This window comes from Dendrobium catenatum, unplaced genomic scaffold, assembly GCF_001605985.2.
Source record: "Dendrobium catenatum unplaced genomic scaffold, ASM160598v2 fragScaff_scaffold_536, whole genome shotgun sequence".
NCBI lineage: Eukaryota > Viridiplantae > Streptophyta > Magnoliopsida > Asparagales > Orchidaceae > Dendrobium > Dendrobium catenatum.
This window is the reverse complement of record NW_021318998.1, coordinates 1,325,725-1,397,813: the sequence shown is the minus strand read 5'-3', so window position 1 is coordinate 1,397,813 and position 72,089 is coordinate 1,325,725. Positions and strand designations below refer to the sequence as shown.

At 33.2% G+C, this 72,089-nt stretch overlaps 4 protein-coding genes across 10 annotated transcripts in view; all 4 read left to right on the top strand.

The window, feature by feature from the left end:
• Positions 1–11,236: 11,236 nt before the first annotated feature.
• Positions 11,237–22,649, top strand: LOC110107964 (alpha/beta hydrolase domain-containing protein 17B). Of its 2 annotated transcripts, none has more exons than XM_020838436.2 (7): positions 11,237–11,748; positions 14,306–14,342; positions 14,430–14,669; positions 14,754–14,801; positions 21,278–21,738; positions 21,883–21,966; positions 22,150–22,649. In XM_020838436.2, exons 1-6 carry the CDS (start codon positions 11,435–11,437, stop codon positions 21,953–21,955), a joined length of 1,173 nt encoding a protein of 390 aa, XP_020694095.1. In that variant the 5' UTR covers positions 11,237–11,434; the 3' UTR covers positions 21,956–21,966; positions 22,150–22,649. The 2 variants fall into 2 exon arrangements, with proteins under 2 accessions (XP_020694095.1, XP_020694096.1); XM_020838437.2 differs by having other exon boundaries at positions 11,239–11,748; positions 14,433–14,669.
• A 7,030-nt stretch (positions 22,650–29,679) lies between these two features.
• Positions 29,680–43,564, top strand: LOC110107960 (ATP synthase mitochondrial F1 complex assembly factor 1). Of its 2 annotated transcripts, XM_028694667.1 has the most exons (6): positions 29,680–29,863; positions 34,768–34,867; positions 39,877–40,325; positions 40,403–40,482; positions 40,575–40,633; positions 42,817–43,564. In XM_028694667.1, the coding sequence occupies exons 3-6, from the start codon at positions 39,990–39,992 to the stop codon at positions 43,119–43,121; spliced, it is 780 nt and encodes a 259-aa protein (XP_028550500.1). In that variant the 5' UTR covers positions 29,680–29,863; positions 34,768–34,867; positions 39,877–39,989; the 3' UTR covers positions 43,122–43,564. The 2 variants fall into 2 exon arrangements, with proteins under 2 accessions (XP_028550500.1, XP_020694072.1); XM_020838413.2 differs by lacking the exon at positions 34,768–34,867.
• A 6,471-nt stretch (positions 43,565–50,035) lies between these two features.
• Positions 50,036–60,259, top strand: LOC110107958 (heat shock protein 90-5, chloroplastic). Its single transcript, XM_020838411.2, has 19 exons — positions 50,036–50,384; positions 51,865–51,938; positions 54,493–54,618; positions 54,701–54,794; positions 54,900–54,983; positions 55,065–55,208; positions 55,325–55,441; positions 55,875–55,922; positions 56,009–56,083; positions 56,426–56,530; positions 56,627–56,767; positions 56,882–56,974; positions 57,565–57,642; positions 57,719–57,973; positions 58,045–58,147; positions 58,252–58,426; positions 59,198–59,303; positions 59,406–59,495; positions 59,787–60,259. Exons 1-19 carry the CDS (start codon positions 50,112–50,114, stop codon positions 60,003–60,005), a joined length of 2,400 nt encoding a protein of 799 aa, XP_020694070.2. The 5' UTR covers positions 50,036–50,111; the 3' UTR covers positions 60,006–60,259.
• Positions 60,260–66,161: 5,902 nt separating this feature from the next.
• The window catches only part of LOC110107962 (DNA-3-methyladenine glycosylase), a 12,489-nt gene continuing 6,561 nt past the window's right edge, over positions 66,162–72,089 (top strand). The window contains exons 1-7 of one of the 5 annotated variants that reach the window (XM_028694663.1): positions 66,170–66,504; positions 67,289–67,366; positions 67,502–67,702; positions 68,134–68,214; positions 69,113–69,190; positions 69,277–69,350; positions 70,397–70,844. In XM_028694663.1, the coding sequence (XP_028550496.1) occupies positions 69,315–69,350; positions 70,397–70,844 (484 nt within the window). In that variant the 5' untranslated portion in view covers positions 66,170–66,504; positions 67,289–67,366; positions 67,502–67,702; ... (1 more) ...; positions 69,113–69,190; positions 69,277–69,314. Of the gene's footprint in view, positions 66,505–67,288; positions 67,367–67,501; positions 69,191–69,225; positions 69,351–70,396; positions 70,845–72,089 lie in introns of all 5 variants that reach the window. The other 4 variants (XM_028694664.1, XM_028694666.1, XM_028694662.1 and 1 more) reach the window with 4 other exon arrangements.

The window sequence follows — 72,089 nt, the reverse complement described above, 5'->3', positions numbered from 1 at the left end:
TAAGCTTTTAATAAGGTTGCTAATGCATATTTTTAGTAGGTTTTTGGTCTTATTTGGGACAACTTTTTTACTACTTTCTAAAACATATTTTGATATTGTTAAATATTTTTTTGAAAGAAATTAAATTAAATGAAAATGAAGACATAACTATATTCATTCAATTATTTAATATTACTAAAGACTCCTTACTTATGAGAGAGAGAGAGAGAGAGAGATCAAAATACATAAACATCTTTCTAATTTCAAACCAACCGATATGATTTTCATACATATCATCATAGCCACATCTATCATCATCACCATAACTATTTATCATACATACCATTAATCCTAATAACATAAAATTCCCTCATGGTCCATATCATGAGAAATGGACCGACACATACAATCTCTTTTTTATATAAAGTGATTCTTTATTATTATTTTTTATTTTATTAAATTTTATAATTTTATTAAAAAAATTAGTTGAATTATAATTGTTTTCTCTATTTCATAGTAAACGAGTGGGCTCAGCCGGCTCAAACTCGTAGAATAAAATTTGAGCTCGAACTAGATTAATTAATGAAGCTCAAATTAGAGATGACTTGTGCACACCCCTAAAGCAAAATACAAGTTCATTGCCTTAGACAGGCAATCAAACAAGCTAGGCTGGCTGCACAGGCAAAGCTAAACATAATAAAAATACAACTCAAGCATGCGCTCATAAATAGAAGAAAGGACAAGTTACAGCTTTAAGCCTTTTGTCTTTAAGGATAGAGCCACTAAAGTGGCTTTAATAACTAATATACTGATTAACCCTACATCAACTATAGCCTACTAGACCTTTCTTTACCTTACAAATAAATGAATATGTTATGTACATCATGGATAAGTTCTCATCCCACTTAGTAGAGAAGGCTTAGCAAAATATTTCTTAGGGTGATGTGATGTGTGTTTTGGAGGTAGGGTTAAAAATAAGCATAATTGATTTTAGTAGGAGTTTGTTTGAGTTTGAACTTGAGCTCGTTTGTCAAAACTACGATCAAATTATGATTATTTGAGTTTGATTTAAGATCGTTCAAATTCAGCTTAGATTAGTACAATTATCGAGCTGCTAATAAGCAGCTTGAATGCACAAAGATATGATCATTATGAGACAATTAATGAGTTTCATTCTTAGCTAATAAAATAAGCCTCATGGAGCCGATTGACGAGCAAAACTATCGAGTAGGTTTTTAGCTAATTGAATGAGGTTAGTATATTAGCAGGCTGAACTAAGTGACATTGTACATTTAGAAATGTATTAAAGTAGAATTCATTCAAAAAATTTAAATAGATAAAATAAATCAATAATCAAATATTTTAAGTATTAAATGAATTCATCATAGTCTTAAACAATTATATTAATTATAAAGAAGAAAATTATTTGATCTTAAGTGAGAGTATTATCAAGACTTAATCAAGCTTCTAAATAAAATTATTGTGAACTCTATATAATACTATTCTTGATCATAAATGAATCAAGCACCTAATTGTTCAAACTTTTTTATTAATTAATTGATTATATAAAAAAATTTCAAGATTTTTATTTAGTTAATCAAACAATTATTAATAAGCTATAATTGAGTCGAGCCATGAATAACTTTTTGAACGTACCGGTTCATTTGTAACCCTAATTAGAGAAGTATATATATATATTGCTAATGAAATTTTATAAATATTTGTGGTATCATATTCTAAATATTTTTCATGATTTCTTTTCTTGCTCATCCAAGCCATCATGAAGTAGAAAAGGCATTTTCTTAGGGTTATCATTTCAATGTTGCATATATTTTAGATGTTTATTATACTAATTAACAAAGGGTTTATCACACAGTGATAATGAATGGTACCCATAACAACCAAATTTATTTTGCTAAACTTTAATATGATGAGTATGATTGAGCTAAAATGCTCCCCAACCACCTATAAAACTAAGTAATGGCTCATTACTATTGTCTCCCATTCCAATTAGTGCTTAGAAAATTGAAAGCTACTCCCCAACTATTCATTATTCTCACTCTTTGTTCTGATTTCTGCTAATTTCAAAGAGTATTCCTTTTATTAAATAGATCAAAATATTATATAGTTGAAATATGGGAGTGGCAAGTACCAAACAAACAATTATAGGAGTTGTTTGTGATGTTTTTTTTTTAATAGTTGAAAATATAACAAAATAGTTGTTTACTCTTTTTTTTTCTAAAAACAAGTTAATTTGTTTAATAAAACACATAAAGTAAGTTTTAGATATTTTTATGTTTTGAAAATTGTTTGTTCTTTCTTTTCGATTCATGACATTACTTTGGATTTCATTCCCAGGCTTGACAAGCTTTGATGTAGGTGACGTGCAACACAATCTTCACAACGATGTGCAACACCATCATTGGTGCATGGTGCCCAAATGCAAGTTTCCTCACATGTCGTCACCCCTATGAACATCATCTCCTGCACCTGATCAGATTTCCATGACTGCATGCTGCATCGATCACCAATTTATAATGCATGTAAATGAGGATTTTTAAGTGCATGCAATTCAATCAATGTAATTGTCCAAAAAAGAGATGAAGCTAAAATGCCCAGCATTATGAACAAAAAGTCGAATCTGGAGATCATCTTTTTCTAGTAATTCTAGAAGTGTCTTTGGTGCACATGCATAAGAATTTGAAATACGTGGCAGATAATAAATATTTGAAGAAAATGACAATATTGGATGGTTGGACTCCTTATTTTTTGCTTAATTCATGGATAAGACTAAATATAATTATTCTACTTCTAATTTAATGTGGATAGTTTTATTTCTTATGTTGTTTTTTTATTCACAATGAATTGTAATGAAGTATGAGTGGTGCATGATTGATACAAATGCACACATACAAACTAGCACTGCTATTCAACCTTTCAAAGCATTCCAAGAAGCTAAAACCATCAATGGATATTCAAAGGTCAAGTTATCCACATTATGGAGTTCATTTTAGATATTCATGTGTCAAATTAGTTATGTGTGGAAAAAGAAGAAACCATCCATTAATGTTTCTATTCTTTTAATTTCTATTGTATCCAAAGTATGAACATATTATATAAGTTTAACTAGATTATATTATGTAATTACTTTTAAATTAAAATTGAATAGTTATGTTTTTGGGTAGTGGCTTGGTTGATAATTCTGTGATTTTAGGCTTGATGGTTGTTTTATTCTCCTTCTTTCACTTGACCACATCCTAAACTCATCAAAGTTATGCCCCAATTTATTTAAAGTCCCGCACACCAGCCCGAAAGCTCCACTCTCTCAACCAAAGTAAAAAACATGATCACCCCTTCTATACCTCTTAGCCACATCTAAAAGCAAACTTTCTAAAGTTTTATTTACCACAAACCACCTCCAATAGATAGCTTTATATTACCTTATATTATACAAAATGCTTATCAACATCCTCTACTTCAAAGTTCCCCATTATTTCATGTCAGTCATCAATATCAAAAAATCCACCAAGCCATAAGGCTCTATTTTGATGTGCATTCGCTCTTGTTTAGTGTCATGTAGCTGGAGATCACTTTAATTAGCTGGCCAATGGTGAATCAGGCTTATTGAAAAGCCATTGTAGGGCCAAAAAATGGAGTTATGAGGCAAATGCTTAACATGTATAATTAGAAATGAGCCTTCCACTTACAACATGGGAAATATATGGACCAACAAAAATGATTTGGGAAGATCACTCAAGGGTGAGGTTGTGGTAGATAAGACTAAGAATGATAGCATTTTATGTAAGAATAAGGTTAATCTAGTTTTGGAAATGGTATAATATGACTTTTTATTGTATTAGAAGGTAAGTAGCATCAGCGATGATGGTTTTGTATATCACAAGACATTATATTAATTTTTTTAAATGATAAATGTAGAAGAATAACAATCATGTTTCCCTTTTTATGTTAAGGTCTCAATAAATACAAATAAAACAAACTAAGAAGTGAAAATAAAAAATAAAAATTATAGTGACCATAAATTAATGGCCTATATGTGATCAAAATCAACACTTCATAAAATTCATTTAGTGGCCATACAAAATTAATATGGATGATGAGAAGGGGATGGTCTTTTTTTATCTTACCCATTCTATAACATCATTCTATAACATTATAAATATTTTGTTAGCTTCATATAAATATGATCTCAAGAAGCAAGTGTACATCAAGAGAAAATAACCAGCAGAGAAGCGACAATCAATAATCAATAGGAGAACATATTTGCAAATAGAAGTACACTACCGATTGGTTTGGTTTAGATTCTATTAATGTTTCTTTTAATGACTTTAGAATTAAGATGTATTGGTCAATGAGTTTATGACTCATTTTAATTAATTATATCTTATGTGTATATATAAAGGTTATTCTTATTAAGAATTATGTTAATATTTAAGGCATACCATGAGGGGGTGGGAGAGTTGTGTGAATTGGTGTGCAACCAATACTTTGAATTTTATTTGAAACTCTTTTAAATGAAGGCGTGTTACTTCTAAGTAAAACTTTGGATTGATATACATATGCATAGCCTAGTCAGTTTGTATGGTATATTTACTCTCATATTAAGTATTATATAATTAAATAAAGCTTAAATATTCTTATTTAATATCATATACTTTATGGTTATAATAGCGAGGCTATTAGCCTCATTTTTAATAATAACATTAGCCTTACCTTATAGTTACATCGAGACACAGTGTCCTAATTTATTATACTTAGTTGGGAAATATCATATACTTTATTGTTGTAATGGCGAGGCTATTAGCCTCATTTTTAATAATAACATTAGCCTTACCTTACAGTTACATCAAGACATAGTATCATAATTTATTACACTTAGTTGGGTATAGATGACTATTCTTTCCAGACAAGGTTATAAGATCATGCATATATTAGGATTTTTAGCTCTTTTTTGGGTTTCAAGTTATAGGTCCCACCGAGTTTGTTTACATTAAATAGACAATGGGACTTAACATAGCGTTGTATTAAGATCTAGCCGTAGAACTATGTTTGATGCTTGCTTCACTTTATGATGTCATGGTTTTCTTTCTACAATTTCTCAATGGTGTAGTCACCATCATTGTGGAATGGTAAGCTCTATTTTCTAATAAAATAGTCAACTTTAATAAAAGATTAAATATGACCATCTTATGCCAATCAAGGCTTTTAAATAAAGGTCTAAAGGTCTTAAGATACTATTAACGAAATGAGCTTAGTATTATAGGGGAGTTAACTCAATAATTAAATAAACACTACCTAGCTTTATTTATGACTACGTGACTAATAATTGAGCTTTCTCCATTCAATACTAAATTATGACAAAATTTAATAGAATTAAATAATGCTTGAGTGGATGGAATAGAAACTTTGTTGAAAATTTTTTATATATATTAAAAATGCTAAAGAAAATATTAACTCTAAAGAAAGGGAATTCATTAATCTTGGTTCTAAGGATAATATACAATCCTTTTATAATGTTAAGATTAACTTCCTAACATGTGATTAAACCTTTTTTTAACTTTTTTGTTATGTATACTCCCTATATTCTTTTTCTAAAAATCTTTAGTTCATATTCCTAAGATTAAAAACTTAAAATTTTGACTTGATTTTAGACCCATTAGTTTGTGTTATGTCTTTAATAAGATTATCTCAAAAATTTTAATAGATTAATTATAATTATAACTAGTTTATCCCCCCCCCCTCTCTCAGCCATAAGCCTCGCTCGCCGGAGTAACCCACCATAGGCACTAAACCAAGACAGAAAAATATTTACTTCACCTACAAAAAAATATAACTATTTTGCGTGATTGAAAGACCTAATTAATCATATAAAAAAATATTAAAGTTAAATATTAGTATATATAAATATTTATAAAATTATATGATGTAATTTATATCCCTCTTTTGAAATTAAAAAAAAAAAACAGAACAAACTAAAAAATTGATCCCAGCTTCAACTCCAAAATGAACGCCACGTGTCATCTACGTGGCGAATTTTGATTCGCTAAAACACCGAATCATTTTAAATTATTTCGGTCATATATGATAATATATCAACAAATAAATTAATAAATAACATTGTCTTCTTTCTTTTTTATTTAGCCAGATTCGCAATTTGCAACTTGTAAATTATTTATTTACAGGTAGGACCATTTGCACTGGCTTTTAATTTTTTTATTATTTACATGCATAATGCATTAAATCTTTTTCAATTTTACAATAATTTTGTTTAGGTGATTAAAAAAAATTATAAAAAATTTCTAATAAATTATAAAAATATAAAGATATGATACTTATTCTAAATTAGCATATTTTTTTATTTTTTATTGGATGCTCTGATGAAGACTTAAAAAATTAATAATTTTGATAAACAAAAAATAATTGAATAATCTAACGTAGAAGGAAATTTTTTAGAAGCTTAACTTATGGCCATTATTTGTTTGTTGAGATCTTCAAATGGGGAAGATAATTTTAAATAAATAAATATGTGCTAATACATTGGAAATTAAATTTATGGTCAAAAAATTAGAATTTGAATTTTAAATTGATTTTTCTTGTAAGATTAAATAAATAAATATTGTTGTAAGACAAAGCTGGCAATGAAATATCATTAAATTACGAATTATTCGTGACTTATACTTAATTATATTGAGAATACCGGGTAAAATAGAGAGCAAGGAAATATATGGAGAAAGAAGAATTATGGAATAAGAAGCTATGAGATTCAAGGATATTTGTATGTACATTCTATATAGCTAAGAAAAATATTTATCAAGCACATTTAGATTATTACCTGATAATTTTCATGAAGTGTGATTTTTTATTTTCTATTTAATGTGTTATAATTTGCTTTTAAGAGAAAAATAGCAATACTTGTTGCAATTGGGCAACTCTAGCTTGAGGAACATAATAAGGATATTGTAATTAGGGGACTGTAGTCTGTCAATGATAGTCAAATGATTGTAGTTTAGTAATTGTGGTTGGAGGATTGTAGTTTGATGATGATGGCTGGAGAACTATTATTGGGCGATGATAGTTGGAGAATCGTTATTAGGTGATGATGATTGGAGAAATATCGTTGGGTGATGATGATTGGAGAAATATCATTGGGTGAAGATGGTTTGAGAACCATAGTCAGTTAATAGTGGTTGGAGGACTAAGTCAATCAATAATTATTAGATGGCCTTAATTGGGTGACAGTGGTCATGAGTCCATAGTTGAATAACGATAGTCAAAGGACCGTAGTTGGGTGATTATTATAAGATGATATTGGTTGGGGTAACGATGGTTAGATGACTATAATATATATAATGGTTGGAGGATGCTAATCATAAGATTGTGGTAGGAAGATTAGATCCAGGCAATAATGGTAGGATGAAAATAGTTGGATGATAATGTTCAGAGGACTATATATAGTTGAGCAATGCTAGTCAATAATTTATAAATAGAACCTGGTATGAGAATATTAGATGGGTGATAGTGGTTAGAAGTTTATAGTTGGGCCATGATTGTTATAGGATAATAGTTAAACGATTGTGGTTGAAGAATCATAGTCATGTTATAGTGTTTGGAGGATCATACTTAAGTCAATGATGGTTGGAGCATTGAAGTCTGGTTAATGGGCAGAGGACCAATGACAATAGTCAAGCAGTGATGGTCCATTGGTGTTGGTCTTTATACAATAATCTGATGGAGCTCTAGGATTCTTTAGGTCTCTAAGCCACAACTTCATACCCCCTTTCATGTAGAGCGTGTGGGCATATTTATATATTTTTAAGAGTATCATATTCTGTATATATGTTCAAAATCTAAAACATTTCGTTAAGCAACCCATATTAAATCCATTGATTCTAAAGAGTTCTTTCAATGTTTAAGTGCCTTAATGATGTTAGAAATCAAATGCATTTGGTCACTTTGGATTTATCTAGCCAAGAAGCTTGATTTGATTATAAGCATACAAGATCTATAAATCATTTGGTTCTCCAATTACTGCTCCCAAAGTCTTCTAGTATGCTTTGAGTGTTTAATCTATATTCGTTTCGATTTGGAGACAGCTTTGGTGTCATTGGGTTCACCTCTTATAGGTGTTTAGTTAGGTTATATGTATGCTAAAATTAGAGTTCATATGGCTTTGAATTTGAATTAAAAGATTTTCAATTCAACCGGGCATCAAGTTTGTACTTGATCAAGTTAGTTTTTATGATACATCAAGTTATTTTATTCTTGTTGATAAAATTATATACTATGTATTATGTTTTATATCTACTCATATGAATATCTATAGACTCTAAAGTTGATCTCCATATTTTAAGTTTTTCACCAGTTTCCTCTCTAGTTTTATCAACAAGAATAATGTCATTAAGAAAAATGTGTACACCAAGGTACATCCTTTTACAAATGTCTAGTATGAACATCCATGACTAATTCAAAAATTGATATGAGCTTAAAGATGATCCTTGATATAATCAAACTAAAATAAGAAAACACATGGTCAAACCACCTTATGTTTGAACACTAGTAACAACTCTTGCATACATATCCTTAATGACTTAAATATAAGCATTATTAACTCCTATCTTTTTTAGAACTTTCTAGAGCTCTTATATTGGAACTTTATCATATGCTTTCTCTAAATAAATAAATATCATATGTAGATCCTCTTACCCTCTCTATACTTCTGCATCAAACCTTTCAACAAATATATAGCTTCCATAGTAGACCTACCCGACATGAATCCAAAGTGATTTTGAGAAACATTAGTTTCACATTATAAATTATGTTAAATTACTTTCTCCTTTAATTTTAATGTATGGCATGTTAACTTAATTCCTTTATAATTTGTACACTATAATGCATCATATTTATTCTTAAAAATAGGAACCAACATATCCCTTTTTCACTCATTTGGCATTTTTTTTTTTCAAAGTAAGAAATTCCTTGATCTCATAAGCATTTCAACACTGATATTGGAAATTCATCAAGTTCTATTACTTTTTTGCTCTTTATTTTCTTTAATGCATATCTAACTTCAAGGCTCTGAACTAAGTAAAATCCACCTATTATAATACATCATGATTACAAAGGGGCAACAAAAATTAAAACCTAAAACTGCAGCCAAGGTCCACCTTACTCCAATGGTTCCTTAAACTTACTTGAAAATATATAAAAATAACAAAATGAGAATATAGCCCAGCAATTAACCAATATCTACCACTAAAATCAATGCATCAAATTTGAACAATAAACATATAATTATAAGAATATGTAATGGTCCATGTAAATATTATCATGTATATCATGTAATTACTATTTTACTAGCTTATGTACCGTATTGGTTTACTATTTTACTAGCTTCTGTACCATAGTGTTTTACTGCTTATAGATTATACTACTACTATATGTGAATTTTACTGTTTTTTCACTGATTCAATGATCATATGAATGTAACTATTATGTTTTGATTGTTTACATGCATATTGTTCATTAACCGTGCTTTGAATTCAATTGTAGATTTTAGTGACATGCTGGACTTTTTATCTCATTATATATGATTAAATAATTTTAGGTTACTATATGTTAGATATGTGATGATTGTACATATATTGCATATTATATATAATTTTTAGGAATGAATATAGATGTATATATTGATGTTTTGATTGATAGTTTTATTTATGCTGCTATTGTTATTGATAAAGGAAATTAGATAGCTATGGATATGTAAATTAAAAGAAAAAAAAATAATTTTTTCAAATTAGATTCCAGGACATCACATATCCTACTTTGCTTAATATGATTTTGCATACACGTTAGGATTATATATTAATGAAATAGGGCATGACATGATAATTATATAAACAATATGGCATTATATGAATATGATACATGATATGACTGACATAGGCATATAACAAAACTGAAAAGACTGATACAATGACATTGATAAATTTGAAGTACATGATATATACAATGCATTGCATTTGATATAAATTATGATAAATATGCATTGATGTTCTATGATATACATAGAATAGATGTAGAATAGTACTTGATATAACATGTATACAGATATACATGGGATGATATATAGATAGAAATGAGATATAAAATATAAATAAGTATAGATTCATGAGTTCACATGTTATGTTATATTTGATATTGGTATAGGGATAACAAAACATATTAATATTTTATATGGTTACCGATCACAAATTCTTAAGTTACATTGCCTGTATGAATGATCATATTGATCATCACATGATCTTAATGTTACATATTTATACTAATATGAATTTAATGCTTATATACATATTATTTATACTACTATGTGTTGATAGTAGTTGTAGGTTCTGGTAACCTACTGAATTGTTATCTCATCCAGTGGTTTCAATGTTTCAGTTCTGGGTATGAATTTAGTGGAGTGAGGCTAACCTGATTTTAGAATTTTAGGTTTATATTTGCATACAATTTTCTTTATTCTTTTATAGATAAGAGTATTAAATGATAGACTGATATATTGATTGCATTCTGACTAGTGAAAATGAATTTTGATGAGTAATAATTATATTGAAATATTTTGATGTATATGATTGCTTATACTAAGTTTTTATTTAGATAAATGAATTTAATCGCTCTGATAAATTAATTAAGAGATAAGATATGTAATTCTTTTAAATGTAAAATCTTCCGTGTCTTTTGCAACTTTATGTGCATGATAAATTTTTGTACAAAGTTAATAAAACAAACATATATTATACAACAGTAAATTTTCTAACATGTAACAACACAAAATTTAAAGTTATTTTTACTAATATCTTAATTGTTTTAATTTAATCAAATTTATTATTCTCATTAATAATTACAATAATAAATACAAAAGCCAAAAATCAAAGTTTGAAGTTAGAAAAAAAATATTTGGGCCAAAGCTATTACTTGATGAAAAATAAGTGGGTTGAAATTAAAGTGAATTTTATTTAAAATAATTAGTTTATAATAAATAGAGATTACTTTCCAAAACAATCTAAATGTCTTATTTTGACGAGAATTTGCCGTTTCTCTTCCAACAAAGGAAAAGGACCACTGATAGCTTAGCTATATTTCAACAGTTAGGGAAACTAATAAGGCAAAGACAAATTATTCGTAAAAATAAATTGTTAAAGGATTTTTTTTGTAAATTACTGAATTGGAAATAAGATTAGTGCAAACCGGCTTCCCTTAAGCTTTGCCCCCTCTTTTTGAAAAAAAAAAAGGAAACTTTCCATCAATAAAATGGAGAAATCAACTCCTTTCTCCTCCAATTTCCATTCAATCCATGGAGAGGAGATCAGCTGAAGCGAAACAGTAACCATAATCTGGTTTCGATGCTTTACCGGTCTCTGTAACGCTGAAATATCAAGACATGGGAGGAGTGACCTCGATGATGGCGGCGAAGTTCGCCTTCTTTCCGCCGGACCCGCCGTCTTATGGATTAGTAGCCGTGGAGGTGGGGGAGCCGGCGAGGGTGAAGTGGGAGATGACTGGAGTGATGAAGAGGGAGGGGGTCGAGGTGATGAGGTTGAAGACAAGGAGGAAGAATGAGATCGTGGCGGTTTATGTGAAGAATCCGGCAGCGAAGCTTACCGTGCTTTACTCGCATGGAAACGCTGCTGATATTGGCCAGATATACGAGCTATTCATTGAGCTTAGTGTTCATCTGCGGGTGAACCTGATAGGGTGAGCGTTTATATCTTATTGTTTATTTATTTACATTTTTCTTTTTGTTTTGGGGTTTTGGATAATCAATCCTAATCTGTGCTCTACAAGATTATATTACACCGAAAATCTTATTCGATCAACAGCAGCCCTGGTCGAACAACAATTGGTTGACCATACTGCCTATGCTGGTCTTGATCGACCAATAATGTTGGTTGATCATGGATTATGTGTGTTTAGGGTCAGCTGGTTGGAGAAGTATTAAGATTTCTAATAATAAAGAACAAGAAGCGTGATCCGATGATACTGAAGGAAATTGTTGAATGAGTTGTTTGTTGCTTAATATCCTTTAGTTTCTTGGTAAAGTTAGGGCTTTTGACTCTTGCTTTTGGGATTAGGAGGGGGGAATGTGATGCTTGTTTTTTCATTTTTGGAAGAGCATATTTTAGTGTTACAGATTGATGGATAACAAGGAAAAAGGAGAACTGGGCAAATTGTTAGTTAGTTTATAGTAGAGTTTAGAGCTAGTTTTACGATCTAACTGCTCTCTAGATTTGGCCTCAAGTATTCTTGGTTGTCCTGTTTCTTCTTTGATGGGAATCTCATGACTTGAAGGGTAAGAGATGATGCATTTACTCGCTTCACCGTTTGTTTGATAGAAGACAAATTTTGTGTTTGGTACCCCCTTACAAGGTGAATGATGGTTGTAGCATGGGCCATCACTTCAGCCTTTTTAATTTTAGAAAATTGAAGTGTAATTAAGAGCTGCTTGGGTTCTTTAGCTGAAGGATTGATTCTAAACTTGATTGGGGTGTAAATGTGCAATTGGAAAATTAACATCTTCAGATAATGATTTTGAAAAAATTTTGAACTTTTAAAGTGGCGATGCATATGTATTCAAAGTATTCAAAGTCTATAGGGGTTAAAAAGCCATATGACATGGAATAATTGCATTACTAATTTTCTTGTATTCATAATGAGGGGAAGGTATTCCTTTATGGATATATTTTATTTTTTTTGGTATTGGTAATTCTAAAGAATATTTGTGTGAATATTACAAACATGCCCTGCTAAAATTTTCAGATGGATTATGGTTAAAGTAGATAACTAAATAATCCGTTGGAATTAAAGCTATAATAGGAATTCACACTTTTTAAATATTGTTACAATACTTGTACTATTGTTAAGTATATTTTTTTATAAAAGTTCAAATCTATTTGCTTCTATTAAATTTCTCTTATATTTTTATTACCATGCACTAGAATTATGTTCGTTGTGAATGATTACTTAATAAAAACTTATGAGGTTCTTTTTGAGTTAGGACTTCATATTTTGCAATCCAGGCGCTAGAGCCTGCTTGGAACTGCTTGTGGTCAGATAATCAAGTATCTAGCATAGCCTATGCATTCATGTGGGTTGAAAGAAAACTTTTTAGGGAAAAATCTTCATGTCTGTCAAATATCTCAAATTAGTTGCATGTTTGGTCACAAGTTGCATTATTTATACTTTGTCTCATCAGCGATGTGCTTTAAAAGTTGGAGCTGTAGATTTCGCCGAAGGTGACAAGTCCGTAAGAGAACAGGAATAACTGGAAAATGTAATACATATCTAAGAATTTGTAGTCTGTAGTTACAAAAACTGTGTAGGTTCGTATGTTTCTTTATTATATTTCTGTGTGATAGAAAACAATAGAGTTAGAAACAGGGGTAAAGAGTAGGAAAATTCTGAACTGAAGGAATCGAACAATAAAATGGGAGATTGAGATATACCCTTTGTTTTGGATGAGGTTGAGATATGTCATCTTATATCACAATTTTAGCCTGTATTTATATAGTTAAATAATTTTGCTGTTGCTGCCCTTTTTTAATTTGTTTAACTCAACAAAATTTAATGAAAGTTAGAGAATATTGGGATAGAATCATATTCAAAATCCATCATCAAAGTTCCATTAAAGTTATGTTATGTATGCATGTTTGCTATTTTTATTTCAAAATGAAGTTATTTTATTTTGAAAAGTCTTGCTGCTAATCAAACTTAATATTTCCCCCCTCACATGAAGGTAGAGAATACTTCTTAACATTTTATATTTCCTCTCAGTGTTTACTTATCATATCTTATCTTCTGACAGAAGGATAATTTTTATGCTTATAAATTCTCTCAAGATATGCTTTAACAACCCATAAGATAGATTGAATATTATTATATCAAATATAGCTACTTGCCAAAAACCGCCCTCCAATTACTCAGTGCTTATTAATATAGATAATTCACTAAAAAGTCATGTATCATCTTTTAGTTTTTGTCTAGTTAATTACACGTGTAAGAGGAGCTTATAATGATGGATTCCTTCATTAGATACATTTCACTAATTTTGATATGTTGGTGCAACACATGAGGCCCTTGTTTGTCAGTAATCATAAAATTTTTCTGCTTCGAGCTGCCTCGGTTCTTTGAACTGCTTCATAGAATCATTTTCTTTCTCAAATAACTCCATTGCCGAGCTTGAGAGGGACTGATAGAGAAAAGAGTAGAAAGAGAGAGAGAACGAATTTTTTATATAGATTTCTATTTTGTGCAGGTATGATTATTCTGGATATGGACAATCAACTGGAAAGGTTTTGTTTCAATTCTTAAAGACTCTATTTTTTTTTTTAAATTTTGTTCCATTTAGGCTCTATTTAATTTGCTTATCTTTCTGACAGCAGCCAAGTGAGATAAATACATTTGCAGACATAGAAGCTGTGTATAGGTGTTTGGAAGAAACATATGGTATCCTGTCACAAGATATTATTTTATACGGACAATCAGTTGGGAGTGGTCCAACATTGGACCTAGCAACCCGTTTACCTTGCTTAAAAGCTGTTGTTCTGCATAGTCCTATTTTGTCTGGCCTGCGTGTCATGTATCCTGTGAAGCGTACATATTGGTTTGATATATTCAAGGTTTTATTTCCCATTACCTTCAAACTTGTTAATCTACTTTTGTTGCTTGCTGGTTCTGACCAGGCATTCACTTTTTCTTTTCAGAACATTGACAAAATCCAACTGGTCAATTGTCCAGTTCTGGTGATTCATGTGAGTATGCCTTGTCTTCTTTAGGGCTTTCCAATTTTATGATCCATTTTTAAGCCATTTGGCTAACCACTTCTTATTTTCCCTGCGGCTATCCTTATAATGGTTAATTCGGCTTAGAAAAGTGTGGTCCTGATATGTAAGTTTACACCGGTTATTTCCATATTCAATGACACATCCTGTACGTCTCTTTGCATAGGCATACGTACATTATTACTTGCTAAATTTTATACTCATTTAGAAGCATAGCAAAAATTTTAAAAATTTGTATGGTTTAAATAAATAATAATTCAACAGAAAATTTTAATTTCACTGTAAGTTTTTCATGCCTTCTGCAATCTATCTAGTTTGAAGCTAACAATTAAATTGAATCCTATACATTATTAAAAAGTTTTGTTAAACAAAAAACAATTTATTGTTTTGTGTTAATCCTCTTTGGAAGATTTTATTGAGCATGATTGTACTTGGAATTTGGAAATGGAATTGAGTGTTTGTTGGGAGATCAACGGCTATGATTTTTTTTAGTTATTTATTTATATGTTTTTGTACTAGTTTATTTTATATTGTTGTTTTTCCCTTTTTACCCTTATGGGTGGTCATGTAGTGTTGTAGCCCGGTCGTTTATCATCAAGATAAAGCTTATAATTATTGTGCTCTAAAATTTAAGCGTGCAAACTTCCTTAATTTAATTATCCATGCTAATACGTTTCACATCAGGAATTGAGTGTTTGTTGACCCCTATACCTCAAATCACGCGCAAAGGGAAAACAAGTTGGCGAATTTGGCAACGTGCAAGTTGGCTCAAATGACCTATGAATGCCAAACAAACAGCGGCGTTGCAATCAGAACGCCGAATTCTGCTAGGTCGAGGCCCCTCTCAGTCAAATCGGACGAGATAGGTACAAAGGGGCGATCAGCACCCGAAATTGATAAAGATCGAAACTCAAACGACGTCTGATCGCAGAATGGACTTCGATGTTGCGTCTGAAACGTCATTGGCATTCAGAATATACATTTTATTTGATCGGCGGGGGTCGATCAAGGTGGCGACACGCGTTGTTTAAAATTGCGCAATATGAGGCTCGTCTTGAGGCCTGTCTTAGCACAATTCCAGTAAAAAATGCCTCGAGGCTTACTCCTCGAGCTTTTTCTATGAGGCTTACGTCTCATCTTGGATGAGGCCTGCCTTAAGGCGCGCCTCGCCTAGCCTCGCTGGCATGAGGCGTACGCCTCACTCTATTTATAAATTTTGGTATTTAAAACTTACCTAAATCCTATACAATAGCCCCAAAAAATTATGTATTCTTGCACCCCCAAGCCGTAGCAACTTCCTCTCAATTACCTCGACCTCCAACCCACCGCCTTCACCGTAGCCTCCACCATCGTAGCTATTGCAGGGGATCTATCAGAAAGCCGCATGCCACCACCATCACCTCTTAAAATTTTTGGAGTATTATATTTATGTTAATGATAAACATTTATGAAAGATGAATATGACTTAAATAAATGAAGAAAAAGAGATTAAGAGGTATTGAACCCTATAGGATGAGACAGGAAAGAGACAAATTTGTTATGACAATGACTCAAATAAAAATCTCCTTAGTAATGATAATACAAATGTTTTTTGAGTTATTGCCAATTATTTTAACTTTCTTTAGTAATTAAATGTAAATGAGTAGGCAACTGAAAAAGCAAAAAAAATAGAGTTGAACTTGATGTTATAAGATACTTTTATGCAATTCATATATTTTATATTATTTTGTTCATATAATATTTAGATTTCAATTCTATTTCATATCATTTTTCATTTAACACTTTACTTCTTATACAATTTTTTGTTTCATATGTATGTAAACTTGTTACTTCATAGTTCCATAGAAAGTTAATATACCATCATTTAACATATTATTTGGCTGTTATATAAAAATAACTTTTAACTTTTATTTTTTATTTTATGCAATTTTTACATTTTGAGGCTTACGCCTCAAAACGCCTTGAGGCTTATGCCTCGCCTCACGAACGAAAAACGCCTCAATACTCAATTGCGCAATTTTAAACCTTGGCGGCACGCATCCCAAGATGACAACACATGTCGAGGAGAATAGGCCTCGGCGTTGCCCAAACGAAGTGCGATCCCGAAATGGACTGCGCCGTTGCGACCGGAACACTGTCAATGCTTTAAATGCACTACCAATTGGCCCAATTAAAATTAAGTGGCGAGATTGACAAGTAAAACGAAGCAAATGCACGAATTTCGAGGAGGGCATGCGAATCAAGATTCATTTTGGGGAAATTGTCGCACTGCTGCCATTTTGATTAGCAATGATATTTTATTATTAAATAATATTATTAATTTGATAAAAATCAGAAGTCAATTGGTATTTTAAATCTAAATAATAATCACTGCCATGCTATTATGGTGTGCTAACTTAAGATACATATTATGTAATGATCTATGTTACATGGCACATTCAGATTTAAAGCCTTCAAATCTTCCTCTTTGACTGACTTCATATGCTATTGATTTTATGGACACAAGTCACACAATCTAGTTGCACCATCACCTTCTACATGGATAACGAACATTTATAGTACTTGGGGGAAGAGCTCTTTAGTCCCTATGGCGTTGATGCAGACAAATCCATTGATGTAACCTAAGTAAATAATAATTTATTTTCAGGCTGGCTGCATTTGGATCATTCTAGCTATATTTGATTCATTTGTATGTAGTTTTATTCTTATCTATCATGGAAGACATTTGTTAGGAATTACCTGTTTTTGTATATGTTATTATTTTATTATTTATAATTTTAATAATTTTCTTTTGTAACCCAATCACTATGAATGGGACACATGTAATAAATCATAGATAGCACTTCTTTTATTTATAATTTTAATATTTTCATAGTTTAACTGAATAATTTCTCTTGAATTTAGCCATAGGTTGTCTTTTATAATAATCTCCCGTACATGGATAGTGTTATACAGTTCTTGACATAGCAATTACTTGGGTTGGATTGAAACATATCTAGCAGCTTGCTTTTTTCAATTTGAAATCTTATGATCTTGTGCTGGATATATACCACCCAACACAAGATATATATCTAGAACTTTATATTATTTTAATATCAAATATGTCACCCATATTTCATTCCCACCACTCATATATTTCATTACTATCAATTATATTTGATATGAAAGTGAACTGAGTGGCATGTATGTAATATTAAAGTTTTAGATGTTAGATATATAAATAGAGTAGTATATAGTAATATATATGTAAATCCCTGATGGGGACATCGACAAGAAATTTCGACGTGTTTATCAGAGACGACACAGGAGATCGATGGCCATGATGGAGAGTCTTTACTTTTGATGTTTATCTGTATTAGCATTTTATGTATTAAGCATTTTATTTCAGTTTTTTTCCGTTTTTGCCCTTATGGGTAATTTGTCGGTATTGTAGCCCAAGGGGCATTCTAGTCTTTGTGTTATTTGTCATTTGGAAGCCTATATATATGGATCTCTTATCATGTATGAGGGATTATTGATGAATGAAATTTTTTTTTCTTTGTGTTCTCTTTGTGAGTTCATGTCTCCTTGATCTCTTGGTGAGTTCATTTCTCCTTGATCTCTTTGTGAGTTCTATTGGAGAAATCATTGAGGCTTGCGATCCCTATTCTCTTACCTCTTCCATCATACAAGACAACAATCCAAACCCAAGAGCTTGAGGAATCCGAGCCCACCCTGTTGCCGCCGCCCCTTGGAGCCCCAATCTGCCGGCTGCCCTCTCAACACCGGTCGGCCACCTTGCTGCCGGCCTCCCCCCATCCACCCACCACCACTCTCTCCCCTAGCCTTCTTTGAAATTTGAATTTCAAAATTCAAATTCTTTCCAAATTAGGAAGTCCAATTTAGAAAAGTTTCTATGATTGAATCCAATTTCAAATTAAATTAAATTGGAGTCAATAATTTTTCTTTCCTAGTCATCACCACTATTTGGAAACCCCCTCCCTTCCTTCCCCAAGCTCCTCCTCCCACTTAAAGCCGCCGGCCCCTTATTGGGGATTTTCATTGAATGCATTCAATGCCCCTCCCCTTATTTGAAATATGGAATTGATTTCAATAAAACCTTCCCTCCAATTTCACTTAAAACTGAAATTGATTTCAGTTTTCTCCACAAAACCTTCTCCCCTCTTCTCCCTATGCCGTCGGCCCCATACATGGGCAAAATCCCTCTCTTACCAAATTAACCCCCATCCTCAATTAATTTCGAAATTGAAATTCAAACCTCTCACTCCAAAACCACTTAAATCTGAATTTAAATTCAGATTTATTTAGCATCCCTAAGTTTTCCTCTAACCCTAGCCGCCCCCTCTTCCCCCCAATCCTCCAAGCCGGCCGCCCCTCTCCCCTCTTGGATCTTCTTGTTGTGCTCTCTCATCTACAAACTAATGTTGCATGGCGGATCCCGAGGTTGATAGCGGATTCTTACTCGACGCCTACGGAGACATCCACATCACTCGATCACCATTCTTTGACGTCGGGTTTGGTCGTGACAACACCATTGAAGATTACTTGAACCGAATCCTCCCCACACTCGTGGAAATCGTCGACGATCAATTCTCGGACTATGAGTGGACCATCAATGGTCATCCACCCATGCCACCTCCACCTTCGACTACCTTCCCAACAACGACGTTCCTCGGCTCGTTCGTCCCAGTGGCTACCTCATTTCTAGTGTGGACGATCTTCCTCCGCTCAACCTAGATTCGTAGGGAAGACAGTAGATCCTCAAGGTGAACAACTCCTTATTAACGTTTGGATTTGTGTGTTAAGCTCTTACATTACTTCGCCTTTGTATTTGATTAAAGTGTTTTGGTTAATATTCATACAATTCTTTGCCTAAGCAAGTGGAATGCTAAGAATTCTTGCAACTAACTTGGAATTGACGCATAATTTTATAACGGTTAAACCTTTTAGTAAATTCTTTTTATAATCTTGTGTAACTCCAAGCTTGCATCACATCAATCCCCCTTTTTATTTTTTATTTGAATGTATAGAAAAACTCAAAAAAATATAGAGAAAATACGTATTTTCCAATATGGTTGCGGGGATTACAAGTAGATCTCCATTCTTGAAATGAACTGGTATGACCTAATGTCACCCTTTACAATTGAAATTTTGATTCTATTGTGACAGAATATGTTCTAGCTGTCTATGTTTGGAAAACAGCAGAAATAACCTTTTGGCATGGAATAAATGAGAGCAATATTATGTAAATCACTAAGAAAAAAGAAAGAAAGAATGTAAGAGATGATAAAAAGGTGAAATCATGATCATCATCAAGCAATGCTTTGCATCACAAAAAAGTTAAGTGGTGAATTTCAATCTTAAGCACATACACACCAACTAGGTTTGTGGATATAACAAAATCCCTTTTTAAGACATTGAAATGATTAACAAAATGGAAGTATTAAAACAATCTTAAATAGCCTTTGATTACTTTTCACCTGTTACTGTATGCACAACGTCTAAAAAGATAAAATTGAAAATTGAGTCATTTTCTTTATTGAACGAGCGTAAGCCTCGATGTGGATTGAGGCATAGGCCTCCAAACACAAAAATAAAAACTTCACATTGGAGATTGGGTAGCTTGTGATCGGTAGGCTGGCTCAAGAGTAACATGAAGGCACTTGCAAGTTTAGTAGAAACCTTTAATATGAATTAATGATATGGAAATGTAATATATATTGTTTGTGCCCCAGTTTTAATTGCTTCCACTACCATCTCTGTTTGTCATAGCTTAGCATCAATTAGTTCTGACATTGGTTTCACTCTACCCAGAAATTTCAGTCAACGCCCAATGCTGACAGTTGAAAATTCCCTAGGCAGGAACCAGATTATAAGTGCGAAAGGCTTGAACCCGTTTCGATGTGCTATGTTCTATATTTTAAGCATTGCATAAACCAATGATATTTGTTTATCAGTTAGTGATTAATTTAACACCGTTCAAAATAGAAATATGATGACTTACCTTGTTTAAGTTGGCCAGTGCTTGCTAGAATGCACTCCTTTCCTTGTAAAATGGATGAATATATAAAATTCAATGGCATTTGGTAATTATCTCAAACAACCCGTAAAACTATCCCTCCTGTTTCTTGAACCCATGGCTGGACTGATCCTGTGATTGCGATTGGGGTTCCTCATGGGTGATTAATGTTGCTGCTTCTTAAAGTCGCAAAAGGGCTCTGATATTTCTTTAAAAGAGTCTCAAGCAAGCATGAAAATTCTTTAAAACACAGAGCAATCCAAGGTATAATTTTTTTTTAATAGATGGAGCTAAGCCCTTATTTGGTATGAGCAGCTTTAATCAACAAGGTGCAACTCAAGTTAATGGATCTGTTTTTCTTTGAACTTTTGCATAGATATATTGTTAAAAAATTCACCTTGCTAAGCATATTTGTTGGTTTTTTCAGGGCACAGATGATGATGTTGTTAATTTCTCCCATGGAAAGAAATTGTGGGAGCTTTGCAAAGAAAAGTATGAGCCTTTGTGGATTAAGGGAGGGAATCATTGTAATTTGGAGCTCTATCCTGAATATATAAGACACTTAAAAAAGTTTGTCTCAGTTGTAGAGAGGTTACCTGCCAAAACTTCTGAGATTCCGCAGTTGCCTGAGACACCTCCCATAAGTTCTGTTACTTTGGAGCCTCCAAGAAATAGCACTGACCAGAAGGAGAAATCTAGGCCCAGTATTGACAAGAAAAATAAACCTCAGCAGGGCACTGAAAAAAGCGTGAAAGCTCGGCGGAGTATTGAGCGTAGAATCAGCATCACTAGGAAGGAAAAATCAAGAAAAAGCACTGATTGTTGTCCTGCTAACAGGCCAAATGACAATATGGATTATCTAGAGAAGCCAAGGAAGAGCTTTGATCGGTCAGAAATTACTATAAACATTGGCTAACATTTTTGTTTTTTGTTTTGAGGCTTTTATTGTTTTCATTATATGCTATATGAATATTCTTGTTTCTTAGTCTTGTATGTTTGGTTGTTAACTGTTGTGGTAAAATGATATGGCAGCTTTGGAGATATGATGAGGTCAGTTGGATTTTGCAATATCGACTGTTTGATGCACAGAGCTTCCACGCCCTGAGGATTGTGGAGGTTAGTGATTGTTAGAACTTGATTTGTGGTGTTTTTATTTTTTATTTTTTAACAATTTGTTGGATTGTCCTTTCCCTCTGCTGTGAATGGAGATTTTCATATTAACTTGTTAACATGTATATGTTTGATATGATGACGCAAACATTCAGCTAAGAGAACATTTTAACTTAATGAACTTTTCAGTTGAGTTCTTCAACTTTTCTCGGGCTCGGCTACTTCGATTTTCGGGTGATGGTGTTCATCAACTGTGGGCCAAAATGAATCAAATCAAGCCAGTTTCAACCCAACTACAAGTGGGTCTGTTTTGATAATTTGGTGAGGCTAAGAGCGACTCGATCACCTTTAAAGAGTGTAGTGTAGGTAATTATTTTGAAGTTCCAACGGCTGGCTGGCTGGCTGGTTGGTTGAGTTTGTTACAATTTGCAGGGTAAAAGTGTGCAAAGCTGAGTAGCTGTTTATATGAATGGTTAAAGCAGGTTGTACAGTCATTAGTGAAATTTGGTAAAATTGGTTGATGTTCATAGAAGAACAGGAGCTAATGAGTGAGAAGATGTTACATTTACACGAGTTTTAAAACATTTATTGATTGAAAATGTATTCTCTCTGAAAATACTTAAAATGTTTTCCAATCCAAGTGATCATTATTTCATAATTAAGCTGTTAGGCACTGGAAGCTTATGTTTTGTCTGCTACCCGTTTGCTTAGCTATACGCTGTATCCGTATTGAATTCAAGTAGTTGTTCTGATTAATGTTATAAATGTTTAAGAGTTTTTTCATTGGGAGCATGCACTCTATTGCTTCACAATCATAGGCGAAATTATTACGTGCAGTTATCGGATCCCGTCTGGAGGCCAATCAGGATGTGACATGTCATCAATACACTATATATCATCATTGTTTACCATTGTGTATCAAATGGCTTGGCAAGTTCTGATTAGCCTCCAGACCGTTCGGTAACCACACGTAATAATTTCTCCAATCATAGAAAGAGCTTATGCAGAATGATTAACATGCACGAGTACTAATGTGACTGATGTGGAAGTCAAATTATTTGAAATACAAAAAATTTGTTGCCTTCCAGATTTTTGTTGTGGAGCTATGCAAGTATCCTAACATAATGATAAGGACAACTTGTGTTGTTATCAAGATCAATTCAAACTCATCTTATTCTTCCCACGATGTGGAGAACAAGCTGATATAATCAATTTTAATAGCAATATTAGCTCAGATCATGCCAAACAGCTTCGCTTGTATCATGATTTCAATATGCTATATGACAGAGGATAGAATACCATGGCCAATAACTACCTTTTTGCCTCTTCTTAGTAGTGAAGAAGTTCAAGGAGATTTCATCTTATGAGGGTGATACTTATTTGGTGATTGCTGATGAGTATTATGACAACCACTGCATCATTCTTAGATTACCATTTATAGGTAGATTAGTAAGTTTTCCTTTTGATTAAGACAACCACATCATTCAATTTCATTGATTAAGCAACATTTTTTCTCAGTAAATTACTAGCTATGTTCATCATATTATATCAAAAGCTACTTCGCTGATAATTTTCCTTTTGATTCTTAACTGAGTTTCGACTGAGTAATTTCTCCCTTGCTCAAATCTGTGATTCATAGTAGCATAAAGAAGCTAGCCTGCTAGCTTGGCTAGCTAAGGAGAAGGGAGGTCAAGGCTTGTTAAAAAGGAAGGCAAACAAATTAGTTGTTTTTTCAGTGTCATTTCGAATTTCTTGCTTTTGGGCCATAATCGGCCATCTGTGAAAAAGAAAGTTAAATTCCTCATTGATAAAGCTACTAATACAACCACTACTCCGGACTGAGGCACCCACGGTGGCAAACCTGCTCCACTCGACTGATTCTCTGCATGTCAGCAGTTCATTTAATCTCAGTCATATACTTGTAGCAAACCCATTTTGTTACAATCATTTGCACGGGCGGATCCGGTCTTAATTTTTAGGGGAGGCAAATTTATAAGTCAAAGGGTAGAGTTTTTTTTTTTTTTCATAAATAACCTTACAATAAAAAATTGTTTCGAGGCGCTGCCTCTCGACCCCTATTTATTTATTGTTGTACGTTTCTCAGATATGTCGGGGGTCCAAGGGGCAGTGCCCCTGGTTTGGGTTCGACCTGCCCGATCAGGTCGCGGGATCAAGGTGGAAGTAAAATACACAAAAAAAAGATAAATAAAAAAAAATTGTTGTAAAAAATATTTTAGATATAAATGCTCAAGAAATTTGGAAGGATATAAACACCATTAAGAGTCTAAGAAAGAAAGATGCTCTGCAAAAAACTTAGCTATTAATGATTTATATAATAGATTCGATATTAATGAGAACAAAGATATATGTATAAGTTAACCAAGCAAAGAGATAACAAAAATAAGGATTTGGTTCAAATGAAGTGCATTACGAATGAAAATTAAAAAGTGCTTTTATTATAAAAGGATATTCAAAATTGGTAGATGAGACATTTCTATAAGCTTTTCAATAAAGAATGTGAGAATACGATTAACTTTATGGACTTTAACACCCTAAAAGATAGTAGAGATTTTATTTTTATTATTGTATTAGTAAAACTGAATTTAGAAAAGTTTAAACAAAATGAAGTGCGAAAAAATAGATAGATTTGATATAAAAAACATTTAGACTTGATATATTCAAATAGAGGTGTAAAATTTGCTTAAGATATCTTTTTTTTTTTTTTGGCTTACTAAGCATTTTAATATTATTCTAAAAACTAAAAAGATATCGGATAAGTGGAGCAATGTGTTAGTTCATATTTTTAAGAATAAAAGTAATGCAGAAGAGTGTGTGAATTATAAAGGAATAAAGTTGCGTCAAACATTAAAACTATGGGAGAGAATAATTAAGCATAGGTTACGACATGTTACTAATGTTTCTCAAAATCAATTTGGATTCATGCTTGGTCGGTCTACTATGGAAGCTATACATTTATTGAGGAGTTTCATGGACAAGTATAAAGAGAATATACATATGATATTTATAAATTTAGAGAAAGCATATTATAAAGTTACAAGAGAAGTGCTCTTCAGAGTTCTAGAAAAGAAAGGAGTTGATAATGTTTATATTCAAGTCGTTAAGGATATGTATAAAGGAGTTTTTACTTGTGTTCAATCACAAAGTGATTTGACCAAGTATTTCCCTATTTTAGTTGGATTATATCAAGGATCAGCTTTAAGCTCATATATATTGTTTTAGTCATGGATGTTTTTACTAGACATTTATAAAAGGATGTAACCTGGTGTATGCTTTTCATCAATGATATTCTTCTTATTGATAAGATTAGATAGAAAGTTAAAGGAAAACTTGAATTATCGAGGTCAACTTTAGAGTTTAAGAATTTTTGTTTGAGTATATCTAAAACCGGATATATTGACTATAATTTTAGTAGAAATGAATCTAGTGGGAAGATTGTGACTCTAGCTGATCAAATCATTAAAAAAGAGTACACGGTTTAGATATATCGGGTCTATTGTTCAAAGTGATGGTGGAATAGATGGTGATATTATTAGAACTTAAATCGGATGATTGAAGTGAAGGAAAGTGATGGATTTATTGTGTGACAGAAAAGTATCCCTCAAACTTAAGGGAAAAAAAAATGTAAGATGGTGGTGAGACTTGTAATGCTTTATGGCTCAGAATGTTGGCCATTAAAAGATGCATAAAATTAAGTGAATTGTTGTAGAGATGAGGATACTTAGGTGGATTAGTGGTTTTACTCTTAGAGACAGAATTTGAAACGAGTGTGTCTGTGAAAAGGTTGGATCGTGTAGCTCCAATGGCATATAAGATTAGAGAGGGTTGATTTTTGATGGTTAGGTCACATAAAATGTTAGCCATCCAATGCATGACCCAATTAAGAGAGTAGATGGATTAGTTCTGGACTATGTTTAAGAAAGATAGAGGTATACTTGGAAAGACTTTATTATAATGTATTAGAAGTTACTTTTTTTATTAAATTTAAATGATAACTTAATTCTTAATATGACACAATATAGAATAATGATTCATGTAATCAACCTCACATATTGGGATAAATACTTGATCTTCTTGTTGTTTACATCCAACTAGTTATGAATGACTTCTTTAAAGACCTTCTGAAGTACATACAATATATCCAACTAATTGCAATTTAATACAACTTAATTTTGAGTTTCAATGATATTTTCTTAACCCATAATACTCTTGAGAAATTTCTTTATTTTAACCAGAAACCTTAATTTTCTAAGTAAAATCCTCATCAAGATCCCAATTTTTTAATACAATAGATCAAACTTGCTTCACATTTTAAGCATTATTTTATCTTTTAACAATATTCAATTAAATTTTATTAACGTGATCATCACTAAAATTGCATACGATAGACTCAAACTTCGTTCTTCAATTTCAAAACCATTTATTCAAAATATTTTCTATAATATTTTGTCTTTCTACTTAGTTCAAATATTTAGCTGATTAGAGCTATGCCATATGAAAAAAGAATAGATCAAGGCACCTAACTTTAAATATTATTTTTAAACATCTCCATAATGAATAAAAAAATCCTAAATCAAAGCTAACTCCTTAATTATGTAATTATATTGCAATTGAAAATCCTTTGATCCCTCCAAAACAACTAATAATAGCAACACTCCATACATACATTTAGTACTTTCAATTGTCCTGATATATATATATTCTCTCAATTCATACTAAATCACATGCATTTTCAAAATCAATAAAAACACATGAAATTTTTTCTAAAAAGAAGCATACAAATTACAGATTCAAGACAAGAACATGCTCAAGGAAAAGGAATTGAAAACAAAACAAATTCGCCAATATTAAGAAGACCAAGAATCAGAAAGCTTGCCAACTTATAAATTCTATTTTTATTTTTCTTGAGTTTTTCTGTATGTTTAGGCATAAAATTGGTTGAAAAGTCACACACACAAGGGGTGATGTAAAATTAAATAGAGTTCATAAAAGCATTTGAATTTCTCACTTAATTTTGTTGTAGGATTTGAATGTCAATTTTATAAATTATGAAAAATCAAGTGGGATTAACTAACTAAAATCAAAATTGAAATTTTGCATAATTTTACAATGCAATGAAGATCATACTGGACGGTCAGCTATTTCAATTGAAATCATTAAAATCGTAAAATTCCTAAAAATATGTAAATTCAAAATTTGAACTATTCATTATGGACTAAATACTTTGTACAACACGAAACTTTAATTCGTACATTATGTTTTACCTATTTGAGAACCTAAAATCAAGGGAATGAATCAAAGTTTTGTACTGTACGATCCCAATGGCACAATCTGAATAAATAGAAAGCATGTTTGGTCAAACTCCATTTGAACATATAAATCCAATGCTCTGAGTTGCCATCATTGTATAGATCATATGATACGATACTTATCGTATAATTAGAATAAACTGAGAGTTTGTTTGGACAAATCTCAACCGGACAGTACAATGTGCATCATATAAATACTCTTTTAGAGACTTTTAACACAAGTTGTTGGACGTTTCAAGCTCTCTTGAGGAGTTCAAAAGAGTTGAGAGGCAGCTTTTGAAGAGACCCATTCTATTATGAGATGAAGAGAATATAAGAAACATAGGATTAATTGTGAGAAATCTCTTGAAAGGTTGCTTAGAAAGTAGGATGCACAAAGATTGTTCTTTCTACTCTATATCCTTATTTCCTCACTTTTGCTAGAGTGAGGGTTCTTGGTTGTAAGAGCTATGGAAATTCTTGGTGAGAAAACTTTTGTACTAGCTTGAGGCTAGTGGTGAGGCATCTCCTTCAGCTGAGTGCAGAAGGACAAAGGCTTTTTTTAGAGGAAAATGTGCGAAATCGGATGGGTGATGTGGCCAATTTTGGGCCGTCCGATAGGACTGAACGGGCGATCGGATGGCTCATATCAAATCTGAGCCATCTTAGTTCAAAATGAACTAAAAATTTCAAATATCTATAACTTTAAAAATGCTCGTCCAAATACTATGAAATTTGAAACATAAGCTCATGATAACATAAATTTTCATTGTCTGGAGTTTGGAGGCTCCATGCATTGTAATTTTGAGTAGTTTTAAATTAAAATTTTAACTAAAGGTCAAGATACCTCACCAATCAGTGGATGGATTTTGTTGGTCTTGGACTCTTTTTGCTTCTGTTGATGTCCTCTCCAACTTTGCAAAAGACTCCTCCAGCTTGTTGTAACTGGATTAAAAGTTGTGTTGCAAACTTCATTTTCTTTCACTACCACCCTCTCTCTTCACCAAAATAAGGTTTGGGGGTTTGGAAATAGTTGGGAAATGATGGTAGGAGGTAGAAAGGATGCTGGAGAAGCTATGGGAGAGGTTCTGAGAGCTGTAGGCTCCTGAGATAAAATGTTTGAGTGAATGCAGCCCTTAGGTTAGATCCCCCCATCCTAATCTATTAGTTTTTGAATGGAGAGTTGGGATTGATTTGGGGCATTGATTGGATGTTTTCCATGTGTCCCAAGGCTGTTAGAAACCAGGGGAAAGTATGGGGATTGAGTGAGACCTCTTTTGGTTCATGGGATGGGGAACCACATTCTTCTTCCCCATCAGGCTAAACCAAGGCTTGGCTTGGTTTAAGAGCTGCATTAGGGCTCCTTCAAGAGGGATTTGGGTTGGCTTTAAGCAGGTTTTGTTGGAGGAAAGGGGGTGCTTAGGTGGCTTGGTGATTTGACCATAATTTGATTGTTTTCCATAGGTTTATGATTAATTAATTAATTAGTAATTATAGTACTAATGATATAATTATTTATTAAAATGTTATTTTAATAATTGTTTAATTTCCATTTTAGCTTATAATTATCTTATTAATTATTGAATTATTATTATAAATAACTAATTAATTGCTTATTACTTAGGACTTTTTGGTTGGAATAAAAGTGTGGTATAAAGTATTTTAAGTGCAGGGTTTTGAAAATCTAAGTATTTGATTGGATAAAAAAGAAATACAAAGTAAATTAACGTAAAGTAATAATGATAAAATATAAGTTCATTTTTAAGTAAACCAAACTCTCATAGTTTTAAGCGAGAAGCATTTACGTCACAAGCAAGCAAGCTTGACCCCCACTACCAGCCATAATCGCTATCGACCATTGCCGGTTGCCACTTTGTAGGAACCACCACTACTAGTCTCCCTACTAGTCTCCGTCGCCAGCTGCTATTCGTTGACTACCACCACCAGCTCGTGGCTGCTACCCGCTACCAAATGTCGTCGACCACCACTATACTTAGATTTTACACAACATTCATTACTTCTTAATAAAAAAAAAAAAAATTCACCTTCATTTACTTTACATTCATCAAATAACTCTAAAATATTTTTTTTACATTGCATTTCTCTTTAGCCAACCATATAGTCCCTTATTGCTTTGCTTTTACTCTTCTCTACTTCTTGGTTTGAATGTGTCTGTCCCCTTTGACAACATTGTTGGTATTCCTATCAATTGAAAGTCACGACAGTTCAACGACATTCCTCCGAACAATTAAGTTATTTCAGTAAAATATATTAATTAAACATTGTTGGTATTCCTATCAATTTAATTAATATATTTTACTGAAATAATTTCTAATTAATAATAGCAAAATAAAAATCGTCAAATTTATAAAAATAAAATAAGAAATTGCGGATTATAAACTTGGTTCGAAACCCTGGTCTGTCTCCCGTTAATTCTCCGAACCCTCAACGACAAATAAGCGAGGGACGGGAGCTCGCTGGAGGGGAGAAGGCATGGACGGGTCCAGCGGCGTCTGAAGACGAAAAAGAAATCGCGAAGCTTGATGATTTAGGTTAAATCCATCCAATGCCCGTATCTATGATATCTGAGGTTTAAGGTAAAACGGGAGAGAAACGGGATGTAATAGTCTGTCGGATTTAAAGTTGGCATTTTTTCTGTTTGGCACGATTTTGGTTTACTCCTGTTACCAAGCAGCCCCTAATTGATTGAGGAAATCATATACTTTCTCGAATCTATAGTGAGAAATTCTAGGTTTGTTGTCTTTCTGGCTTCAACTGCAATATGTTGCTTTCTGCTAGGACCAGCTTGTTAGTGGTCGGAATTGATTGAACGTGAGTTGCAATATTTGTTTGGAAGAAGGTGAATGACAGTGAGGCATGAGCAGTGAGTTTTCCATATATGAGTATTTCGAAGCCACTTTCATTTTTTTTCTTGTTTTTGCAAGATGTAGCAATAGAGGAACATATATTTGAAAGAAGATTAAGTTAGAATACTATTTCTATTTAATATAGTAATTTATGAGCTGACAGATAAAAGTTGACATGATAAAGTTGCATGAAGTGAGCTCATATACAAGAAACAAATATCACTGGAAATTGCTTTTCAAACATTGCATCAATCAGTTCTAAAGACTTATGTTGACATAAAATGGCCCCGAAAAGACCTATTACTTTGTATGAAAAGAAATGTTTCACTCTTGTGTTTTTAGTTCATGTATTGAAATGAGTTTTTTTTTTTTTTTTCAATATGTTATAATGATGCGCTGGTTGAATTGGAGTGTGAATCTTATAGAACTTTGGAATAGAGATTGGAAAGAGAAGAAAATGAAGAAATAGATATTCTCATTTGGCACCAAAGCTCTATCATTGTTATTGGTATGGTTAGATTTTAAGAAGATAGGTCTCTTTTAATGTAATATGGATTGAAGTTGTGTAAAAACATTTGCATGTAATAGATTTAATGACCAATGTAACACTCAACAATAGCAAATGAAAAATAAGGATTCATAATGCCAAACCCAAATGGTTAGGATAAGACTAATGCTGATGATGCTACAGGTAATGATGATATGTTTCATGATTAAAATTACATTAAAAGATGCAATGAAAAACCAACCATTGCCGGTTGCCACCCTGTAGGAACCACCACTGCTAGTCTCCGTCGCCAGCTGCTATTCGTTGACTGCCACCACCAGCTCGTGGCTGCTACCCGCTACCAAATGTCGTCGACCACCGCCATATTTAGATTTTACACAACATTCATTACTTCTTAATTAAAAAAAAATCACCTACATTTACCTTACATCCATCAAACAACTCCAAATATTCTTTTTTACATTGCATTCCTCTTTAGCCAACCATATAGTCCCTTACTGCTTTGCTTTTACTCTTCTCTACTACTTGGTTTAAATGCGTCTGTCTCCTTCGACAACGTTGTTGGTATTCCTATCAATTGAAAGTTGCAATCGTTCAATGACGTTCCTCCTTTGCCCCCTTTGACTACGTTCTTTGCCTCCTTTAAAGATGACGGGAGCTTGGCCGCTGCGAAGGTAATCATCTTTCTCTTATTTGCATGCTTCTTTGGCCAAATCCCCTAAATTTATCGAAATTTAATAAATCTAAGATTTATAATAAAAAATAAGCTAATGGCGGATTTATCTCACCATGAGATTTGCTGGATTCTCAAATCACTTTTGGCAGAATTAATGCTAAATCCAATATAAATCATGTTGCATAACATCCTATAAGGAAAGGAAGATGAAGGGGTAAACAAAGAGACTATTTTGACGTTTAAAAGAATATATTTTGAGGATTAGATATATAAATAACATATAAATAATATAATTATGATTGTAAATTTAATATTTCAATTTAATTTTTAGATAATTAATATTATTTATAAAAATAAAGTTAATTATTTAATTAATATATTTTACTGAAATAATGTCTAATTAATAATAACAAAATAAAAAATCGACAAATTTATAAAAATAAAATAAGAAATTGCGGATTATAAACTTAGTTCGAAACCCTGGTCCGTTTCCCATTGATTCTCCGAGCCCTCAACGACAAAGAATGCAAGGGACGGGAGCTCGCTGGAGGGAAGAAGGCATGGACGGAGCCAGCGGCGTCTGAAGTCGAAAAAGAAATCGTGAGGCTTGATGATTTAGGTTAAATCCATCCAATGCCTGTATCTATGATATCTGGGGTTTAAGGTAAAACGGGTGAGAAACGGGATTTAATAGACTGTAGGATTTAAAGTTGGCTTCTTTGCTGTTTGGCATGATTTTGGTTTACTCCTGTTACCAAGCAGCCCCTAACTGATTGAGGAGATCATATACTTTCTCGAATTTATTGTGAGAAATTCTAGGCTTGTTGTCTTTCTGGCTTCACCTGCAATATGTTGCTTTCTGCTAAGGCCAGCTTGTTAGTGGTCAGAATTGATTGAAAGTGAGTTGCAATATTTGTTTGGATGAAGATGAATGACAGTGAGGCATGAGAAGTTAGTTTCATTTATGAGTATTTCGAAGTCACTTCCATTTTTTTGTATTTGCAAGATGTAGCAATAAAAGAACACATAGTTGAAAGAAGATTAGATTATAATACTATTTCTATTTAATATTGTAATTTATGAGTTGTCAGATAAAACTAAAGCTTATAATTAAAGTTGCAAGAAGTGAGCTCATATAAAAGAAACAAATATCACTGAAAATTGCTTTTCAAACATTGCATCAATCAGTTCTAAAGACTTATGTGGACATAAAATGGCCCCAAAAAGTCCTATTACTTTGTGTGAAAAGAAATGATTGACTCTTGTGTTTTTAGTTCATGTATCAAAATGAGTTTTTTTTTCAATATGTTATAATGATGCACTGGTTGTATTGGAGTGTGAATTTTATAGAACTTTGGAATAGAGATTGGAAAGAAAAGAAAATGAAGAAACAGATATTCTCATTTGGCACCAAAGCTCTATCATTGTAATTGGTATGGTTCAATTTTTAGAAGATAGGTCTCTTTTAATGTAATACGGATTGAAGTTGTGTAAAAACATTTGGATGTAATAGATTTAATGACCAATGTAACACTCAACAATAGCAAATGAAAAATAAGGATTAATAATGTCAAACCCAAATGGTTAGGATAAGACTAGTGCTTATGATGCTACAGGTAATGATTATATATGTTTCATGATTAAAATTACATTAAAAGATGCAATGAAAAATATCCTTATAATCTAAGTCCAATGAAGACATGAATGTCATGGGTGGAATAACACTACTTATGATCGGTCAGTCATTTTCAATTGACCTTAGCTTCCTTGCATAAGGGAGGCACTATAGTGGCAAAGGCAGCCCAATGCTAACTTCCTCCATGTTTTTTTCCTTTAAAAAGTGTTCACCTTTTTAGCCATCTCCACCATTAATGGCTTCTACCACCAAAATTCATTTTTAATAGAGCTTTTCATAGTTGATGGTGGAAGAACTGGAGAAGCATTGCCTTTAAAAGAGATGAACCAAAAGAGCTCATGAGCTGATTGGTGATAATTCAATTCATTTCATTCTGATAGATTGGTTGACTTTTGGACCAATCATTTTTGTCCAACTGACTTCTTAAAATGGTCCAGGCAATGTTGTATTTCTTTTCTCTTGGAGAAAATCCTTGCAATGACACACCAAAGGCCTAATTTTGGTGTTCGTATTATTTGATCGCTTATTGTATATCATGAAGTTATTTATTTCACGGTTTAGTGTCATTAATTTTCTTTTAATTATGTGTTTATCTATGACATTATGAGCCATATGTTATCTTGTTGTTATTTTTTTCATTTGTGGAATTATCAATATTCATCAAATTATGTCATTTTATTTTATTTTTATGATAATTTATTAGTCTATATCTCAAGGCCATTCCCTTAAACATTTTAATTAGAGTTTTTTAATGAACTTTGGATGATTCTTGAGTTAAAAAGGTATTTCCTTTTAAATTTTAATTTTATTTTCATCTCCTATTTACTTCTTCTTCTTCTTCTTTTGATTGGCTTGGTCTTTCTTTAATGGAGACCATCTTTATCTTTTTCGTTGTTTCTTTTTTTTTTTTCTCGACTTTTCCTGATTGAGATGATCCAATGTGAGAGTTGTATAGGTCAACCTAAGGTTTAGTATGATTGGGTTGGTGATGCAAAGGGTTCTTAATAAGAGGTAAAATGGCGCAAATGGAAGCCCAAGTTATAGGTTTTATAAAGCTGTTAACCCTATGAATTTTTCTAACAAACAGATTCCACTTTTCAAGAATGTTGTAATGATGGTAGTGGCTCTTGCAAACAACTTAAAAGAGTGTGAGAGGAAGAGTGCAATTGTGGTCTAAGGTAGCTTATGAATGATAAGCATTTCTGCAAGGCTATAACACCATGCCAAATGTAAGAATACTTTAGTACACTGTGCCGAATGCATGAATACTTTCGTAGACCATGTCAAATACATTATTTGGTTATGTCTCATTTTTATTTACGACAATTTTTTTTGGACATCTCTAGGATGTTTTTTAGCTCATACTTGTTGAAAATATTTTATACACAAAGTACCCTACTTCAATCATCAAAATTGTGATTTGAAATAAGTAATTATGATTTATCGCATTCGATTTAGTAAGCCCTATGACACGATGATAACTTATGATTTTGATGATGTTTTTTATCATGTTTGATTTAGAAGTTTTTATAGTTTTAAAAGATATAATTTTATCTTCAATATTTATCATATATTATGTATCATAGTATTTATTTATTTATTTTGTCTTGCTCAACACGCATCTACATACTACATATCTTTTAAGAGTTATCGTGTTTCATTTTTGTGGCATGTCAAGTTTGTGGTGTTGTGTCAATGCTTTTGCATCACAGAAGGCAAACAATTGTTGGTAGTTTGATATTCAAGACCAATTAGTGATAGGTTTTAGTTATGTATCTTAAAATATCTCATGTGCTCCTTGTCTTTTCCTTTAGTTCTATTTTGTTAGGATGGTGGAACACTGGGGGTCCAAAATTTAAACCAAATGCACTACTAGATTGGCATTGATCTGCCCCCAAAAGCTTATGATAATGGGTAAGGGCTATTACTTGTATATTAGGAACTCAAAACTTATTATTTCTTTTGATGCAAGACCATTTTTCGCTCATATAAAAGTTCACATCAACCATTACTCCTCTCATTCGGAAACTTTGTATTATTATCAAATGCCATGCACTATAAGCTCACTCAATCACATGGATTCTGAATTGGAGCCACCTAGTTTTGAACTTTAATCAATTGTTATAGAACAACCATGGCCCATGAGAGCCACAAACTATATGAAGCACTTAATTTTAGCAAAACCTTTTGCTCGTGTATCGCTTCTTAGAAGGGTGCAATATCAAGGGATCAATGTTAATCACAATGGAGTAAGATATCACTCCCATTAACCTATTTTATGTGTTTTGTACTTTGCCATCCATGTTTTGTTGTCTTCATTGTTACTGATGATTCAATTAAAATGAGTTTGATGTAGTTGAAGTAAAAGAGCAGGGACTATTGTTGTGTTTGGGGTGGTGATAGTGATATGAATTATCTTTTGTGCCCTAAGTATTCCCAAATCCATTGCCTTAGGCTTGGATGGGGAGCGTCGCATTTAGGTTGGCTGAATAGTTTCACCCTTGTGATTTACATGTTTGCATGGTGAAGCCATGCTAAACGAGCCTCATGTCTAAAATTGGGAGTTTTTGGATGAGAAGCTTATGATTAAGGTTAATGTAACTATAATTGGGTATTCTTTTAAAATGAATGTTAGGGATTCAAAGGGAAAGAAATAGACACCAAAATAAATTTATTGTTTGGAACAACTTTCCTGCTCATGGAGAAACTTAGTGGTTGAGGGTGGGAGATGGAGGGGAATTAATCATCCACTCAATATGACCATGTGGACAATCCACATGGGTTGTCCTTTGCCCACCTCCTTTTTTTTATTTGTTAATTTTAAATTTACAAATATTCTAAAATCTTCCAACCCTAATGAGCTTGAAAAGGACATTTTAGTTTTCATAATTATAGCATTTTTTTTTAGTGTCTGAATGCATTGACGATTAACTTGTTATTTTACAGAAAAAAAAAGTTTTACAAAACTTAATTTTTGAGTTATTTATATGAATTTATTTTTATTTGTATATTTTTTCACATAAATTTATGATGTTTTCTGTATTGCATAAGATTTACGTTAATTTATTTGATGAATTAGATGGTTGTTTGTTATTTTGACGCGTAGTATGTAAATTTTTATCTACACATTTTTTTTAGACTTTTATTGCTATTCTTGATTTTTCACAGCTAAAAAATTTTATTTTGTAGAAGCATTATTGTCGTATTAATTCGTTGCTAATTTTTCTAAAAAATTTATTCTAGTATTATTTTCATATGGTCATCATTAATTGATCTTTTTTTTAATGAATGTTTTTTGTGGAGTTTTTTGTAAAATGGTTTAATGAGTTGAATGTAATTTTCTATTTGAGCTAAGGTCAACACAAGTAAAAGAAATTTTTTTGGGAAGCAATACTTGGGCATGTGTAATGCAATACAAGAAGAATATTGATGTAGAACGAACATGCGAATGAGCTTCTTAAGAGAATTAAAAGTGAATGACAACGTAATTTCAATTAATATCTTATTGAGATAGCAAGAAAATCATTCAAAATTTCGTAGTTATCAACTAGCTTAGGTGAAGAAGTATGTAGATTAGCCAAAATCTTCAGACAACCAAAAATAGTAGCAACACTAAAAGCTATTACAACAATCCGTCATTTAATAACGAGAAGTTCACCTTGGGGAAATACTCTCTCAACTAGACTAGGCTTTGCGGGAGAAGAATTTCAGCACACCAAACGATGCCACGAGGAAGGTTGCGATGCCAAGGGTCTTGAGCCACGGAGAGGTCGACGATGACGCGGCGGGCGTGAATGCTTGACCTTCGAGACTCCAAGTGTGCTTTGCAAATTTCCGGTCGTAGATGCTCGCAAGGATGGGTACGACTCTTTCCAAGTACTCTTATACGGTGGTCTCGTCTTCAAATCGCTACGTCGAAGCACGTGAGCGTAGGATGTGATGCTTCGTCGGCGTTGAAGACTCAATCGCCGCATTCCACTCCGATACCGCATTCATGCTTGGGTAAGGGGATTCTTTCAAAGTGGAGGAGGACTAAGAGGGATGGGGTAGTAGAGGCTCCTTGCTTTGGTGGGAAGAAGGGAGGCGGAGAGTGTGAGAGAGCCCGGCAGGAGATCACTGGGGAGGTGGGGGCGGCGGGTCGCAAGAGGGGAGATTAGGGTTTAGAAAAATTCAATTCCAAGTTAATTCCTCAATAATTTCTGAAATAAATTTCAGTTTTAATCAAAATCTGAATTTAATTTGATTTAATTAAATTTGGAGGGAGATTAATTGGAATTTGAATTTTGAAATGGTGTTAGTGGAATGCATTAACATTGGCATTATGGGATTCCTCTTGGGTGCCGGCGCATGGGTGAGGGAGGGGAGAGATTTACTAAATCTGATTTAATTTCAAGATTCAAGTAAATTTGGAGGGAGTTAAATGAGATTTGAAATTTGAATCAAGAGAATTAATTGTCATTAACTAGCCTTAAGTGGGATTCCCCTTTGATGGGGCCGGCGGCTAGGAGAGAGGGGAGGGGATGAGGAAGCAATTGCACACTTTCCAAATGGGTTGTTGCACATAGGATGAAAAAATTAGTAACTCCTCATGTGAAGAATTTGAATTGGATCAATTTCAACTTTCCTTTTTTGGAAGATTTTAAATAAGGAAAGTTTTGAATTTTCAAAATTTGAAATTCAAAATGTAGTAACTTCCTCATTCATTGCTATGCAACAATCAAGGAGCCACTAGGATGATGGAGGTCGTCACCAAGGGTGGAGCATGGATGGCCGGCGGGCTAATGTAGGAGGGGTGGGGTGGCGACGGGTTGGGTGGGGTTCTTTTGGCGGAGCTTGGAATTCTAGTGGTGGAAACGATTGGATGAAGTGTTGGAGGAATGGATCTCGGTGAGATTGTCGTGGGGAGAAAAGGAGAACCAAAATTTAGAAAAGAAAACAATAAGATAACACGAACCACGAGTCGAGGACGCTTCCAACGACTGGTGGGTATTGCAAACGCTCACCTTGAGCTCAATCACCCTTCTCTAGCCCTCATGCAAGAAGAAGAAGATAACATAAAATTTCATTCAAATATTCATTAACCTCATACAATGATACATGACCCCTATATATAGGTCATGAGATATAAAAAAAAAATAAAAGCATAAATAATGACTAAATCGCCCTCGGGGCCCCAACATGACTCACTCACACACAAGGGTAAAACAGGAATACTGAAAACTGAAAATGCATGAATAACTAAAATATAAGCTCTGAATCGTGGCCATCGATCGGCGATGTTTCCGGCGATATACGTGTCTGAACCGTTGATCGATGACCTCATCAAATATACTAATTAATTTCTGATAGTGCACTAATATCAATAACTATTTCCTGGTTATTCTTGAAACTAGTATGCTACTTATAACTTTCTACACCCCCATTACATGCTCTAAGTTGCTCAATCTTTTCATCCTTGTTTTGTTGTGTACTCATGATTGTAAGTGATTTTGAGTGATGTTGCAATTGAAGAAGAATGAAAAAGTTGTTGCACTTGAAGGAGTTGAATCACCATTGTTTCTCTAATTTGTCTGCAATTAGAAATTTCTTCTGCTTTGAATCATTCCATTATGAACTTATCTTCAAAGAGTTTTCAATCTTGTAGCAATGTCCCACGATAACCTACATTTTGTTCAAAGTGCATTATAGTATATTGCTCTTATGATGTCCCCATAAGCTTCTGAAATCTCATATGAATTTCATATAGTCCAACTAAGTGACGTGTACTTTCAACAAATTGCTCATGTAATACTCTCCAACCTGATCCTGTAAGGAAATTATCATTTTTTCCTTTGTTTGTTGTAATTGACTATGCTTGGAATTATTTAAGTACATCATTATCTTGTTACCAAATATGTTTGGTACGAAGAATACATTCATTATTAAGTTCATCCGGCCCTTGAGAAAATTCCAGCGGATGTTAAAAATAAAAAAAAATTTTGATTCTAACCAATTTATTTTTTTCATGTTGTATTTTTAGTTACAAACAATCTATGTAGGCACTGGTCTTTTCTGCCTTTGTATATCTTATCATTTTTTAAAAATTAATATCCTTAGTTGAAGCCTCTTTATCTCTAAAACGCCTTTTATTAACCACGTAAGTTTATGCTGGTCAATTTAAAAAAAAAAAGGAAGTTTATGCTGGTCAGTTATACAATGTCATTTTTGGAGGGAAAAATCTTTGTTTTTTATTAGTAGTAGTTTAGAAATTACCTTTCGTTTGATAGTTCTCTCGCCAAAATTGGTGCATATAACACGATTTGTTGAAGTACCATCCTTTTAGGGGATTTGAGGAGCCCTCTGTAGCATTTTAATTTTCTTGATTCACCATTAGTGCTTACAACCAAATTTATCTGAAAATTATAAAACCATGATACTCATTATATGGTAGAATATAATAGGATTGGCAAATTCATATGCATCGAATATACTTAGAGTCCATAACATGGCAATGATCATTTTAAAGTTTTATTTCATTTTCAATGTAAAACAAGTCATCACAAAATAGAGCTATACTACATATCATGAGAGCAAAAAAAAAAAACTAATTATTCAAATAAAAACAATTGAAAAAAAAGTTAAATGTATGCAATAAAAATTTTTTCCACATCTTACCCACCTGACATTATGTTTCCTTTTTTTAAATTTAAACAAATATAAATTTTTTGCCTAATTTTGACTACTGTAGTGTTCCTTTTAAAAAATTACCCTCTTAAATTTTGTTTGCACTTAAACTATATTAGTATCCCTTATTAATTTGTTTCTTCAGTTTTGTTTTTATTTACTTCGTTGTCATTAATTAGAACCGGAAAATCATTCATTATTAATTTATATTTATTTCTGTAATTTTTTTTTTTATTACTAACTGCTCTTATTTTTGGCAGCTTGTGATGTTCTGAAGTGTGTAATAGCGTCATTGTAGTAGGTAGTAGAAAAATAACCGTTGTGGACAGGCAAAGGAGTTTCCGCCAGCTTGATATATTGATCTTTTCCTACAATGCAAAACCTACCGAGAATAATTTCATATTTCTCTAAGAAAACTCTGGTCCAACAATATCCCTTTGGACACCATTCCCATGCTCCAATTTTTCCTTTTTTTCTCTCTCTTAGTAGACTGCATTTTGGTGTCAATAGCAACCTGTCCATGTTGGGGGGTAGAGAACTGGATTCAGTCCCAAGGAATTTCATAAAATGGGTAGCTTTAGGGTTTAGCCGAGGGTCCAAATTTGCTACTGGCTTCACCCCATTGCAGTGGAAGCCCCTTGATTCCATAATTGACATTGAGAAGGCCAAATTCCAATCACCAGAGGACCTTATTTCTGTATGGGATGATGTAAGTAGATGGAAAATTGATTTATTGTTGATCATAACGAGCAGTTAGAATTCCTAATTTGTTACTTTGTTTAATAGTATCATCTGGGAAGAGGTCATATTGGTACAGCCATCAAAGCACAATTGTACCATGCCTTAGATCAAAGATCTATATCCTGGTATTTTTCTCTTCTTTACCATTCATTTGTTAGATTTGGTTTGATTTTCTATCATTATCTTGCCTTGACTTTTCTGGATGGTTTTCTTGTAGCCGGCATTTTGTTATTCCATTGTGGAGAGGGAGTGGCTATACGAATATGTTCATTCAAGGTTAAAAAGCTTCTTTGAACTCATCTTATTGTTCTACTGAAAATTGGATTAGCTTTTTATACAATATTTTCTTAAAAGTTCCATAGTGCTTCTCTTCACATGCAAAGTTTGTTGTGTCATTTGTGATGTAATTTCAAATTGAAACTTTATGCTTTATGTAATTTTTACATTCATACTTTGATGATGAGAGTGATAGTATCATCATGTTGATATAAAAAGGCTCCATCTAGTTGTTAATTGATGAGTAACGGCCATAATGAGTAGGCATGATTATTGTAATTGTATTATTTAATCTGATTAGTGTAACTCGGTGTACATGATTGAATGAGCAGCGCATCTTCGGTTTTGGTTCTTTTTCTTGATCCTTTTTGATTCAGTCCACACTATGGTTTCTAGTGTTTGTTTTATATTATGGATCCTTCAAATGAAGACAGCATTCTTATCAGGAGTATATTTAGTTTATTAAATAAGAAATTGGGCTTTGTAAGTTATAATGGGATTTTATAACTTATAATTTTGTTTTGTGTCTATTTTCATGATGTTTTTTTCCTGCTCATACTGTTTTTTGTGTTGTGAAATTTGTGAACATTACGCGGATCTTTTTAATTTTTATATTTGATGGTATAACTCTTCTTCAATGTGAACTCCTCAACGACATGTTAAAGTAGCAAGTTTTCTTCAATGTGAACTCATCAATAACTGGTTAAAATATCAAGTTCACCTTAGATTCTTTGGTGAGTGGTGTTTGATTTATAAAGTAAATGAATCATATAAACTATTCTCACTATCTTATCCTTCAGGCCCATTTTCTTTATCTTATAGCAGCAAAATAAATTTTTGTTGGTTGAATATTGTCTTAGGGATAGTAGGATCCCAATGTTTCGCAATTATCTATCAGATATAGGCTGAATAAATTTTATTCTGTCCCTAGTTATGCAAATATAGACAAAGTCCCGAACTATTTCACAGTCTCCACTTTTTTCTCGTCAAAAGAAGAATTTAGAGAAGCTTTTTCATATAGTTTAGACTGATGTAAATAGTTGTAGAGCAAGGTCTGAGGCTTGAAAACAAACACTAGCGGAGTTTATAATTTCTATAATAAAATCATTTAGGCCTCGTTTGAGAGGGTGTTTTTTACCCTTTTTTTGTTTAGAAACGACGAAATTATTTTTTGGTCACTATTTAGATGGAACGCTTCTACAGAAATGCTTTTTAGGGAACTTCATTTTTTTGCTGTTTTGAGAAGCTTTTTGATGTTTGCTTCTCCGTTAGAAAACTCCATTTCCTTAATATTCCAATATTTTTAAATCTAGTTTTTACAAAAGGTACTGGATAACCAAACGAAACCTAAATCTTTAAAACATCTTTAAAATAGGTTGATTGGCTTCAACATGATAAGATATATACACACAGAGATGCATGCTTGTAATATATGGGGTTCTTATCAAATTTCTACTTTGTTCCTCTTGTTGCGTCTCATTATTTTTTCCTTTTTGTCTTTTTCAGTCTGTCATGCATGTTAATGATTCAAGTAACTCTCAATCTCCACCAATCCAATAAATTATGGAAGGTCATGTTTTCTGCCCCCTAAAAGTCTGTGCAACTAATCTTCTTTAACCTTCATTGCCATGCTTCAAAGATGCCTGATACATGACTGCTGTTCTGTTTGAACCTATACATTTATGTCCTTTCAGAACTTGTTTTTCTTGCCATGACTGACTTCCTCGATACACCGCAAGCTAATATTTATATTCTTTGCGTGATATGTTTGAGGCTTATAACCTATATTTTACTGTTAGACCGGTCCACCGGACCGGTCTAGTCAGTCCATATGGGACCGGCTTACGAAACAAAGAGGCAGAACTTCTCCGCCTCCCACACGATCCGACCGCCCAGACAGAGCGCTTTGCCGTTTTGGGAAAGGTTTTGAGGGATTTGGGAAGGTAATTTGAATGAGTTCCTTTTGAATTGTATGCATTAGTTTGTTTTCCTAGGGTTAGGGCGTCTTGAATTTGGCTGAAATATTTTGCTATTTTCCGTTTATGTTTCATCAAATAATACAAATTATCTACTGTTTTTCTGTTTTTGTGGAAGATTATTGCTGTTTCTCGAAGATTAATAGGAATTACTTGAGATCTACAAGTATTTCCTCTCACTTACCCACAATGTTTTCATTTTCTCAGTACAGATGCCCAACATGCTCTTCACCGGGCTTGAGGATTACAAGGCAAAAGGAACTCAAGCCAGCCCTTATTTTACTGTCACCCATTATACAGAGTTTGCAGAAAGCAAAGGTATAGTTCTCATTCGAGGGGACGTCGTGCTTCCGAGCAAGCTCAGTGACTCGGAGGCAAGGTGGCTTCTAGAAACTGCTCAAACCTTCTACCTCAATGATGTCAAGTACAGGCTTGTGGAGAGGTTCAACAAAGAAACTCACGAGTTTGAGTTCAATGATGTGCTGAGAGCACTAGAAATGCCTGTTTTATGAGTATAATTTTGCCACATTTTGAGGAGAAATTATTGTGCTTACACTGAACGTCATTCAGAGACTAATCAGAATGCGCTACGTGACCCTACGTCACATCCTGCTCGGTATCCAGTTTGGTACTACTCGATAATGCGGCTTTGTACTTGGCTCGGTATTACTGTCGTGGCGCATTCTGATTGGTCTTCGGATGGTAAACTACGTTTGGCATCCGCACAGAATAATTTCTCCATTTGGAGGCGCCTGTGTTGATGCAAGGGCAATAAATATACAACAATAATTTTTGACCGTTAACAGAGGAAAAGGTCCTCTTAGAAAGCTGTTTCTGTTTGTTTTTGTGTTTGTCACTTTTGTTAATTTACTATTGTTATTTGCATGCAACTGTGGATTTATTCATTTATGATTTGATTGTCGCTCATCTATATATTTTTTAGGTGAGCTGAATTCATTGGCATATGTATATTTAGCTTATTCTGTTCCTTCTAGAAAATTACCCTTCAAATTTATATGAATATGTATAGCAACATATTTATCATATAATTTATGTATAACTTTGAAGCATATTTATGCTTTTGAATAGCTAGTGTTGATTCAATGAGTTAACAAGCCAATCATTATTAAAAAAAAGGCTTATTTGCTTAATGAGTCGAGTCGAGCAACCCCGAAGCCTACTCAAGCTCGGCCCATTTTAATGTGATCTAACTAGATTTTAGATGATGTAGGTTTAATCCTTATAAAATTGCTCCTTGGGAGCCTTGTTGAAGTCATGATGCAACAATTGTTTTTAATGAGGATAAGGACAATTTGAGTAAGGGTGTTAAAATGAGTTTGAGTATGACTTAAAAATGATTTGATCGGAATTCGTTTAAATCAAATGAAATATTTTTTAATAAATATGTCAAAAAGATGGATCTGAATTTGATTCATTAATAACTTGAATGATATGAATTCGACCTGTAAATTCATTTTGGTTAAATTTTTTTATAACTTATCAATTATAGAGCTTAGGATATTTGATAAAAAATAATATCAAACCTATAAGTAAAAGAATCCAAGGAAAAAAAGTATTAGAAATGTCATTTTTTAGTTAGGTTTGTGTTTCAACTTGAAGTCAACCCATTTATTAAAGGAATCAAAATAAAATCAAATTTTTTTATGTCGGGTTCAAATTGGATCATTTTTTGACACTGCTAATGTTGGACTTCTTTATTGTCTATACTCTCCTTGAATCATTATTTATGTAATGACGCCTCCACATATTTTTGAATATCAAAGAGTCATAAAAAAATAAAAAAAAATGTCAAATAGTTATTTTTTTGTTGACCACTACTAATGACCATCCATTGATTTTGATCTCTTCCACTGACCACTTCTTGGTGGTGTTAAAGCTTTAAAAATATGAATTTATTGTACAACCAGGGGTGGAACCAGCTATAATTTTCAAGTGGGGGCAAACTTATAAGTAAATGTTGACAGATATATCGGGGATCCAAGGGGGCAGCGTCCCCTAGCGGGGTTCAGGTCGCAGGGTCAAGGGGCAGCACTCCTGGAACAAATTTTGATTTACTATTTCTCTTTGTATATGGTTCATTATTCCCTGATAATAACACCTCTACATAATCTGTTTAATCATACATGGGGCAATTGCCTAAGGACCATAATATTTTAAAACTTTTAGGAGGGCAATTGTCTTAAAACCTTTATAATAAAGACTAAAATATAAATTTAGAGACAAATCATCCAAAGAATCTAATAATATAAAGACTAAAACATAGATTTAGAGTCAAATCATCTAAAGAATCTAATAATAAGTAAAAAAAAATTTTTTGAGGCGGGGCAATTGCCCCCGGACACAATGGGGTTCCGCCCCTGAACAATCCAAAAATAAAAATTTAATTTCATGAATTTATTCTGTACTTAATTAAATATCATGAAATATTTTAAAATAGAATAAATTCATTTTTACACAATATTTAAAATTCTCCAAAATTTTAAATACTTTTAGCCAAAGGGTCTCTAAAATATTCTCTTTATAGACGATGGCATCATCCCTACGGCCCAAATTATGCTATTAGAAATTTAGAATTTAGAACAATCATTTGCTTTGTGTCGCTGATCTCAGGTACAGGGACCGTTGATCGGGTTTTGGACGGATGAGATTAAAGCATAATTTCTTCATATTTCGCACCAAACATTTCAGGCAATAATTTAATAGACATTATTTTGGTGACGTGGCTCAATTTAAGCCTTACAATCCTCCGATTATCTTGGAAACTTCTAGATATAAAAACGATAAAAATGATAAATGCAATGCAATCTAGAAGTATCTCGGCAGAGCATTCTGGAAATGTTACATTTTTGCAGAAACACCCCTTATAACTTCATAATGACAGACAAAGCATAATGCAGATAACAATGGAACTAATAAATCTTATTTATATTTATATTTTAAATGATTCAATAAATTAGAAGAAAAATAAAAATGTTTTGTTATGTGAATAACATGCATTTATACTATGCGCACATCCAAACTTACTTAGATCAGATTCAATTAATATCGCTAATCAGACAAACTGAGTTCAAAATAAGTCGGTCAACTAATGAATCTTATGCGGTAAAAATTTATTAAAATGAGAGATATGTTTTTTATCACTTTTAGGAGGAGAGAGAAACATATTAAACTTAGATTCATTGAAAATAGATGCAGAGTAAATGTTATTTGTTAGGAGTAGAGTAACTTTCATAATATAAATGATGGAGATGAAAGTCCTGAAGGTCCCCTTTCTCTTTCGTCTCTCCTCTCATTTTCCTCCTCTTCTCCCTTTCCTTCACAAGCAAGCAAGCCAAATGAGAGAGAAAGGGACGGCTGAGGTGCTTTAGTGCTTAGGGTTTTGAATTTAATATATATAAAAATATTATTAGTCGCTTAACATCGCAATGATGCCTATTGAATTCAGAAAAATTATAGAACAGAGCTTCAAATACTGTGGTGGCAATTTCTGGTGTTGATGCACTCTCAAGCATAGTACTACTAATGTTAACATACTCAGCACCACAGCACTCCAGTTCAAATAGAATTCAATTTTATATTTTAAAATACTTTTTATATTTTTTGATGTTGCAAAGGGTGCATTTATAGCGTATGGTGTGTGTCTTCATGATAATCCTACACAAAGTCAAGTTAAGGAGGATAAGTCATTACTTGAGTTGGTGTTCTAATTAGCTTACGAGATGGTTCATTGATATTCCCTGATTAGAGAAGAATGTGACACAAGTGAAATCTCTCTTTGATTTTCTTTGCATAACTCTCCTAACCATATCCTCAATGAGGCTTCAAAGTATGCGTTTTGAAATGGCTACATGAGTTATATCAATCAAAAGTTGAGGAATTTTAGATTAAAGTTTTCGAGCACAAAGAAGATGAGGAATTCCTAGGTTTGGTTTGGTGTGTAGTGGATCACATGCACCAACTTAACCTTCATTTCAACTTATTTGACACTAATATTGCTTAACAAGGTTTAAGGGAGCTTTTGGAATGCTTGAGGGAGAGTATTTCAAGCTTTTGAACTCAACATGATTAAATGTTCGACTTATAAAGATTAGAGGAGTGTAATTGAGTGTAAGACTCAAAAGGATCTCCATGAGTATCAATGCTAGTTGAGACTATCCCTTGGGGTTTACTTTTTAGCATTGGTCATGAGGAGGACTACAAAATATTGAACTTAAGCTTAAGAGAAAGGAAAATAGTGTGACAAAATTTAATTAGATAATAAATCACCCTCTAAGAGTACATTCAAGGATACTCTTAACTTAAAAACTTAATTAGGTTTATCCCAATCAAGCTAATCGATTGAATCAACATTAGTTTAAACTAGGCCAACCACATTGGGTCTATGTTAGGTCAAGGGTAATCTTGGGGTGAGCTAAATGAGCTTAATGTTGCCTAAATCAAGCCCCATTTGAACAATTTGGTTAATGGATCAAGTTAGGTTTAAGTTCAATTAATCATATCCTAGGTTAAAGTAGTGGATTTGTTGATCCTTTAGGGACATTTAGAATCAGATGGGCCGAGAGTTCAAGCATAATTTGATTAAATTGAGTTATGTCTAACAAAATTGGGCCACTTTGGATCAATGGGGATATCTTGGGCTAACTAAAGTCTATTCTAGGTCAAATGAACCTAGAGTATAGTCCAATAGGTCTTTAGTCCTCCTATAGGTGTTATGATGGGGCAATAAACCAATTCACATAAGTCAAACTACTTTGATCAAATTGGACACACTAGGTTAAACTGAGTTAAAATGGGTTAGCATATATCTATGTTAGATCTAGTCTACCCTAGCTAAGTTAATTCAAACTCAAATAGGCTAATTCATGTTGGGCATAGTTCCATATGAGGTCAATTTGATCGTGCCAAAACTTCATACCATAATATGACATATTAAGTTGGGCTTGTGTTATGTATTGTTAGTATAGAGCTAATATAGTATTAGGAAAATCTAGCTAGGCCCATGGGTTAATCAAAAGTTGAAGGGATTGATACTAAGTCCATTCGAGTCTATCTATGGACCAATTAAGCCAATTGGGTTATTTAGTAATTCATACCTCAGTTGGGTCAAAGATATTTAAAATTTTGGGTTTATTAATGGCTTGAAATCATATAAGGGAGGCCACATATGGCTCATAATCATATATATATGTCATGAGTCCAAGATAGAGTAGAAGATTCCTTATCCTAGGTCAATCTAATTTTGAAGGACATTTTAATTATGTTAAGCTAGCCTAACTTTTAATTTGGTCATATTGAATCAATAATCTAGTTGGGACATGGCTAAATGGGTCCACCTACTTAGGGGTTAGCTACCTAAGTATAAATTTGTCAAAGCCATTTAAGCCCAAATTGGTCCTAAATTTATCCTATGATGACTTTATGTTAATCATGGGCAAAATAAATTATAGGATATTAAAATGGGTCCTTGTGCCATCTAAGGATCATAAGGCCAAGTAGGTGTCTTAGTATCTTCTAAATGATATAAGGTGCTATGCAAGTATCTTTATATCTCACCTTAAGATCTAAAGTGAAAGAATTTCATTTTTATTCTCTTTCTCTTTTTTCCTTTCATTAACAACCAATATTTATCCATTTACAATCATATTAATTTGACAGCTATAGATAATTAATTGTATTGAAGAAAATAAATAATTAATAGAAAAAAATATAATTGCATTACTAATATCAATATTTACATCCTGATTCAAAAATTAAAAGTCCAAAATAACATATATAATATTCTCAACATATATAGTTAGAAATAGAACTAAATTAACATTACTATCTAGCTTCACATTATGTAGTGTTGCAAAGCTGGCCTTGGCTTCATCAAGGCATTGAATTAATTATCATTTTTCTTGAGGCTATGGTGTCGCAATGTCCTGATCTGGCATCAGGGTGTTACATACGCTTCAGAGTTGATGGTTTGGATGCTGCAGTGCTGGTTCAACAGTTGTGATTTGTTTTAAAATTTCTTGAGTTTTTCCTGCACAACATCAACAAAAAATAAATATTTTTACTAAAATTTAAGATAATAAAATACTACATAATTTTCACTTAACAATAACATATTTTCTGATATACTAGCACAAAGAGTCATAAGGGTCTGAATTATAATATTTTTCTTGATGGAAGACATAAGGGTTTAGAGAAATCTATTATATTTTTTCTCTGATATATGTGGTATTTATTTATTTACATTTATTGTAAAGTCTATTTAATTTATGTTATTTGCTAGCACTACTTTGTTCAGTATAATAGAATGTTCATAGTTTCCTTTAATTAAGTGTGTATAATGAGTTAAAGATTTAAAGTCTATATCAGTAGGTGTGACCAACTGAGCTGTGTTTGCTCATACCTATTATGCATTTTGTTTCACGTCATAGAAAGGGTAAGGAGTTAGTTGAGTAATTGGAGGTCCAGGATCTTAATCTTCTGAGTTTGTTTTGACAATTTTTTTGGTTTTTGATTTTGTATAGTCATGACTATAATATGCTATGTTTTATTTCAATTATGTACCTATGTACTGTAGTATGTAGATTTTGTTGTATATATATTTTGAAGATAAATGAAATAAAAAAGAAAGTATGTTGATGAGTTTATTTGATGTTATTTGAAAGTTAATTAGTAGCTCTATAGTCTGTTAATATTTGAAAGAAATATGCAAACTTTTTCAAAACTAGATCTTAGGCTAATCAATCACCATACAACGTGATATGACATGTTTTATCTGTGTATAATATTGGTTTGGATTGTGATATAACATGCTACGAGATTTTCTCGATGATCAAGTATACACACAATTGAGGTAAGTAGGATGATAAGCTAGCGTCTTTGGTCAACAACAATGACTACTAAGGCAATGTAGGGCTGGTCGTGACTTCACAAAAGCACTAGTTTAGGTCACGTGATATGAATATTAAGGCAAATATGATAAGTCTTTACAAACTAATCCCAATCATAGGACCTTAGTAGAGGAGATTGATAACTAGACCTTGATAGGGGCAATAAACGACAACTAATTTTGTTGCATGATATATAATATTTTATAATTTTGAATAATTAAATTACACAATATTTATTTTATTCTATACTGTAATAAATATATATTCTGAATATATCCCATTAAACAAACATAAAATCTAATTGTAAAAAGGTTTTTTTTTTGGGAACAAGGCTATCTATAGGTGGAATCTACCGAGACAACCCATAGACATTGGAGAAAAAGGTCAATTTCAGTTAGGTTTGCAGTTTATGCAATTTGTTAAGTGTAAAATCATAATATCAAAATGTCTAGGGACTTCAATGAAAACATAAACCTCGGGTCCTTGGGCTTCTCTTCCCTCATCTTCTTCTCCTTAAACCCTTCCCTACCGCCATAGGGTCTGCGTCTCCCAAACTCTTATCCAAAACCCAACAGTACAACAAGCTAGATTTTTTTCATGGCGCCAGTTGCGAGCAGAACTCTTGGAGCTGCGGAAGCTCTTAAATTCCCACCTTTGACCTCAAACTTCAGTACCCGCAGAGCCGTAGGGTTCCAAAGCTCGTTTCTTTCTCAATCTCTTCTAAGTGGAAAAGGGTTTACGACCGCCGGATTGAGGTGGAATCTTAGGAGGAAGCGAGATGGAAGTTTGTCTGTTCGATGTGATGCGGCGGTTGCAGAGAAGGAGAAACCTGAGGTGGTTGACGGGGAAAAGTACGAGTACCAGGCTGAGGTGTTGTTTTTGTTCTTCGATTTTGTTTGTGAAAATTTTGAGGATATAGGTTGGCTTTAGTTTTATATTGTGGTCACCCTTTTCTTTTTATGTTTTTATCTGTTCGCAAGTTAAGTTTTTTTTCTCTACTTAGGAAAAAGTTTTGAGCTGTTCTTTCATATCCGTCCATCTACCGATAGTTGTTTTTTCTGGTTACTTTTACTTATTTATTTGTTGTTGTTATGAGTGTTGGTCTGCAGTTCGTTTATAAATGCAATATTGTTGTTTCGCACTTTGATGGTCGTTTTTTAGGCAAGCTGATTGCTGCATCGTGGGGATTGGTATTGGAAGCTTTTGTTTATTTGGTTACAGATGTGCTGTTTGGTTTCAAATATAAAGCAATTTGGGCGAGCAACTAGTTGTTCTTTGGCCATTTTAATTTGAGTAGAGCAGGATTTTGGCTGATCCAATTGTCAGTCCAAGTTAAACCGAGTTTAGTGATTTTAAGCCTCGCCTTAGGGCTATTTGGTTGGATATTTAGAAATTCGGAGTAATTGCAATACGTGCATGTTAAAAATTTAAGAATTGGTTGGTTTTATGCAAATCAAATGCATTGAAATATTGTGTTTGTTATGATTCCTTTCAAATCAATTGCAATGCTAGGAGGGCGGGTGCAGGTGGCGATGGATGTGGGTAGATAGGGTGCAGATGGTGGCGATGAGAGGCAAGCAAGCAGAGGCAATGAAAAGCCTAAAGTGTTGGCAGTGGCGGGCAGCCAGGCGGGTGGGATGCAACTCATGATTTGGAAATCACCAATTTGGTCTATTCCCAAATGTAGGAAAATATATGTTTTTGGGCATTTCAAATGTCAAAATTTATTTTATATTTCTTTTGCTTCATGCCAAACACTAAAACAATTGAAATATAGGGAAATGGAATTCAATACCATACAGATGCAGATGGCCAAACACCCCTTTAGTTTCTTCAGTGTTTACCTCACCAAAAGTTCAAAATCATCTTTTATTTTGGCGATAACATATTAGTAATTTAGTAATTCCTTAATTTGATGCATCTATCTTGTTTAATTGAGTAGAGTTAACTTCAATTCATTTGTCTTTACCATATTTTCTTGATTCTTGATAATGAAATGACATGCTTGCGTGTCAAGAAATGGTAGTCTGCGGGGAAACCCTTAAGCGACTTTTAGATGTCTCAACATGACTATAATTTGTTTCCTTAACTATTTCCTTAATTTTCATAATTTACAAATCCTGTAAGAGCATTTCTTGTTTGGAACTTGCATGTAACTTGCTTACTAATTACTGTTACTTGTTGCCATCAATTGCATCAACATCTCCTATGCTTTGGTTATTGCTAATTTTGATGTTTTTCATTTGAAATGATTTTAATAGTGCTCTTGTTTTGGACTGATATGATTAACAGTTCAGCTTTTTTCACCTCTTCACCATAGATTGCTTATTTTTCTTTGGACTCATTGCAGGTTAGCCGCTTACTTGACTTAATTGTTCATAGCTTATACAGCCATAAAGAAGTGTTTCTTCGAGAGCTTGTAAGGTAAGTCATCCTCACTTGCATATAAACTGTGCCATGATTGGCACTTTTCTCATATTTTATTGATTTTCCATTCTTTTCACGTATTATACTATATTTATATATATAAAATACGTGATATCATGTTATTCTATTCTTCATTTTATTTAGAGAACTAGTTAAAACGATCTTCAAATGTATTTTCTTACATTACTAGTTGATAATTGATATAGTTTAGGTGTGGGATATCTGAACGGAAGAGTCATAATTGTGTAAGCTTTTAGTGTTCTTGTTTGATTTGAATGAGTGTTCTTGTATGCTTTTTTATGTCATGAAATGATTTTAGTGCATATGCAATTTCATGTTGCTTTTTGGTACGTTAGACTAGATGAAAATGGTAGTTAACATGACTGCTAAATTTTTTAGGTTTAGCGCCATTGAGATTATAATGAACTTTGTTTTTAAGAAAAATTTATTTCAACCGCATTTTCTTTCTTTCTGCTTTGCTGCTTTTTGTCACCAGACTTGGGCTTCGTTTGGGGTGGCTTTCTTACTGCTTCTTAAAGTAGCTTTTTAGTACAAAAATATAATTGATATAGTTTTGGCGTGGGATATCTGAATGGAAGATTCATACTTCTATAAGCTTTTAGTGTTCTTGCTTGATTTGAATGAGTGTTCTTGTATGCTTTTTAATGCCATGAAATGATTTTAGTGCGTATGCAATTTCATGTTGGTTTTTGGTACGTTAGACTAGATGAAAATGGTTGTTAACATGACTGCTAAATTTTTTAGGTTTAGCGCCATTGTGATTATAATGAACTTTGTTTTTAAGAAAATTTGATTTCAACAACATTTTCTTTCTTTCTGCTTTGCTGCTTTTTTCCACCAGACTTGCGCTTCATTTGGTGCGGCTTTCTTACTGCTTCTTAAAGCAGCTTTTTAGTAAAAAATATAAAAAGCTGCTTTAAGAAGCAGTAATAAAGCAGTCTCAAACGAAATCTTAATTAAAATCAAATGCCCTTTTTGCCAGCGTATAGTGGAAGTTAAAATGCTTTAACATAATTACTAGCATTTTTTTTTTCTCTTTTTTACTATGTGAAATGGAGTTAACTCATCATGATGAGGATAATCAATGTCATTATCATATTTGTAACCTTTTATCCCAATAGTTAGGGTTGTATTTTGACTTATTCAATCATTCTTATTGATTTGTTAGTTACATCAGGTGTTAACTCTAGTTTATCTCTATCTTTTTGCTGAACATCTACTATGCTGCCTTTGATATTTACCTTTAGCATTAATTCTGTCTACCTGTCTTAGTGATATATCTTTTTCTTTCCGTTATATATGCTAAAACTATCTAAGTTTTTTTTTTCTTCCATCGATCAATTGATTCCTCTCTCTACAAGTAATAGCTTCACCACACATCATATTTTCTCATTTGTTTTTCATGCTGGGCTCTATTATCCTTTTGGTTCGATTGACTTTCCAGTTACTAAACCTTTTTTTCACTGATGGCGGACAGCTAGGCCAAACACTAGGTGTTTTTCTTCATTCTATCATTTCATTATCATCATCATTGATGGGCATATCCTTATCTTTGCAGCCAGTTATATGAACCCTACATTTATTTATTTATGTTCAGTGCTTCATGACTTGCTAACCAGAATTTATGCAAGCCTTTTATCATTTCTTACAGCATTTTTTGGTCTACATAACATTATCTTATGACATACTTCAACAATAATGCTTCTATGTTTTAAGCACCAATTAGTCCTGAATTGTCCCCATGAACATTCTCATTCCTTTGTATAACAGATGAGATGCAATTGAGCTAACATATCTAAACATAAGTTGTGAATGGAAATTATCAATTTTATTGACCTAATTGATAGGATTGAATGAAAAAAAATCAATTTTAAATCCAATAAGAGTTTCTATTATGCACTACTTTTTTTTGTTCTTTTAATTTTAAATATTTTGTTCTAGAAATTTATTTTGTTTGAGCTTCTTTACTTCGCAAAAGGTCTCACCAATTTAAACTATATTATTTATAAACATCGAGTCGCACTATTAATATCCCATCTCTGCAATCATTATTGAAAAGTTTCATATTTGTTTGAAAACATAGTCAATAGTGTTTGGAAACTTTTTGGTTACTTCATAATTATTTTTTGATGATATTTGTTACATCATGCATATCTTTATCTCATCTACTACACTTTTAAGACATAATTTCTGCTTTCATCTTATACATATAAATTCCATGATGTAATTTATTTAAACATTTTCTTCACATACATTTACATATTAGGAAAGCATAATATTTAAGAGAAAGAATTTTCAGATAGTTTTATCAGTTAAATGCATATAAAATAAAATTACTATCTAACTTGAAATATATTATACACTTCTAAAAGATAATCTTGAGCTTTAAGTTATGTGTAGTTGATGCACTTTCATTTTTACTGTTTTAATAAATAGCGTTAGCATCTTTTTTAATTATTGGACTATTAGGCTTAGGCTGCCTTAAAAAAACATTCACAAATTTCCTTTATCAATGCTTTGTCTGTTTCAGTAACGCAAGTGATGCTTTGGACAAGTTAAGATTTCTCAGTGTGACTGATCCTTCTCTGCTTGCCGACGGCTCCGAATTGGAAATTCGAATCAAGCCTGATCCGGATAACGGGACTATAACGATCACGTAACTATCCAATTATCTATTAATTCATTTTATTTGCAATGCAAACTTGCAAACTATTTTAATTATTATTTTTGTCCTGCAGAGATACTGGTATTGGAATGACGAAGGAGGAGCTGATTGACTGCCTTGGAACTATTGCTCAGAGTGGAACTTCCAAATTCTTGAAAGCATTGAAGGTTTTTGTAATTCTAACTTTCTTGTTAATTCTGGTTTGTGCTTATATTTTGTTTTTTTTTTTTTTTACATTTTGCATGCATTGACAAGTATTAATTGTTCCATAGGATAATAAGGATCTCGGAGCAGATAATGGTTTGATTGGTCAATTTGGTGTTGGTTTCTATTCTGCTTTCCTTGTTGCAGAAAAGGTACTGGGAACTTTACATTTTGGTTGCTTGACTAAATTTTCTTTAGCAATTGTTCAGAATTTATTTAAAACCTTCAAATAGGTTGTTGTGTCGACCAAGAGTCCGAAATCCGATAAGCAATATGTGTGGGAAGCAGTAGCTGACAGTAGCTCATATGTGATTAAGGAAGAAACTGATTCTGAAAATTTACTGCGTCGTGGAACTCAGATCACACTTTATTTAAGGGTATGATAAGTCTTGATCTTTGTTTTATAAATGTTTATAAGTCTAAGTCTAAGATGATTATATTACTTTGTTGTTCTAATCCTACAAACCATCTTGAAATTTATTGGCCTTGATAGGAAGATGACAAGTTTGAATTTGCTGATCCCTCAAGGATCCAGAACTTGGTAAAGAACTATTCTCAGTTTGTAGCCTTTCCCATCTACACATGGCAAGAGAAATCGAGGACTGTAGAGGTGAGTATAATTTTGAATATATAATTTATGCTAGTACTGCTTGTTGAATGCAGTGGATTGCTTGCTAGCAATTCAATCTCGGTCCAACCCCTAGTTAAGATTGGTTCGAAGTCCTCTAGTCGAGCTCATTTTTTTTTTTATAGTTTTGTTTGATCCCATCTAAATTCGAGTCAAGAATGGCTCTGTAAAGTTCAATTTAAGCTTGATTTGACTAAAAATTGATCAGATTCTAGTCTTTCAGTCTCTATAATGCACAAATGCATGTGGATATTCTTTTAAATTTAAATACAAACATAAATATGTATGCATATACATTATACATTTATTTGTATATATTTCAACATGATCTTTGAGCCAACTTAAGGGACTATTTTTTGTGCATATGTTCTTATTTGTTTTTTTTTTCTTTATTCCCCTTTTCTTTTCTGATTAGGTGGAGGAGGAAGAGGAAAAAAAGGAGGGTGAGGAGGCTAAACCAGAGGTACTTTCTTTGTTCAAAGTTGGAGTCTTAATATTTCGTTTACCAAAGTTATATTGAAGTTAATTTTTTGCTTTTCTAAACATCAGGGTGAAAAGAAGAAGAAATCTGTAACTGAAAAATACTGGGATTGGGAATTGGCAAATGAGACTAAGCCCATCTGGGTAAGCTTTAGGCAGCTATTATTTGAACTTATTTGAACATATGAAGCATGTTGTAGATTACATATTTTATAACATTTGAGAGTATTGAGCTTAATCCGTCATAATAGATTTATGAAAAATATGCCGGTGTAAAATTATTAAGTAGTCGGCATTCTTGAATTCAAGTTTTTGGTTTTAAATAAATTTGATTATTGGTGTACCTAAAATCAGGCTCTCTTTTACTTATCCTTAATAGTAAATATTTTACTGCCCTTTATTTGTAACATCCAAATACACTATTACCATGTCACATGCACTATGTATGAGGCACTACTAATTTTGCCGTCTTCTTTGCACAAGCAGATGCGAAATCCCAAGGAAGTTGAGAAAGAGGAATATAATGAGTTCTATAAGAAGACATTTAATGAGTTTTTGGATCCACTAGCTCATACTCACTTCACAACAGAGGTTGGTAGCTTTGATAGATAGTAGAATACAAGATCAAAGTGTTGGACTGTTTATGGCTATTTGTATTTTAGCATTAATATAATATGTAATTAACAGGGAGAGGTGGAATTTAGAAGCATTCTTTATGTTCCTGGAATGGCGCCTCTTAACAATGAGGATATAGTAAATCCCAAGTCGAAGAATATCCGCTTGTATGTGAAACGAGTGTTCATCTCTGATGATTTTGATGGTGAGCTGGTGAGTCATACTGGAATATGAGGAAGATCATAATATTATGTTTGTTTAATTCATTTTTTATGTTTTTGACTAATTTTGATCTGCTTGTGGTGTATCTTTTGATTTTCTTTGCAGTTCCCACGATATCTAAGCTTTGTGAAGGGTGTTGTAGATTCCAATGACCTTCCACTCAATGTTTCTCGTGAGATCCTTCAAGAAAGTAGAATTGTAAGTCCTTATGTGCGTTCAATATTCAGTAGAAGAGAGGGAGTATAAGCTAGTCTAGTTGAGCTTGACAGCACCTGGCTTAAGCTTGAACTAAAATAATTAAATGAATTTGAGCTTAATTCAATAAGCCCAAGCCAGCTCATCCACTTGCGATAGAGAAAATATAGAAGCAAATTTTACTTGTGATAATGAAACCCTGGAAAGAATGAGATGTTGGAGGAAATGATAAATTAGGAGGGGGAGGGAGAGAGAGAGAGAGAGAGAGAGAGAGAGAGAGAGAGAGAGAGAGAGCAACTAGACCTTTCTGGTTTTCTTACAAAATTTTGCATTTTTAATCTTGAATTATGATAATTTTTAATGTGTTTTTAAATTAGCTGGCTTGTGAGTTGAGGATCAAACTTATTTGGTTAGCTCATCGTGTCGAGCCAAATCTAGCTTGGCTTGGTTCAGTTGCATCATGTACTTGATTATTTTCTTATAAATCTCTCCTCTGTAGTTAGGTTCTTATATGTAAATATATACAAATCAAGTTTTTATGTGCTATATGCATGCATGGTCTTCATTTTTACTCTTTTACCACAATGATGCAGGTAAGAATCATGCGAAAGAGGCTTGTTCGGAAAACGTTTGATATGATTCAGGAAATATCTGAAAGTGAAAACAAAGAGGTAGAACTGCTTGCTGAAAATTCAACTCAGTGCATCCTACAACTTATTCTAACGAATTTTAATCAAAATTATTCAGGATTATAAAAAGTTCTGGGAAAACTTTGGCAAGCTTATTAAGTTAGGTTGCATTGAAGATTCTGGAAACCACAAGAGACTCGGTCCTCTTCTGCGCTTCTATTCTTCCAAGAGTGAAGAGGATTTAATAAGCTTAGATCAATATGTTGAAAACATGGCTGAGAACCAGAAAGCTATCTATTACCTGGCATCAGATAGCCTTAAGAGTGCTAAAAGTGCCCCATTCTTGGAGAAACTGGTCCAAAAGGATATAGAGGTTAGCAACTGATCTTCTCTTTAAGATTTTATGTTATAAACATTATTATTCTTATTATTTTTCTCTTTCAGGTAGTATATCTGGTTGAACCAATTGATGAGGTTGCTATTCAGAACCTGCAAACTTATAAAGAGAAGAAATTTGTGGATATCAGTAAGGAAGATCTTGAATTGGGTGAGTTTATTTGTAATTGAACCACTTTACTTTTATTTTTTTTAATGCATATGAATTTTTTAATTATTCATTTATTTCTCTTACCCTTTTATGGAAAACTACAGGTGATGAAGATGAAGTAAAAGAAAGAGAGAACATGCAGGAGTACAATCTCCTTTGTGACTGGTTAAAGCAGCAGCTTGGTGATAAGGTTGCCAAGGTTCAAGTATCAAAGAGGCTTAGCTCCTCTCCTTGTGTGCTGGTTTCTGGCAAATTTGGATGGTCTGCCAATATGGAAAGGTAATATCATTTAAGGTTCGCTAATCTTAGGATGATATGAGTTTTGTGCGAGCTTGGGTCATCCCAAAATTGAAGATTTTGATTTAAACTTGTTGGAATTGAAATGGTGTATGTTATACGGGAGAGATTATACTGTGCGGACACCAGACGGGAGAACCGTCTGGTTTACGCTCAGATACTGAGTGGTACCGAGTCTCAGCACTGCTCGGTATTAAGCTTGGTATCGGACGTGGCGCATTTTCATTGGAATCTGGACTGCGCACAGAATAATTTTTCTTTATACAGAGTGCTTTATATTCTTGCAGGAGTACAATCTCCTTTGTGACTGGTTAAAGCAGCAGCTTGGTGATAAGGTTGCCAAGGTTCAAGTATCAAAGAGGCTTAGCTCCTCTCCTTGTGTGCTGGTTTCCGGCAAATTTGGATGGTCTGCCAATATGGAAAGGTAATATCATTTAAGGTTCGCTAATCTTAGGATGATATGAGTTTTGTGCGAGCTTGGGTCATCCCAAAATTGAAGATTTTGATTTAAACTTGTTGGAATTGAAATGGTGTATGTTATACGGGAGAGATTATACTGTGCGGACATCAGACGGGAGAACCGTCCGGTTTATGCTCAACGCTCAGATACCGAGTGGTACCGAGTCTCGGCACTGCTTGGTATTAAGCTTGGTATCGGACGTGACGCATTTTCATTGGAATCTGGACTGCGCACAGAATAATTTTTCGTTATACAGAGTGCTTTATATTCTAATTTGTTTCTGCATGTAATAGGCTCATGAAAGCCCAAACTCTTGGAGACACATCAAGCTTGGAGTTCATGAGAGGTAGGAGAATATTAGAGATTAATCCTGATCATCCTATCATCAAGGACTTGAGTGTAAGTTCTTCACTGCAACATTTAGCATGACAGACATCTTCGAGCAGAAATTTTCCAGCGTTGTGATTGTTTGGATTCCACTTTTTGCCTATATATTTACAGGCTGCTTGTAAGCATGATCCTAACAACTCAGAAGCTAAGAGAGCTGTTGATCTTTTATATGATACAGCTTTGATTTCTAGTGGATTCACTGTAAGTATACTGATGCTTTTCTGTAGATGTGTTAAGGCTTCGTTTGAGACGGTTTTTTTTTCTGCTTTTTAAAGCATCTTTTTAGTATAAAAATTAATTTTATATTAAAAAGTCGCTTTAAGCAGTAAGAACGTCATCCCAAACGAAGCCTAAATGAGCTAAACAGGAGTGATTCAGCTTGGTTCATTGACTATCCTGCTGAATATGAACTTGCTCCAATTCATTAGCGAGTTTAAAGATCCTTAAACTGAACAGCTCCTTTCTTTTTCCAATCTGCTACAAATATTTCAGCCTGATAGTCCCGCAGAGTTGGGAAACAAAATTTATGAGATGATGGCGATTGCTCTCGGCGGTCGGTGGGGCCGATCAGATTCCGAGTTAGCTGAATATGATGATGAAGCTGATGATAAGGAAGATGGCTCATCTGAGGATGAGTTTGCAGAGCCTACAGAAGCTGAAGTTGTTGAGCCTTCAGAGGTCAGGGATGAAAGTGATCCATGGAAGGATTAGATTTTTGAAAGAATTGATCTTTGAGATGCTTTGTTCCTTGGTGAAGGTACTGAGCAAGAGAGCTATTTATATTAAGGGATCAAGAGGGCTAGAAGTAGGCATTGTAGAAGGAAGTTGGGAAAAAAAAAAAGTAAGGCTAATAACAATGGAAACATTTCTTTCTTCAGCTTTTATTATATTATTATTGAGTAATGTTCGGCTTTAAACTTAGCAAATATTGAATTTGTTTATGAAATTCGATTTATTGAGCTCAATTTACTTACAGCACCGGGGGCTACGACCCGGTGGTTCCGCCCGTAGCGCCCCTACCAGATGGGTGGGGACGATTGATGCTTGGGTCCGGTTGTCCTAGCTCCAGCTCCAAGTGCTCCTTGTCCATTGCTCTCCAAAAGGTACCTCGCAACACAAAAGAAGGGTGTATTAGAGCAGTTCTATAAGCGAATGATTATGTAAGGAAATGAAAGTGCAGTAAGAAAAAGATGAGAACATACCTTTATTATTTGGTTGAGTCGTTAGTGTTTTGGGTCCTCATTTTGCAAGCGTACAGCCCCGAAAACATAAAAGAAAACAGCGGAGAAAACTAACGAAAAATCAAATACAAAAAGGGGTGTAGGCATTGTCGTTATTGGACACACTTCGTAGAAGTCAAGTGCATCCTATTATACCAACAATGCCCTTTGCTGTTCCCACTCCAAATGAGGCACTTGATATTTTTGACACACTTACCCACAACACGCTCTAATAAGACCTACAACAACTAAGGGGAAACTAACCTCTAAAACCCAATTCCCAAAATCTAGACTCTCTTTATCTTATACCTATTTGAAAATTCCATATTTAACTTATAAACCAAAACTAAAAAAAAGATACTAAAGGACCTCTAGCACAAAGCCACCTAAAGTTTAAATCCCAAAATTCTTCCTTAGAAATAAACACTTAGAAAATTTAATTTGAATAAGAAAGCACTAATTGCTTCTAAAAGAAACTAAGGGAGACTCACTACACAAGTCTAATTAACCCTACCGCAATTTGTAAGAATTTCCAACTTAAATGCCACACAACAAACCTATAAAACTCATCTACCAAAAATCTTTTCTTTCATTTTGTTTTTGACCCAAAAAGCTCTACCAAAATCCCCTCTTTTTGACACAAAAATTCTACCCAAAACGACTAATAATCAAGTGTCTCCTTTCATTTGGAGTGGGGTAAGGAATCATAAAGCTTTCCAACAAAAAAGTTGTATAAAACTTCTCGTTGTAAAGCCTCCATGAAACTCGTCGCATAAAATCTTTTAAAACAAAACAAATTTAAAGCTACCAATAAATCATCTCAACATAAGTAAAATAAGACTTTTCAATGTAGATTCAAGGCATGATATGCAACTGCTTTCCAACAAGTTTCTAATTCCCACACTATATGCCATCAAAACTTTCAAGCAAATCTTAACTCAAATTCATAAACTTGTTAACACGTCAAATATGCAACACTTTGCCAAACGTTCAAAGTCAATCTCATGTCATTGGAAGGAAACAGAAATAAGAATAGTTTTATGTCAATTACAAAAGAAAAGTAAATGCGACTCCAATTCTTCCAAGAAAATAATCGAGAGACAGAGAAAGTATTGGTCATGTAGGAAGGAATCTCTTTGGCCATTTGAAAGTAACATATGAACAAGAATATCCATTCTGAGAAGCAATACATAGCTAACATACCTCATTAAAAAAAAAAATGCTAGTTATTTGCAAATTTTAAGGAAATGATCTAGTGAATGTATTCTAAAATCCCAAACACTAAATTACGTGGATTACTACTCTCTTTCCTTAGCCACTAGCAAACTGACAGTGAAAGAAAATACATGCATATGAAAATTCCCTTCACAATCAACTCATGGAAGGAGCTCAAGTAAGTGTTTGTTTGGTGTTGAGTAAGAAAAGGGTCACATTCATCAACTATTATCCAAACTTTATGCATAAGTAAAGAGATGTGTAGTTACCACTCCTTACAGCCATAGACCAAATAAGTGAAGAAGAAACATGTTTTGAACAAGCATATAGAGATATCTCGTTGTCCGTCAACCTTGTAACTAAGCATGCTCCTCATGATATAAGATACACAACTATGAAACTCATGTCTTATTTCCAACCAACTTTTCCGCTTACATACTACACGCCGCTAAAGAAAAGGTTTGAAGCCATAAACGAGTGAAAATCTGTATCCAATTGATTCCAAAAGAAGATTGAGGCATAGAAACAGGGAAAATCTGCATCTAACCCTTCTCCAAAACAGTTTGGAGCACAAAACGATGAGAAATCTGCACATGACTCTTTCCCAAAAGAGTTTGGAATACAAAAGTACATCAAAATCTGCACGCAACCCAAGTACAAAAGCATATGCAACCTAATGATGAAATATTTCAGCATTTTATAACAATATACAGGTACATTCCAGCACTACGTAGCATATCACAAGAAAATTCCAGCACTTAACATTGTCAAAAGCAACATTCAAAAACCCTCACTCTTGCTCTTAAAGAAGATTCTCAGATTTTGTACTCAAATATTTATAAGGAAACAATACTTGCTCACAAATAAAGAGCAATGCCATTTTTTTTCTTGAAAGAAAATAAACCCAGTAAGGAAATTCAATATTAAATGAAGCAAAACAAATCTTGACCATTTCAAGCTTCCAAGAGAGCAACGAAGGAAATCATTTCTCAAGGTAAGCTGTGAGTTGGATGACACAAACATATAAACCTTTCTAACAAACTTCCAACCTCCACATTGTATGCCACCAAGTATTTAAGAAATCACTTAACTCAGGGTTATAAATTTGTTTTCATATTATGCTAAAATTTTATAGCCAACAATGCTTCCAAACCACTCTTTTTTTTTTAAACCATCAATGTTAAAATGTCCCTTGAAGATTCTATTTAGAAAGCAAAGCGAAGTATTTAAATAAATATCCATGCCAAACAAAATATCAGATGCTTAGTATTTCATTATGCATCTCTTAATACATGATTTGCTTGCTTCAGGGATAACAAAACCACAACCACCGATTAATTTCACCATAATATGATGCTTCAAAGATCATCACTGACATATACCATGTAATGTAATTTAAAAAAAAAGTAACTGCTTGCCAAAGAGAATGGCCTCATTTGGCCTTAGTGGAAACTAGATATGCAAAAATCAAATTGAATGATGATACCCAAACACGAGCATGCCTCCCTAAACAAATTCGGCAACAAATCACATATCCGCAAGAGACTTTCTTCTTCTTCTTTTTTTTTTTAAAGACAAGAATACATCACGATTCTCTTCCAAGGACATTTCACCAAACATCTTGTGTGCGATATACTTGTAAAATTATATAAAGAAAACTGATATGAGAATCAAGCTTCTAACTCATACAAATCTGAAAATGCTATAACTAAACTATTATAAAATAATCAAGCATATAAATCAATCATCCTTCAAATAATTTTCTCCAAGAAGCAAATTCTATTGAATAGATATTTTCTTCCAAGGAAAACAAAGCAAGAAGAAAAGGAGAAATGCTATAATCCACAGCATCCCAAATACTTTGAATCAAGAACACATGATTCCAGAAAATTTTTATGACCAAATACATGCAATCAGAGAAAACTTAAGATGAGAAAGCTCCCACTAGGAGCAACAAAATTTCACATAGAAAAAGAAATGAAGCTTTCTACTGATCGTGCCAATATAGTAGAATAGTACTATACCTTTGCAAGAGCGTTTGATAAGGAAACTTGCCTAATTTCATAACTCAGTCACTTAAGCAAATCATAAACTTAAGGGATGAAACACTAATCGCTAAGCATAGCTTGTGGATTAACATGCATATTCACCTCTATTTGAGGTACTGATTTTGTTCTTCTCAAGCTCATATCGAAATAGACAAATCTCAAGATGAGAGAAACATGATAGTGTGAAACATCATGAAGAAGAAAGTGATGGAGAAAGAAGATCAAGAGAAGGAGAAGAATAAGATGAAATAAATAGACCAAGGAGAAGAAGAGAAAAAAAAATCTGAGAGAAAATGAGAGGGAGAGGAGAAATGGAAGAGGTTACCTACCCTAATATTGAATAATGAAGAAGCGTTGGTTGGGGCCAGAGAGACGGGCTAGTCCAGCGACGATGTCGGCTAGGGCGGCGTCGGGTCCCGTCCGTGCGAACAGCAGCGACGAAGGACAGAGGGGGGTCGGTCGGGATCTTCTACACGGGAGAACAGGAAGAAGATGAGGAGCTCGGCCTCATCTGGAGCTCGTGAACCCGAGAGAGAAGGGAGAGGGATCTCAGTCGGATTTCTTCTGGGATTTTCGGACTGGCTTCGGACGGGAGTGAGGCGTCGGCCTTGCTAGGTTCAGTCTCCTCTGGCTCATGCGAGAGAGAGAGAGGGAGAAGGGATCTCGCCTAGATGTCCCAATAGGGAGGAATCGGGAGCCAGGGGGAAACCGGTGCCTGGAGCCGGTGGAATGGAGAAAACCAAAGGAGAGGAACGAGGTCTCTGCCCGCCCCGTGACCAGAGACCGTTTATCCCTTTGTTCGAGCAGGCCTCTGCCCTCTCCAACGTCTCTCCGACATTCTGCTCTTGCTAAACATGGAAAGAGGGCTTCTAAACCCTGTCTATCCCGAAAGTTGTTCGAATCGACCGCCTCTTTAGGACTCACGCGACTGAACTCGAGGACGAAGACAGGTTTTTTTTTTTTTTTTTTTTTTTAGAATTCGATCGGATCGGGATCGTTAATTATATTTCCTGATTTTGCAATCACATTCAAATTCACTAAAAAAAAAGTGTTTGGAATCTTTTTTTTTAGAACTGATTTGGGCTGATTTGAGTTGGGCTTGAATATGAATTTGGCTCAAATTGGCTCGATTGAATAGGGTCGAGTCAAATTAACATCAATTCGGATCGATTCGAGATCGAATTAGGCTCGACGAGGTCTAATCAAGTCGAGCGAAAATAGAGGTCAACATCAATCAGTTGGTATTTCTATATCAACGAATTTTTTAATTATCTGTGATGAGGTTAAATTCAGTACTCTCATGTATTTTATCAATCTTCCCTCATGTACTAATTCTTTAATTTGGTTATCATTCTCCTTTAAATAAAATAGTTTTAATATCAAAGTATCATATATCAAGAGCCCACTCAATCATTATCATGTAAGTTACCCACTTTTAAACTTTGTTTAAACATATGAGAATATGTTAAGACCCACACGATCCACGAATTGCATAAATTAATCAATCCAAGTAGAACCTTCAGATCAAATGCCATTTATTATAGAAGTTAATCCGAAGGGAGATCAAAGTTGAGTGCAATGAGACGATAGTCCCAAAATTTACATCTAAAAGAGAGTACGAATAGATTTCCAATAGACTAAAATGTTCACAATAGGATAACAAAAAGCCAACTTTGATGATCAGTCCTTTTTTTTTTGAAGTTTAAGACTATTTTCAATGTTTGTTACCATTCTTTTATTGTTGTTTGAGGAAAAATTATTATGTATGAATTTTTACGTATGGTTTATGTCTGTATAATCAATCACGTAGACCTTTGGTACTCCGGTTGTATATTCCATGTGATTGGTCGTTTGGACCTAGCTTATTTGTTTTACATAAACTCACATTTTTGGAACTTAGTTCTAATATTTATTTGGACTACAATACTTTTTATTTCTTCCAATGATCCTATTAATTTTTGTTATTATAATAATGCAAATAATATTCTAACTTCATTTTGTTATTTTTGTTATTACATCATTACTTTAATGCAAGAAGTAAAAAAAGGTAGTGAGAAAGTTGCATCATCAATAATTACTGATGTGTTTTTATGTGAGGGCGTCAAATTAGAAATATTGAAGAAAATTTACTAGAAAATCTCTGTTTTTTATATAATAATTGCAAGATTATCATAATAAAAATATAATCTTATTTTTAAGTAAATATATTAATTTTATTTATTTGTGTTAACCTCCTGACAACACAATTTCTTACCATAAGAAAAGAAAAAATTAGCAAGTTTGCGAGAGAGGTAGAATAGTTTTCTTTGTGTTTACCTTATCGATCTTATCACCTTTTTCTTTGTATCCCTTTTTTATTCTTTTTAATATTTAATATTCAAAATGTATTATTTATTCAATCTATCATTCTCTTATGCATGCGAAAGAAGGGAGTAAGGAGGTTGCTAGAGGATGTTGACATGAAGAGTATCGATGTGACATAGTCGTACGCGGAGAAGAATTTGCGACATGATCTCATTGGGAAGGCCGTTGACAGGACCACTGGCTTTTGCAATTTCAAAATTCTCAATGACGAAGAAGAGAGGAATTCACAATAGGATCTCAGTGGAGAGGCCATCGACGCTACCGATGGTTTGTGCACTTGAACCCCTTAACAAAGAAGAAGAGTTGAGGAAGTCAGAACACTATCTTCTCAGGGAAGGGAAGGCATCAATGTGAAATTAAAGGGTAAATGAAGAATATTATATTTTTGTTGTTACTTGAAGAATTGAGTATTATGTAAGAAAATAATAAATTTTAGACATGAAATATTTAAATAGAATATTTTTTGAGTGCTGTACATATATATATATATATATATATATACTGCAAGAGCCAAGTTGGAGAATTTAAAGTCTTGAAGGGAACGAGAGGGGCTTCTTGATTTGTCCTGAAGTGAGTTTGGTACCTTGCTCTGCATGGGAGTATGATACACACACACATTTAATAATATTCCTTCTGATCCCAAATCTTAACAAAAAAAAAAAAAAAAAAGAAGATTTCAAACCCCCAATGTCATTTTGGACATTAGTATTGTAGATTATTAGGGGCATCCAGGGAAGAGGTAGAGTTCCTGAATAGAGGAAATTGATCATCCCAAATAATATCATCCTTATTTGTCTTTTTGAACAAAGTACTTCTTTGAACTATTTTTTGAGACGCTTTTTGCTTGAAGTTTGATGTTATATCCTACTGAAGGTAGTTGTCACGATTTTAATTCTACCACTATCTGGATATTGTTCTACTACAACCAGTTTTGTGATGGCTTGTCATGATCTATCGCAAAAGATTATTAAATTGACTGCTTGTGCCATAATTTCTTATTTCAACGTTTCTCCTCTTTCGAATGATCATTGTGACGCTATGTGACATCATCTATTTTGATGAATTTAATAGTTTCATCTCCTTTCTTGTCTTATGGCTCTCCTATTTTTTTCATTGACCCCTGAATCGAATTATTTGGCTCCCACAGGTGTCGCTGGCTGCCACCCTCGCCATCTAGCTCCCTTAGGTGCTGCTAGCCTTTTCCCTCACCATCTATCCCCCTCAGGTACCAATTCCTATTTATTATACAACCTTTTGTGGCAGCTTACATTCACAAAAAATCGCCTGGAGCTCTAGCTTCCAGTAGCCGTTGGAGCAATTTAAATATTTTTTTTTCTACAATTAATCGTTATTGCAACAGGTTAAATAAGGAATTTTTGACCATCTCAACGAAATGCTTCGCAGTCACAAATAAGGGTTTGCGACTAGTTTTGGGATGAATAATGTTATTGCAAAGTGGCTGTATTCCTCTTGTGTGCCTCTAGTGGGAGAGTCCATATTAAGTGGAACTCTAGTGAGATGCAACTCAATCCACTTCATATTCATCCACAATTTATCTACGGTACCTTTATTTTCTCCTAATATGGAATTCTAACTCGTTGAATTTTGCTATTGGAAGAAAAGGTCTTTAGGTTGCTATTCTTTCTCTCTTTGATTCTATTTATCTGCATGGATGGTTACTGAAGATTTTAACTGCGTTAGGGGTTCATATGACAAAACTGGGTGTTCACAGCTATGGCATTCTAAAATTACTAATTTTAATCTTTGTATCCACATAATTGGTTTGTTGGACTAATGTAGCACTTGACTTTCTTTCTATTGGTTTAACGAGCAGGAGAATAATCCAGTAAGATCTAGATTAGAGAGAGCTCCAGTTAACATCGATTGGCTGGAGAAATTCCCAATCTCTTTTTACTATGTGATGCCAAGTATGTGTTCTGATCATTCTCCTATTGATATTGCCATTGACGCTTCTCTATAATCCCATCATAGGTTATGATTTAAAAATTTCTGGATCAACTGTATGGGTTATACGGATGTGATTAACAATGCTGGAATAAGCTCAAAGTCAAGGTAAAGACCTAAGCTCCGTACATGGTATAGCTCTTTTTTCAAAATAGCTAAAGTTGCCCAAATGTTAAGCATTCTACTATAGCTTTGATTCACAAAAACCTTAATTCTAATCTCATTATTGACTTTAGACCAACTTTTTTTGTAATGACGTTTACAAATTCATTTGTGAAGTTTATGCAAATAGAACTAAAGTCATCATTTTTAAGATTATAAACCCAGCTTAAGCAGACTTTGTGGAAGGTAGAGACATAATAGAAAATGTTATTTTATTTTATTTTAATTTTTAAGTTAGACAATGTTATTTAGGTACAAACATTTCTGAGTAAGTTTAAGAAAAAATTTGGTCTTAAAGTTTTTTGTGCTAAGGTTGGCGCACTACATGGGAAGGCTTTTGACCATGTTACTCAGAAAGATTTGATTGGTTGTCTTTTGCACATTGTCTTTCCCAACTATCTGTGAATTAGATAAGTGGTTGCATACCTTCTATACCTTTCCTTGTTATTATAAATGGTCAGTTGCATGGATGTTTAAACTCAAATCCGATCTCAGGCAAGGCAACCGGTATCTCTCCTGCTCTCTTTTTTATAACAATGGCGCTTTTATGTTGTATAATAAAAGAGAAATGTGACGACAATAGCTATATAATTAATATTCATAATGAGATATCTGTTTCTCATTTGATATTTGTTGAAGAACTACTTTTTTTTTTCTTTGCATGCTAATGAGGATACTACCTCTTCTTTGCTATCTTCTTTGACTCAATTTAGAGAAAATATTTGACTTATAAGTTAATATAAAAAAATTAAATATTATCTTTCTCGATATGTTACCAACTTTGGCACTTTATCCTCCTTTGTGGTTTTGATCTGCTATGTCTCTACCTTTTAAATATCCTCAGGTTCCTTATCTGTTCTGAGAAGTTGAAAATGCTGGATTGCCCACCACTATTTGGCAAGCTTAATTTTTTGGATAGCAGGTCAAAAGCAAAACATTTTTTTCTTCTACAAACAGGTTACAATTGATGAAGTTCTCGTTGATCAACTATCTTTCATATTGGTTCAGAGCTACCTGCATTTCTGAAGCTGCTCTTAAAATGATAAATGATCAAATATGGTTTCATCCCACGTTGTGGCATGGTAATACTCATTTCTTTCATTTCTATATGGCTTTAAAGGATTCATGTAGCCGATCCCATATAGTGGGATGAAGGCTTGATATTGTTCTCGTCATCATCACCGCCGTCAAAAATATATTAGAATTGCTATTAGATTGTGCTTTACATTTAAAGTAGGTAATGGTGACTTGTTTTATTTATTTATTTGATCCATGAATCAATAAAATTTCTATTTGCAACTGCCTTCAATTTGCTTAATCTTTCTACAATTGCGCATTTGTGCTCCATTATTGATTATGCTTCCAGAAAGTTGCTTATTTCTCTGTATAACTTTCATAAATGGTTCAATGCAATCAAAGAGATTCATGTCTTTGGTAAGAGATTGAATTTGGTGCAAAGATAAAGACCTTTTTTTGGCAGATGCCACTCTTATCCCAACTTCCACTGTTTCAAATATCTGTTTAAAAAAAATAAAGTAGTTAACCTGTTCTATGAAACAGAGAGGGCCCTAAAGAGGTCCCCCACAGCTAAGCTTAGAAGCCCACAAGGTTTTTGAAAGATAGCACATCCCTGTCCTTTAAGGCAGTGTGTCACTCAAGAAGGCCTGACTTTGGCTTAAGCTAACTTGTAATCTACTCCCTAACTCCATTAGATGAAGCCCTTCAACCTAATTTATTTCATATTTTTCAATGATGAAAACTATACAAGAAACACCATTAACATATATATAAGCTTGAGCTTGAATAAAATATTATCATGAAAATAAGCACTCCTTGTAAAAGAAGTCAGCTTCACCTTATTTGAAGGCTACACTTTAACAGAAATGTTTTGAGTTTAATGCAAACTTAAGCTTGTATTAGTTACAGTGTCATTCAAAATATATAAAGTAGCTTTCACATAACTGCCATGAAATTTATATTGAACCAACCAGCTAAGCCAGAGCTTAACTCTACATAAATCTGCTTCCAAGTTTCATAACAACATGCATTATTTATAATCCCTTACATTTATGAACAAAACCAACCTGCTATCTTCAGATTCTACCTTTAATTTGCTTTATTATTTCAGGTGCTGTTCTTAAGCATGCCTACTCCAAGCCATGGAGGACTTGCATTTGAGAGAAGCCCAGGCTTGAAGGAACTGGAGAGGAGAACACAAACGAAGAGCTCTCCATTGATGCAACTGAAAAAAATTTGTCCATCAATTGACATTCATAGGAGTAGCTCAAGCCTCACTCTATCCTCGCTTTCGCTCTCGCAAAACTCGAATGATTCCTCCTTCAATAGTTCGATATCGAGCTTGGATCACAAGTTGCCATTCTCGCTCCGACGAATTTTTCGTTCATGGGGGAGGAGAGAGACTTCAGTTGGTGGGGTGGCTAAGGGGAGGTTGGATGGTGCAGAATTTGAATTATTGAAAGAGAGGGAAGAAGAAGAAGAAGATTTTGGAAGAGAGGGATTGGGGTGTGGTGAGCCTGCAAGCTTGAAGAGGTGCAATTGGATAACCAAAAACAGTGGTAATTCTGTTTATAAAATTCTCAATATCATTAATATTATCTTTATCTTGACTGTTTTTACAGGTTTTTATTTTTCATTTATTTCTATTTGAGTGTTATATGAGATGTTAATTTATTTTGCTAAATTTCTTATCAATAATTTCCATTTATGTTATTATAATTTGCTTCTTTTTTCTCTTAATTCTTTGATACTAATTTTATGTGCTCATTTAAGGATATAATTTATAAATTTTAAATTGCATTATAAATTTTGTATGATATTTATGATTATTTATAAATCATTTTAAATATTTACTATATAAAAAATTAAAATTACATGAAATGAAATTAAAATGATTTTTTTTTTTGGTTTAAATTATATAACTTCTATTACACGAAATAAAAAGTTACAATATGATTAGATCTTTCATAAACCAAAAAGATTAGTCAATTATCTACTTGTCCTGTAGGGATCAAATCACACGTAGTCCAGATCCAATAATGAGAGCAATTATAGGGGTGTTAAAAATGATCTGATATGCCAACCCGGCTTTAAAAAATTTAGATTTGAGCCGACTCATTTAATAAAAAAGGTCAGATTTGGGTCGTGCATTCAAACTCATTTATTAAACGGGTTGGATTTTAGTTAACCCCCAACTCAAGTTTGACATGAAATTAATTTGTTTAATATTTTTTTTTATTGATATAATCTTCTAAATTTTTTTGTCAATTAACTTAAAATTTAAAAATATATATTAATTAAAACGGGTTATTGAGTCAGTTTTGGATTACTAGCGAGTTGAGTTCGGGTTTAATTTTTTGAGCCATTTATAAAATGAGTCGAAATTGGGTTAGTTTTGGGTTGGACTCGAACCCTGTTGACCTGTTTTTAACAACCCTAAGAAATTATACATATTAGTTTTGGGTTGATTGCAATATATTCTTACAAATATGACAACATGAAATACAAAAAATTAAATATTTTAAAAAAAGCTTGGATGCAGCAAATTTAGGCTTGACAGATTTTTTAATGTTTCTTAAAGTAATTTTTTAATACAAAAATTTAAATTTTTGTACTAAAAAATTGATTTAAGAAGCAATAAAAAAATAATCTCAAACATGGCCTTAATCTTCTAAGAAACAAGCTCATCTTCTATCATATTTAATTTGTTAATTTTTTGCTACGCTAATTGTATTCATATAGTTTAATTATAATTATATAAACTTTTTATAGTTATAATCATATAAAAATTAAATAACAGCCTA

Excerpts from the sequence above, each read along its gene's own strand:
- LOC110107960 (XM_020838413.2), top strand. The coding sequence starts at position 39,990 with ATGCAAAACCTACCGAGAATAATTTCATATTTCTCTAAGAAAACTCTG. Across the intron at positions 40,483-40,574 it reads GATCAAAGATCTATATCCTG|CCGGCATTTTGTTATTCCAT; the intron begins GTATTTTTCTCT and ends GTTTTCTTGTAG. Across the intron at positions 40,634-42,816 it reads TACGAATATGTTCATTCAAG|TACAGATGCCCAACATGCTC; the intron begins GTTAAAAAGCTT and ends TCATTTTCTCAG.
- LOC110107964 (XM_020838436.2), top strand. The coding sequence starts at position 11,435 with ATGGGAGGAGTGACCTCGATGATGGCGGCGAAGTTCGCCTTCTTTCCG. Across the intron at positions 14,343-14,429 it reads ATGGACAATCAACTGGAAAG|CAGCCAAGTGAGATAAATAC; the intron begins GTTTTGTTTCAA and ends TCTTTCTGACAG. Across the intron at positions 14,802-21,277 it reads GTCCAGTTCTGGTGATTCAT|GGCACAGATGATGATGTTGT; the intron begins GTGAGTATGCCT and ends TGGTTTTTTCAG.
- LOC110107958 (XM_020838411.2), top strand. The coding sequence starts at position 50,112 with ATGGCGCCAGTTGCGAGCAGAACTCTTGGAGCTGCGGAAGCTCTTAAA. Across the intron at positions 54,795-54,899 it reads AATTCTTGAAAGCATTGAAG|GATAATAAGGATCTCGGAGC; the intron begins GTTTTTGTAATT and ends ATTGTTCCATAG. Across the intron at positions 58,148-58,251 it reads TAAGGAAGATCTTGAATTGG|GTGATGAAGATGAAGTAAAA; the intron begins GTGAGTTTATTT and ends GGAAAACTACAG.